The sequence below is a fragment of the Alexandromys fortis genome, unplaced genomic scaffold (assembly GCF_014885135.2).
Source record: "Alexandromys fortis isolate MF-2015 unplaced genomic scaffold, M_Fortis_MF-2015_v1.1 scaffold_157, whole genome shotgun sequence".
Taxonomy (NCBI): domain Eukaryota; kingdom Metazoa; phylum Chordata; class Mammalia; order Rodentia; family Cricetidae; genus Alexandromys; species Alexandromys fortis.
Window position 1 is genome coordinate 2,894,454 of NW_026068041.1, and position 62,540 is coordinate 2,956,993.

The window sequence follows — 62,540 nt, forward strand, 5'->3', positions numbered from 1 at the left end:
CCAGGCTCACAGCTGATCTGCAATAAATTAAATCCATACACACGCATGTGCATAAAATGCAGAGGAGGAAAGAGGAAAGCAGCTAACTGGGGGTGGGTCCTTTAGCAATCAAGAGGGCAGCTACTTACAGTGTAGGAGAAACATGGTTTGGAATCCAAAGATCTGGATTCAAATCCAGCCTGCCTGTTACCAGTTCTAAGGCAGGACCTTGGATACTTACAGAAGATCTGTTTGGTTAACCTCTCTTTTACCTCGGTCCTCTTAGCCACCTTAAGTCGCTTCTAGAGAGATCCCCACCCAACAAAGAGACGTTTTATGATAGAATTCTACTTAGGCTCCTCTGAAATTTTCAACTGGGTCTGGACTTCTGGGCTTCTGTATTTATCTCTGAATCGTCTGAATTTTGTTTTACTTTTTAGATTTTTTTCCAAAGAAATTATTATCATTATTTTTTGAGATAGCATCTCTCTATGTAGTCCTGACTATCCTGGAATTTGCTATTTAGAACAGACTGGCCTCAACCTCACAGAGCTCTGGTCTGCCTTTGCTTCCTCGGTGCTGGGATTGAAGGCCTCTACTACCCTGCCTGGCCCAGTTGTCCAAATTTTAGCAAGAATCCTGCTAAACTAGAACGGGGTTTTAACTAGAATCCATCTCTGAATACCATGAACACTCATCTTCATCCGCTACCTCATCAGTCCTCAAGGTGATGCTCCGGTACCTGACCTATCTCCAAGAAAAGACAGCTCAGCAGTTGTGAGCTCTGGCTGCTCTTCCAGAGGGCCCATCTTATATTCCTGGCACCTACACAGCGGCTCACAACCTCTCTAACTCCAGTCTCAGGAGATCCAACGCCCTCTTCTGGCCTCTGCCAAGCACCAGGGACACGCACGGTACATACACATACCTGCAGCCAAAACACGCATACACACAAAATTAAAATCCTTTTAAAACAAACAAAAAAATCCAAAACTTGAATTTAAAAATATTTAAAAGGAATCCTGTTAGGTAGAGCTAGTCAAAATCACATCTTACCCTTCTTAGTTTTCTGTCCGCTGGCCCTGCCTTGCTCTTAGGAATTTCTAATTGTTCATGCTGAATTCAGAGATGAGCCCTAGGTCTCTGCATCCACTGCAAAGGTCTCTAAACCCACCATGATGGCCCTTCCTTGAATAAAATCATTCTGGCTTTCTTAAACAAGTGCTCTTAATTTTTTTTTTTTTTCTCCTTTAACTTTCCATACATGAAACCTCAGCCAAATGAGACCGACTGAGTTCTGATTATCAACGAAAAGGGCACAAAGCCACCAGGGGCTTGGAGAAGCACCTGGAAAGTCGAGTGTGGCTTTTAGGTCGGATTGGGGGCGGCGAGGGGGGGGGTTATTGGAGAACAGAGACGCTGGGTTGGTCCAGCATCCTCCCAGAAATGCAGAACTGTCAGAAGAAAAGCCCGGACAAGGAAGGGCACTTTTAAAAGAAAATCAAGGTGAATTCCAGGCATGAACCGTCCACTGGGAAGGGGGGCTTCCCGACTCCCCACCCCTTTCCCCCAAGGTGCGCAGCCTGCGCCGCCCACCCCGGGCGCGACTAGGCGAGGAGGAGCTGCGCTCTCTAGGACCCGAGGAGGGAGAGCTGCAGGGAGACGGAGCCTCCAGCGGGTGCTGCCGCGAGCGGCCGGCCGAGGGGGCTGGAAATGAAAGTAAAGCGCTCCGGAGCCACATGGACCGAGCTGCCCGGGCGGCGGCGCCGGGAGCAGGATGCGGCCGCCCGTAATTAAATAGCATTTACTCTTATTATTACTAATAATAATAACGTAATCATACCTCTAGTCATAGCATATCATTTATCGGGCTCGGCGCAGGCCCGCGGGGAGCGCAGCCCGGCCGAGGTGAGTGCTTTGGCGCGGTGGAGCCCCGCGGGGCAGAGGCCGAGCCACCGCGTCGCCGGTGGCGCGCAAGGTTGGGGCGCGCGAGGTTGGGGCGTCCGGGCAGGGCCGGGCAGGGCCGCGCGTGGAGGAGGCGAGGGAAGTCGGGGCCCGGCCACCTGGAAAGGCGGCTTTGCAAGAATAAAGCAATAGCACCCCCATTACCATGAACTATTTTTGGGGATCCCTGTGCAGATCCCTGTACCCCTGCCCCAAAGTTTCAAAGTTATTGTGTGGCCGGGCACCTGCCGCCTGCCGCCTGGGTGATTGAGTCTCCACTGCAGCCCCCAGGGGATGTCTTGGGATTTTCTGCCGTGGTGGTGGTGGTGGGGAGCAGTCTCCCCTGGGTATGGAGCTTTAGGGGTGCACGGATGCTTTGCGGATGCCACCGAAAGGGGGTGGTCCGAGCTTGGTAGTGGGGTCCCCTGTTTCTTTTGTATTCGCTTTGGATTCGCAGTGCCTTGATGTGGAGGGGCCGCGGCGAGGGCCAAGGACAATGGCCGGCTGATGGGTCGCCCCAGTCGGTTACAGCGGCCACGCGAGTCCGGGGATCCGGGGCCTGTGGGCCTAGCCCTGGGGGAGGGGGCGGCAGGAAAGGGGGGCGCGGTCTGGGTCGGCTGAGCAGGAGGGCATTTCCGGTCGTGGCATCCATCACTGGGCTCAGAGGCCTCCCGGGTGGGCAGTCACCAGGCAGGGAATTTACGGGGACTGCTGGGTGCTGGGACTCTGTCGACAGAGGGGCGCCCTTGCAGGTCTGGGACCCTAAAGAAGCAGAGCCGATCCCCCCCCCCCCCCCCACACACACACTACCCTCAGCGGGCAGAAGGTTCCCTCTGCCACTCATAACTTTTTCTTTCCCGCTTAGAAACCCTTGGGTTCTGGTATTTGTAAAGTGTGTGTATGTGTGTGTGTGGGGGGGGGTCCTTCGCAGAGACAAAGCCCCACCCCCCACCCCATGTCCCAGGAGTGGGAATCGGGTAGAAAAGAGTTCACTCTTGACAGAACAGGATGGCTGAGATGCCAACATTAATATGGGGAAGGTTGGGGGCTGAAGAGCCGAAGCTTCAAGTCCGGGGATGCTGGGGGCCCACAGCAAAGTGATGGGGGGTTCGGTTTTCGGTTGTTAGCCAGGACATCGGTGCTAGGGCCCAAGAATCAGAACCCCCAACTTCTTGCCATTTTCCCGAGTGTCTGCAGTTCATCCAGTTTGATGAAAATAGCAGAATGCAGATCCTTGAATTTTTACACAAATGTGATAATTATAGTACATGTAGCAACTGTGTTGGACATGAAATTCCAGCAGATTCTTTCCTTCTACTACCAAGACTTACCCCTACCACAGCTACAACCGTGCCCTCCCTAATATCTTCAGACTTCTTTCTTCCATAGAAGTCTGCTGCGAGGTCCAAACTGGGTGAAACAGGTTCTAGATGGTGTGTGTCTTGTGCGTGTGTCCTGATCTGGGCACACGTGGGCTCATCCGCCCCTCATGGCACTTATGCCCGGTAGACATTTTTCCATCCTTCTTTTCCATTTGAGGAACCGAGGGCTTAGAGAATTGGGTATCTTGCTGGAAATTTCCAGCTAGGATTCCTAACTGGTTATCTGACCCCGAATCTTCATTTTCAGGAAGGCGAAGATCTGAGGGTGAGAGAGGGGCTTTGTGTTTCCTAGGTTGCCATAATGTCTGTTTAATCATTACTGTGAGCTTTAACCTGATTTAGGTACAGTAGATTGGAATGTAGCTTGTTGAATCTTTTTGGAGGTGGAGTTCAGTGGGATGAGCCCGATTCTTAATTCTTAGGTTTGACAGTGCAATTGTCAGTGGGTTCGAGACTCTCTAAATAATAGTCTGTTTATAGCATTTGGTACATGTATGTCTGTGTGTATGTGCATGCGTGTGTGCACACAAGCACCGGGGTTTCTGATACACACCTCCCAGCACTTAGGAGTTAGAGGCAAGAGAACTGTAACTTATGGGACAAGTTGGGCTACATACCGAGACCTTCTCTCTCATTTGATTCAGAGTTTCTCTTTGTAGCCCTGGACGTTCTGGAACTCGCTTTGTAGACCAGGCTGGCCTTGAATTTGGAAATCTGCCAGCCACGCCCAACTGGAGCCCTTGTCTTTAGAAAAAGAGGGGTGGTGGTGGTTGTTGAGGTGACTCAGTGGTTAAGTACTGTTGCAGAGGACCTCAGTTGAGTTCCCAGCGTCCATATCATGCAGCTGATAACAGTCTGTAACTCCAGCTGAAGGATCTGACATCCTCTTCTGCCTCCACCTACACTTCCATCCATGTGTACACACCCACATATACAAACACATAGTTAAAAAATAAAATCTTAGCCGGGCGGTGGTGGCGCACGCTTTTAATCCCAGCGCTCGGGAGGCAGAGGCAGGCGGATCTCTGTGAGTTTAAGGCCAGCTTGGTCTACAAGAGCTAGTTCCAGGACAGGCTCCAAAGTTACAGAGAAACCCTGTCTCGATAAAAAACAAAGGAAAAAAATAAAAAAATCTTACACGGCTTTAATCCCAGCATTTGAGAGGCAGAGGCAGCCAGATAGATCTCTGAGTTTAAGGCCAGCCTGGTCTGTAGAGCAAGTTCCAGGACAGCCAGGGCTACACAGAGGAACTGTCTAAAAAACAAAATAAGCTGGGCATGTTGGCACATGCCTTTAATCCCAGCACTCGGGAGGCAGAGGCAGGTGGATCTGTGCATTTGAGGTTAGCCTGGTCCACAAAAGGAGTTCCAGGATAGCCAGGGCTGTAATGCAGAGAAATCCTGTCTCAAAAAACCAAACAAACAAAAAAAAAAAACAAAACAAAACAAAAAGGAGAAAGAAGGAAAAGTATGTTCAGTGCTTTTTATTTAGTTCATAACAAAAGGCCTGTCACATATGTGGGCTCATCTGTCCTTCCTAGAAATTACAGCAGACTTTTCTTTACATTTTTTTTTTATATATACATCAGTCTGGGGAGATGGCTCAGCGATTAAGAACACTGTTGCTCTTCCAGAATACCCAAGTTCGATTCCCAGCACTCACATGGTGACTCACAACAGTCCTTACCTCCAGTTTCAGGGCATCTAAACCCTCTTCTGGCCTCTGAAGGTACCAGGCACACACATGGTACCCAAATATGCAAGCAAAAACACCCATACACATAAAATTTAAAATAAAAAATGTCGTTCCTGCTTATTTACTTACCGGGAGGGGGCGTGCGCGTATCATGGTGTGTGTGTGGCAACCAGAAGACCGCTTGTGGGACTCCTAGGTGTCAGACTCGGGCTGTCAGACTTGGTGGCAAGCACCTTTGCCCACCGAACTATCTTGCCTGTCACGGGGCAGGCATTTCAATACATCTTTTCCAGATGGGGAATTGGAGGCCTGGAGAATTGGATGTCTTGGTAGAAGTTTAGAGTAGAGTTCTGACTCCTCCGTAGTTCTCTGCCTCTAGATATTCGTCCTTTCCCAGAGTCCTGTGCAACCTAGCAAGGGAAAAGCCCCTCTGGTTAAGCTACTGTGAGGCAGGTCAGGGATTGAGCACCTTGTAGTCTGGTTGGAAATGGAAAAGTAAATTCATTAAGAAAATGGGCTGGAAAGTGGTTAAGAGCCTAGAATATATGAGTGCCAGATCCAGGGAGAGGCCCTGCCTCAAAGGCAGTGGTGGAGAGTGAGAGGGGGGGACGCTTGGCCCTCTCTTCTGGAGTCTGTGCTTGCTCACAGGTGTGGGCATCCCGTGTGCATCCATGCACACACACGATAAGTCTTTGTTTGTTTGTTTTTGTTTTTCGAGTCAGGGTCTCTTTGTGTAACAGTCCTGGATGTCATGGAACTCACTCTGTAGACCAGGCTGGCCTCAATCTCACAGAGATCTGCCTGTCTCTGCCTCCCGAGTGCTGGGATTAAAGGCGTGTTCCACCATGGCCTGGCACAAAATAAGTCTTTTAAGAATGAAACCGAACCGGGTGGTGGTGACACACACCTTTAATCCCAGCACTTGGGAGGCAGTGGGGGGGGGGCAGATTCTGGTGAGTTTAAGGATAGCCTGGTCTACAGTGCCAGTTCCAGAACAATTCTGGGACAGCCAGGGCTACACAGAGAAACCTTTTCATGATAAACAAAACAAAACAAAAAAGTAGAAACTTGAGAACTTAGAAAGAAAGGCAAGGACTCTGGCGTCAGCACACTGGGAGAAGACAAGGCTTCTTGGAGGAGGAGAGAGCTCAGGTGAAAGAGTAGGATGCTCGGCCAAAGTGGAGGACAGGAAGGAGATCTGGGGTTAACATCTATTATTTCTGTGCTGGGAGGCTGATATAGTGTATCTTTGTAAAATTTCTTCAACTTTTTGTTTGTTTGTTTGTTTGTTTTTGGAGACAGGGCTTCTCTGTGTAGCCCTTGTTGTTCTGGAACTCATAGACCAGGCTGGAACTCAGAGATCCTCCTCCCAAGTGCTGGGATTAAAGCCGTGTGCCACCACGGCCGGCTTTTTTTAAACATTAATTTTTTTAAAATTTAATTTTCTCTACTTGTAGTTCACGGAGGGTTGGTACTTGTGTTCGCATTTTACCGAAGAAGTTGGAGCGACTCAGGATTTGTGTGGTCACCCCAAAGCTACCGCACTGTATTTGAACCCAAGCCTTTCTGGCCTTGGGTGAGCTCCCGCCCACTGTAGTCGCCTTCCTCTCCATGGCTGTGGAGGTGAGAACAAAGGCCAGGGAAGCAGGAACTGGCAAATGCCACAGCCATAAGGGCTCACCAGGAAAGGTTAGCAGGCTCCTCAAGGCCAGAGTTTAATGAAGTATTTGAGTTCCCATACCCCGAAAGAAAAGGCAAAAGGGCTGTAGAGGAAGCAGAGTCCTGAGCGTGGAAATCTGAGTAATTCCGTTCCATGGGGGCTCACCACCCTGGAGCTCGGGCACAAGACAGATACGGACCATTAGCCTGCGCTCTCCATGGACAGGAACTGGCTCTGCTTCAGCTCCTGCCTCCAGCTCTGTGGCCGTGCCAGGAGGACACATTATGCTGTCAAATTGAATTATGCCCCAGAGTGGAGGAGGCAGGCTTATTGCGCCTGGGGTGGAAGGTCTTCCTAGAAGAATTTCTACGTGAATGCTTGAAGGATCGGAGAAGAGAGGCCGGAGAGAGGCCATTCCGAGCAGAGGCAGCGATGGGCAGAAACAGGGACAGATGAAGCCTGAGGAGTATGTCACAAGGTACGGCCACTAGGCAGGGGCAGCCGTAAATTCCAGCTGAAGTCCTGCCCTGTTGCTGTTGGCCCTTTGAGTCTCTGCACTCTGAGTTTCCGGTTCTGGAAATGAGCCCTGAGGTTGTTTGTTTTCTTTTCTTCTAAACTTTTAAATCGATTTTTATTGTGATTGCTCTTATTCTTTTGTGCATTTGGAGACAGGGTCTCACTGCGTTGCTCTGGAACTGGCTCTAGAGATCTAGTTGACGTCAGTCTTGCATTGACCTTCTGCCGCTGCCTCTCAAGTGCTGGGATTGCAGGCATGCACCAGCATGTTGTGATGAGTCCTGAGGTTTGATGGTGTTTGACGGTAATCCAAGAGAGGTCAACGAAAGATGCTAGGTCAGGGCTGACGAGATGGCTCACTTGTTAGAGTGTTTACTGCTCTTCTAGAGGACCAAAGTTTGAGTTCCACCCCGCCAATCGCATGTTCCAGGAGATCCATGGGCACCAGCACCCATGGGCACATACCCCCACACAGACAGACACATATATGCACAATTTAAAATAAAACTATAAAAAAATAGAGAAAAGGTACCAGCATGACCTTTAATCCCAGTATTTTGAAGGAAGAAGCAGGCAGATTTTACCCAGGTTTACAGAGAACCTGTTTAAAAAAGAAAAAAAAAAGTGGAACTGGAGAGATGGCTTAGGTGGTCAAGAGCTTGTGCTGCTCCCAGAGGTCCTGAGTTCAAATCCCAGCACCCTCAGGTGACTTACAATGCCCTGTAACTCCAGCTCCGGGATCCAGTGCCCTCTTCTGGCCTCTAGAGGGATCTGCTCTTATATTCACAATCTTCACACAGGTACACATAATTAAGAATAAAGTTAGTCTTTTAAAAACTTATTTATATTAATATGTACATTGGTGTTTTGCCCGCGTGCATGTCTGTGTGAGGGCACCGGGTCCCCAGGAACTGGAGTTACGAATGGTTGTGAGCTGCCATGTGGGTGCCGGGAATCAAACTCAGGTTCTGTGGAAGAGCTTTCTTCACCAGTGAGCTCTCTGCTCAACCCCCAAGTAAAACAAATATTAAAAAAACAAATGGAGTCAGGTGGTGGTGGTGCACGCCTTTAATCCCAGCACTTGGGAGGCAGAGGCAGGCAGATCTCTGTGAGTTCGAGGCCAGCCTGGTCTACAGGAGCTAGGTCCATGACAGGCTCCAAAGCTAGAGATAAACCCTGCCTCGAAAAACTTCTTTAAAAAAAATGGATCTAGAGGGACTTTAAAACTTTGTACTAACTTAGCAATCGCACCCAGTAATTCCCCTGTGGCCAACCCCCCATCATTGTATAGTTATGCACCATGATTATCCCCATCTTACTCAGAGAAGAGAGGTCAGTGATAGTTTAGATGACTCTTAGAAAAAAGGGGGGTAGAATGGGGTGGGGGCATGCTGCAAACGAAGCCCAGCCTGACTCCAGTAAGGGAACAGAAAGAGTGAGGGAGAAGCTGGTGGGGCCAGCAGTTCAGGCCTGAGACTACGTGTGTGTGTGTGTGTGTGTGTGTGTGTGTGTGTGTGTGTGTGTGTGTGTATGGGGTGGGGGGGGATCCGCTGAGGAAGGCTGGCTGCAGCCTGCAGCTGGAGGCTACTCTGTCAGCTCCGGGAGCCAGCACAGAAGCCAGCTCCCTTCACCACAGTATTTAATGGCCCGTAGCAAAGAGGCTCATCTTCCCTCCTCTGTCAGCACCAGCCACACAACTCCATCCCATCTTATGTATCTCCCTGGTGAGTCTTCCTGTGCAGGCATCGCGATGCTTCCTGTGATGGCTTCTGCAGGTGTTTGTTAGCTCTGCTGCCCTAGCAAGCTGCATGCGCCCTGGGGATCGAATACAGCATCGCAGTCTTCCGAACCCATCTGCTCTTCAGAACCACCTAAGTGACTTCTTCAGAAACAGTCCCCGAGCCTTGTCTCGGAAGCTGAGGTGGAAATAAGGGCAGCCGCTGCTGCAGATGTGCACAGCACTTGGCACTTCTGTGCCCTTTCCACTTGCCACTCCTCGAAGCCCAGCAGCTATTACTGCCAACACTGTTTTGCAGTGAGGGATCTGAGTCCCCCAGAGACAAGGAACACTTCCACAACCTATAGCTCTAGAGCGGGAGTCAGAGGCAAGCCTGTAGACTCCAGAACCCAATGTGTTTTCTAAAACAGGCTGGTCTCAAACTCACTGTGTAGCCAAGGTTAGACTGGAATTCCTAATTCTCCTGCCTCCGTCTCTCAGGTGCTGGAGAGATGGCTCAGTTAGTAAGGTACTTGCTATACAGGCATGAGGATCAGCACCCATATTTTAAAAAGCTGGGTGCAGGGGCTGGCGAGAGAGTGGGGGTGAAGAGCCCCTGTTGCCCAGTCATGAGGAGTTTGCATCCAGCACCCTGGTAACAAGCAAACTCTTCTAACCCCAGATCCGAGGAGGGTGAAGATAGGAGGATTTCTGGCACTTACTGGAATGCAGTTTAGCCAAGAAAATGCGAGCCCAGGTTTAGAGAGATCCTGCCTCAAAGAAGCAAAGAGTGATAGATAAGGACACCAGACAAACGTGCGCGTGTGCACCACACACACACACACACACACACCCCTAAAAAGCTGGCACAGTAGTGCACTCTTGCCTGGGGAACAGGAGACAACCTCACACATACATGCAAGGCAGGATTCTGCCACTGAGCTATGTCCCCAATACCTAGCCCAATTCTTTTTCTTTTTCTTTTTTTTTAAAGGCAGGATCACATACTATAGCCCAGGTTTAGTTCTCCTTCTTCAGGCTCCCCAGTGTAGCATGAGCTACCACACCTGCCCAGCTCATTTCATTTCTTTTTTTTTAAATTTATTTATTTATTATGTATACAATGTTCTGTATGTGTGTATGCCTGTAGGCCAGAAGAGGGCACCAGACCTCATTACAGATGGTTGTGAGCCACCATGTGGTTGCTGGGAATTGAACTCAGGACCTCTGGAAGAGCAGGCAATGCTCTGAACCACTGAGCCATCTCTCCAGCCCCTCATTTCATTTTTTTTATGTCTGGACAGGTAACATTTTTTTCTATCACCAACATTTATTTAGTCAGTTATTAACTTATTTACAACAGGGTCTGCTGCCTTGTCACTAACGGTGTCGTGTTTGTGCCATAGTCAATAATTTCATGGCTGCCCTTCAAAAGGATGCACATCAGGTCACTCTTCCTCCACCTTCCGAGGCTCTTGTGCCTAAACTGTGGCTCTGAAAGGGATCGGGGTACCTGGTTCTCTGAGGTCAACAGATGCATCCTCCTGCCAGCTTGAGTTTCTGAAGTACCAGTGTCAGTCAGGAACCATTTCCTGCCTGTGAGCTGCAGTGACAGTCCGGCCATGACCAACCCTCCTGGGGTTTTCAGAAGCTGCTCTGGAGCAGCTGTTCTCTGGTCCACCCCACAAAACCCCGCCCCGCCCCAGGTGGAGGGCACAGAGCAGGGTGGAACATTCAGGGTCTTACCTTTCATCCCTGTTCTCGCAATGGGCATGCTGGCAGCACACACAGTAGGTATGTCACCGCGCACACGGTATGTCACCGTGCACACGGTATGTCACCGCTCGCACGGTATGTCACCGCGCACACAGTATGTCACCATGCACACAGTATGTCACCGTGCACACAGTATGTCACCGTGCACACAGTATGTCACCATGCACACAGTATGTCACCGTGCACACAGTATGTCACCGCTCGCACAGTATGTCACCGCGCACACAGTATGTCACCGCTCGCACAGTATGTCACCGCGCACACAGTATGTCACCACAGAGTATGTCACCGTGCACACAGTATGTCACCACTCACAGAGTATGTCACCGTGCACACAGTATGTCACCACGCACACAGTATGTCACCGCGCACACAGTATGTCACCACTCGCACAGTATGTCACCGCTCGCACAGTATGTCACTGTGCACACAGTATGTCACCATTCTTGGCCTCTATCTCTCTGTCTCTCTCTCTCTCCCTTTTTTTTTTTTTTTAATTGGTGTTTTGCCATGGGTGTTGTGTCCCCTGAAACTGGAGTTACAGACAGTTGTGATCTGCTATGTGGTTGCTGGGAATTGAATCCAGGTCCTCTGGAAGAGCAGCTAGTGCTCTTAACCCCTGAGCCATCTCCCCAGCCCCGACTTTTATTTATGTTCTGACATTCGTCTCGTCTGTCTTTCATGCAACAGCCAGAGGGAGCTTCTTGAGATTTGAATGACCCTGTCATTTCTGCTGGAAACCTAAAATTTTCTGGACGTAGGCACAACCAAGGCCTGTTTCTCCAGTGGTGTTTGTAGCTCTCTGTTCAAGCCTCAGCCTGCCCCCTGTACCTCATTTTCCCCTTGACCTGTGTTTTATTTGAACCTGCTCAGCTTGTTCCTATCTTAGGTCTTCGCCGTCTGCTGGGTGCACACTCGTCCTCTCGCCCGTGGCTCAGATGCCACATCTTCTGAAGGGGCCTTCACTTAGCTCCTGCTCCACCACCACGAAACATCTCCTGTTTGTCCCTCACACCTATTGCTGCCATCCTTGTCTTGTATGTTTAACTCTGACCTGTCATGTGAGCGTGTGTGTTCATGTGTTTGCAGATATGCAGATGTGTGTACGTATGTGTGCTTGTGCATGTGTAACTCCTCAGGAGCCATTCTTCTGTTGAGACAGATCTATCGTTGGCCTGGAGCCCCCTTAGGAGGCCAGAGTGGCTGGCCAGCGAACCCCAGGAACCCAGTGTCTGCCTGCCCAGCATTCATTGCTGTGCTCAACTTTTTTTTAAATTTATTTATTTTATGTGTATGAATGTTTTGCTTACATGTATGTAAGTGCATCATCACATGCATGCATCAGACCCCTGGGACTGTAGTTACAGACTGCTGTGAGCCACCATGTATGTGGTGCTGGGAATTGAACTTGGTTCTCTACAAGATCAGCAGGGTTTTGTAACTGCTGGGCTCTTCAGAGCCTGTGACCAACTTTTTTTTTCTTTCTTTCTTTCTTTCTTTCTTTCTTTCTTTCTTTTCCATTTTTTCCATGAGAATGGGTGTTTCCATATATCCCTAGCTGTCCTGGAACTCCCTCTGTAGACCAGGCAGGCCTTGAACTCAAAGAGATCCTCCTGCCTCTGCCTCCCAAGTGTGGGGATTAAATGTGTGCACCACCTAAAGGCTATGACCTTTTAATGTAGGTTCTGGAAATCAAGCTCTGGTCCTTGTCTCTTTTATGTGCTGAGTCATCTTCCCAGTCCAACATGTGACCTTTTTGTGCCCGCTCACCCATGATCAAGATCTGTGAGGGCTGGGGTGCTGGAGAGATGTCTCAGTGGTTAAGAGGACCTGGGCTGGATTCCCATGACCCCCATGGTGGCTCATAGCCATCCGTAACTCCAGTTCCAGGTGACCCAACAGGCATGCATGTGGTGCACATACATGTATACATGTAAAGTTTCATACACATAAAGTAAAATAAAACTTTAAAAACAAGCTATGAGGGCAGGGGTTTGTTAACTGTGTCCCCAGTACTGGTGACTGCCGTGTTTATGTGTCGCATTAAAAACAGCCGAGTTGGCCACAGACAAAAACTTACCAGAAAGGCGTAGCCCGGACAAAAACTGCAAAATCGGTTTCGACTGAAGCACTCAGCGAAGTAGAAAATACGGTCTGACCTGCTCAGGGAAGGACACGCTAGTCTTGCCAGGTGGGTACGGCCAGCTCCGTCTTGCAGATAGCAAAACTGAAGCTCAGAGAGGTCCCAGAAAGCAGTATGGGACGGTGATGGGAGTTGCTCCCAGGGCTGATGGCCATCACCGGAGCCTGCCTTCCTCTTGTCACTGGGCACCAGAGTAGGCGGTGCACTCCAATGTGACAGGAATCCCCCACCCCCACCCCAGCAGGAGCAGTAAGGAGCTCACTGCTCAGGGCATGAGAAGACACCAGAGGGGGTGTTGGACTGTGTCCTCCGAGTGGTGACGTCTGTTTATTTTGCTTCTTATGCTTGCTTACAATTCCCAAGGGTGACCTTCTGCTCTTCTCCTCTTCCTTCACTTCCTTTTTAAGCTTAATGATGGCTTTATTGAAAATTGTCAGAGGCTGGAGAGCCGACTCCGTGGTCAAGAGCACTTGCTGATTTTTCTAGAGTACCCAAGTTTGGTTCTTAGCAGCCAGGTCAATCTGGTGGCTCCAAACGATCTGTAACAGCAGCTTCGGGAGATCTGCTGCCTCCAGCCACCCCAGGCAGCTGACCTCACTTGCACACACCCACGTGCGGACACACACAGCTATGGTAGCTAGAAATCACAAAAATAAATCAGCACGCTCCCTTAATCCCAGCACTTGGGAGGTAGATCCCCATGAGTTTGAGGCTAGCCTGATCTACATAGTGAACTACATAGAGAGACCCTGTCTCCAAAAAAAAAAAAAAAAAAAAGGCCAGTTTCAGAGAAAGCAAACTGTAGGCTGCTGCGGCCTGTGGCTACATTGTCGCATTCCTTTCTTAACCTACTTTCCTGGTGGAGCCTGGGGCGGTGCCAGCAGCTTGGCTTTCCTCAGCAATTGTGTGGCCTTGGGCCAGCCCCCATCCAGTCTGAGCCTTACTGTTCTGTGAACACGGGATGATAAATCCTACTTTTGAGATGATTATGGACACGCGTGATTCTTTAGGATCAAGTCTTTCATTTAAGGCCCTTCTCAGATCTCAATATTTAAATGCACCAAGTAAAATCTACAGGATTGCAAGGAAAGGTAGCTCTGTTCTGCTGATAGATCTGTGTGTGTATGTGTGTATGTGTGTGTGTGTGCACATGTGTTTGAGTGTGGGTGTGGATGTACATGCACAGTGATTTGGCTCTTGTTTGTGTGTATGTGTAGAGGCCAGGGGACAGCCTTGGGTGACATTCCTCAGGAGCCGTCTACTTTTCTTTCCTTCTTTCTTTCTTTCTTTCTTTCTTTCTTTCTTTCTTTCTCAAGATTTGTTTTATTTTACATGTATGCATGTTTGCCTGCATGTATGTGAGTGTATGTCCCATGTGTGTGCCTGGTGACTGCAGAGGCCAGAAAAGGATATCAGATTCCCCCAGAAATGGAGTTCCAGATTGTTGTGAGCTGCCATGTGGGTGCAGGGCCGAGCCTGGACCCTCTGCCGGAGTGGCAAGTGCTCTTCTCTGCTGAGCTCTAGCTCCACACTGGGTTTTAAGATAGGGTCTCTCTCATTACCCCGAGCTCAGTGAGCAGGCTAGGCTGGCTGGCCAGGGAATCCCAGGAACCTGCCTGTCTCCACTTCTCCATCATTGGGATTGTAAGCATCTGCCCCTACGTCCAACTTCTCTTTTTGCATAGTTCCGGGGATCGAGCTCGGGTCCTTGTGTGTGTAAGGCAAGCACTTTCCTGACCGAGCTGTCTTCCCAGCCCTAGAGCTACATTCAACAAGATTTACCAGTGTGTCTAATGCGGCTACTGTAATTTCGAAGGTGCGATAAGCAGAACGCTTCATTATCTGTGGCCACTGAAATACGCTAAGAACGCAGCTGTTCTGAGCAACTCAAGGACAAGACTACTGCTGTCTGAGGGAATGCTAGATCTTGGGAGGGGGTTTTCTCGTCTACCCTTACAGCCCTGCCACAGATCACAGGTAACATGTTCAGGTGATCTGTGGAAATTAAGTATGACCCTCCCTGGTGGCCAAGGGGCAGGAGTCCAGGAGTGGGCGGACATGCTTGTGAGGGCTGTGGGAAAGGAAGGCAGACCCAGGATGCTGGCCTGTAGGGCTGAGGATGGCGCCGTGAAACCTTCCTGCTCTGCTGAGGAAGAGAGACGGGAGCTGGGGTGGTGAGTACACGGTATGCAGCCGCCCTGCCTTCTGGGGTCTGCTGCTCTGTAGTGGAACCTGAGGCCACATGTGCATGAAGACAGGGCGAAGACTGTGTAGGGAGAGCCGTGCCCGTGGCGAAAGTGATAGATAGGATGGGGCCCCAGAGCCGACTGCCAGGGTGCAAGTCCCAAGGCTTATCATCTCTCACAGTGCGACTTGGGCAGGCTCCGCCCTGTGCCTCTCATTCCTCACGGGGATATAACTGTTCCTTTTTACAGAGTGCCGGAAAGGCTAAGGCGAGGTTTCAGGCTTTCTGTGGTAAGAGGAAGTATGTGTCCTCGGTGACTGCCAGCAGCCTCCTGTTGTCCTCAGGTTCCTGGGCTCCTCCTGAGGGGTTCCCTTGTGGTTTTTTTTTTTTGTTTGTTTGTTTGTTTGTTTTGTTTTGTTTTTCAAGCAGGGGTTTCTTTGTGTAGCCCTGACTGTCCCGGAACTACCTCTGTAGACCAAGCTGGCCTCGAACTCACAGAGCTCTGACTGCCACTGCCTCCCCAGTGCTAAGATGAAAGGCGTGTGCCACCACCGTTGGCTCCTGATGGGTTCCTGAGCACTCTTTCTATGGGCTGCTCAGAGATGAATCAGATGCCTACGGGAGCTCATAGCTGGGGACTCGGGGACTGCACCGTGGTTCTAGTGAGCTTGGGTGGGGTTTGGGAGAAAGGCTTCCTAGTGGAGGACACACCACGGTATGGAGGACGCCCCCTGCTGGGGAGACAGCCCGAAGCTCTACTGTTCCAGACCTTGCCATGGGCCAAGGAGAGGCCAGGCGTGCCTTGCTGTGCTGCTGACACCAGCTAAAGAATGTGGACTTTGTCCTTTTGGTGATGGTGTCACAGGAGTCTTGTTTGTTTGAGCTTTTTGTTGTTGTTGTTGTTTTTCAAGACAGAGTTTCTCCGTGTAGTCCTGACTGTCCTGGAACTCACTCTGTAGACCAGGCTGGCCTCAAACTCACAGAGATCCGCCTGCCTGCCTCCCGAGTGCTAGGATTAAAGGCATGCGCCACCACTGCCCAGCTTCATTCACAAGAAGTTGCAAAACCTGTACAAAAAATCCCCTTCACTCAGCTTCCCCTAACAGTGGCATCTTGTGTAGGTGATGTATAGTATTAAAACCAGAGACCTGGCGTTGGAACATTACTAGACAGTTTATTCAGGTTTTACTGTTTTTTTTTTTAAATATTTATTTATTTATTATGCATACAATATTCTGTCTGTGTGTATGCCTGCAGGCCAGAAGAGGGCACCAGACCTCATTACAGATGGTTGTGAGCCACCATGTGGTTGCTGGAAATTGAACTCAGGACCTTTGGAAGAGCAGACAGTGCTCTTAACCGCTGAGCCATCTCTCCAGCCCCCTTGTTTTGTTTTTTTAGTATGTGTGTGTTAGTGTGTACACCACATGTTTTGAGAAGGAGAATGACATTGGCATATGTATTAATCAGATGCCGCTAGCCCCCCGGAATGGGAGCACATTGGAGGGGTCTCACTGGAGGTTGTTGGTGAAAGGTGATGTCGGCCTGTGGTCGTAGAGAGAGAAGCTGCAGGGTCAGGTTAAAGGTGGCAGGAACTGGGAGCTGAGACCAGATGACGGTCAGAGCTCTGGCAGAGGGCGAGAATGGAGAACACAGAGGTGAGGGGAGGAGAGGCTAAGTTCAGTTTGGAATGTGGTCAGTGGGAGGAGGCCCAGTGCAGCTGGGAAGGGCATCCGAGACGGCGTGGTAGACATAGAAGTAAGTCTTTGCATTTTAATCTAATTTTATGTGTATGAGAGTTTTTCCTGTGTGTAATTCTGTGCACTCCTGTGTCCTGGGGTTGGATCACCTGCAACTGGAGTTACAGGTAATTTTTTTTTTTTTTTTTGGTTTTTCGAAACAGGGTTTCTCTGTGGCTTTGGTGCCTGTACCGGAACTAGCCCTTGTAGACCAGGATGGCCTCGAACTCATAGAGATCTGCCTGCCTCTGCCTCCCGAGTGGGAGTTACAGGTAATTATGAGCCGCCGTGTATGTGCTGGGAATCGAACCCTAGTCCGCTGGAAGAGCTGCCTGTGCTCTTATCTGCTAAGCTATCTCTGCAGCCCACAGGCATGGGTCTTTTTTAACTACTTATTTCTTGTGCATTCGTGTTTGCTTGCATGTATGTCGGGTCCCCTGGAACTGGAGTTACAGATAGTTGTGAGCTGCCTTGTGGGTGCTGGGAATTGAACCTGGCTCCTGGAAGAACAGCCAGTGCTCTTAACCACTGAGCCACCTCTCCAGCCCCGGGCATGGGTCTTAAAAGATGCATAGGAATTGTCTGGGTGGGGGGAGTATGGGGTTCTAGTTAGAGGGCCCAAGATTAGGAAAAGGGTGGAAGTCATAGACAGCCTGGGCAGTGGGCATCCAGGTACCACTCTCCATTAAGTGAGAGCTGAAAATCTGGCATGCTGAGGAGGGGGCACGCTTGGCAGAAGGGTGGATTCATGAGTCATCGGCGTGACTCATGAGATCATGAAATGCAGGAGCTCATCTGGGGACAGCACAGGAGCAGGAGCATTGTCCGTGGAATCTCAGGAACGTAGCTTTTGAGACCTGGGCAAAGAAGAGTCACCACCAGAGACAGCAGAAAGGATCCTGGAGGTGGGAGGCGGCGGCAGATGCAGCCCGAGGTCCAGGAAGAGGCGAGTCAAAAGCTGCTACTTAGGTAGCAAGGAGGTTCCTGGGGCTGAGGGCCACTTGGCTAACGGAGCATTGGAATGGTCTCTGTGTTAGGGAGTTGAGTGGGGGTGGAGAGGTGTGTAATCAACTCTGGCTGTAACTGCAGTCAAGGTTGGGGGCGGGGCATAGTGTATTGTGCCGAAGGGCATCAGAAGCAGGAGTTACTGTGAGCCAGGGAAGACTTTGAGCATGATGGGAGATGGCGGAGGCCTGGAGCTGGGTCTGCTTGATTGACAGCAAGGCGATGGCGATGTAGGTAGGCTCTGGGGCCAGACTTCCGGGGTGGGAATTCCATGCGTCTGTCAACTCTGTCACTGTGGATGAGGCAGTTCACTATTGTGTGCCCACAGTGTCCTCTTGTCCTCTGCAAAATGGGGAATGTTCCCAGTGTCTACCCACTAAGCCGTGTGGAGCTTTGGGGAAGTGATGACTTCCCCTGCCACGTGGTAACCACTCAGCAGGTGCGAATGCTCTGTGAGTCTTCATTTCTTTCAGCCTAAGTTTTCTTTTATTTATTCAGTATCCACTCATTCTTATCTGTGAAATAACTGGGTTGGATGAGCTGATGTCTGTCCATTCCTTCTACCATCATTAATTTACTCTGTGGCCAGCACAGGACCATTGAGATGTTCAGGAGGCCAGCACAGTTCCTCCGGGACCAACGTAGACGTGTCGTGTCCATCTCTCCTTCATTCTCAGCTCTTCCCCTCTCTCCCTCATCTTGGTGCTAGAATGGGAACCTAGGACTTTGAACTCCGGAGTTCTCAGGCTGCTGGTCCCACCTGGTACCTGCCCTACTGAGTTGGTCCCAAGTCAGTTCTGTTTTGTGACTCAGATTTTGCCTGTGGAAAAGGATCCAAACTTTGCTGCGGCAGAAACTGTCCTGGCCCCCTGCTGTCGAGCGGATTCCAGCCCGTAGAGAAAATGAGAGTGCTGGAGCATCTTTCCAACTCCTCCCCTGCTTGTAAACACACGGCACACAAAGCATGCTGGGATCTTCTGTGCTGTAGTTACACGTGGAGGCACCGCCGTCATTGTAGGTGTAGATTTAGTAGATGTGTTGTATTTAATTACTTAGGTGGATCCTTTATGGGCAAGCAGGCTGCTTCAAGTTTTTCTTTTCCTTTCTTTTTTATTATTTATTTATTTATTTTTGTTTGTTTGTTTTTCGAGACAGGGTTTCTCTGTGTAACAGCCCTAGCTGTCCTGGAACTTGCTCTTGTAGACTAGGCTGGCCTTGAACTCACAGAGATCCGGCTGCCTCCGGAGCTCGTTTTTGTTTTTTAAGACAGGGTATCTCTGTGTAGCCCTGGCTGTCCTGGAACTCACTGTGTAGACCAGGCTGGCCCTGAACAGAGAGATCCACCTGCCTCTGCCTCCCAAGTGCTGGGATTAAAGGCGTGCGCCACCACCTCCTGGCATCTGCCATCCATTTTTTAAAGACTAATAGATTCGGTTAGAATTGGCCCATGCTAGCTGTATATAAGTTCTAAGTTGTATTGGACTTTGGATCTATTTATTTGGTGTGTGATAGTTGTTTTTTGTTATCATAACGCTTATTTAAAAAATAATACATTCATTGACAAGATGGCTCAGTGGGTAGCGCACTTGCTAAGCTTGAGTATCTGAGTTTGATCCCTGAATCCCATGGTGGGAAGGGAGAACTGGCTCCTGAAAGTTGTCCTCTGCCCTCCACATAACGGCTGTGGCACGTGTGTGCACTTATACACGTCCATGCACACATCATACACATACAAAAGTAACAAATAAAAATTTAAAAACAATATGTTCCATGCCAGGTGTACAGCACATGACTATAATCCCAGCACTTGGGAAGTCGAGGAGGAAAATCAGGAGTTTAAGGCCAGGCTTAACTATATAGTGAGTTTGAGTCTAGACTGGGCTTTGATTGGTAAACTTGTCTAAAACAAAACAAACAAAACCACCAGTAGCAATAACAACAAAAAGCAAGCATGGGGCTGAGGGCTGGAGAGATGGCTTGGCAGTGGAGGGACCCAGGTTCGATTCCCAGCATCCATTTTGCAGTTCACAACTGTCTACAACTCCATTTCCAGTGGAATCCGACGCCCTCTTCTGGCCTTTGAGGGCACTGCACACACATGGTGCATAGACACAAATGCAGGCAAGACAGAAGAGGTGTCATATTCCCTGGAGCTGGCGGTAGAGACAGTTGTGAGCCACAACGGGAATACTGGAAACTGAAACCAGACCTCTGGAAGAGTGGCCAGTGCTCTTACCTGCTGAGCCATCTCTCCAGCCCGGAACAATTGTGAATGAACCATTGGACATGTTCTGAGCCTTCTGTCTGTGATGGTGGCCATGTGCTGGGGGACAGCAGAGCCCTTCCCCCTGTCTCACCTCTGCCTTTTTCAGTCCTCGCTCGAATCACCGTTAATATTTGTACTTCTGCCTCTAGTTCCTGTGCCAGCAGTCTGGGTTTTTAGGTTTGTTTATTTACTTATTTACTGTGTGTGTGTGTGTGTGTGTGTGCTACAGCACACTTGTGAGAGTTGATTTTCTCCTTCCACCATGTGGGTCCTGGGGGGTTGGCAGCAAGTGCCTTTACCCACTGAGCCATGTCACCAGCCTCTGCCCCTAGGCTTTTTCTAGCATGCAGTTCAAACACCTCCAGTCTCTACTCTACCCCTGGCTCTACGTGTCCAGGTATCTTTTAAAGCAGTACCTGCTTTCTGATACCAAAATCTGAGCTAGACCACCCAGGCTGCCATGACAAGATGCCCGTTAGGGCCCCACCTTCGTGACCTTTCACTCCCGCTCCCCCATAGGCCTGGTCCTCAGATGTAAATAGGAGCCAATAGCTCTGCATAGAAACTTGGAGGAGACTCAAACATTTGGTGCATAATAACTGCGTATGAGAATTTTCTTCCCTGAGGAGGGGGAAGGGTAAGTGTGGGCTCAAAAGCCACCAGGGTCGGGAGGTGCTCTCCTGACACGCCACTGGAGCTCCCTGCTGCCCGTCTTTCTGGTCTTTTTTAACCACATGGCCTTGCCAACCTTCCTAGCCTCAGGGAGTATTGTCTTCCTGTCTGCTTAGCTAGTAATGAGATGAAATAAGTCTCAGGTATTTAATGCCAACTTTTTCTCATGGAGCAAAGCCTGACACGGAGCTGCCCTTTTTATTCAAAATGCACTTTAGAGTGAAAGCCACAGATAGCCCTTGCTGTACCTACAAACCCTCAAGGTAGGGTCTTTGTATTTGTTTGTTTGTTTGGCATCAGAGGCACACACGAACACCCGTACGCGTGCACACCCATGTGCACGCTCACACCTGCGTGTGCACCCATGCATGTGCACGTAGGCACGCACACACCTACACACCCCCGCACGCACACACGCGCTATTCACAGCGCTCATTTCTTCTCGTCACTGAGATTTCTGCTCAGGTGTTACAGTTGCTTTCTCTGACTCCAAAATGCACCTTCCTGTCATTCTCATTTTTTGTCACATGTCCTTCTTGTGTTGTGTTACCTCTAAAAAAGACACTAATAACTTTGCCCCTGGCTAGATCCTGCTTGCCCAAGAACACTAAAGATATTTCTGCTGGGGAAGTGTGTGTGTGTGTTTGTCTGTGATATATGCAGGTATGTGCGTGTAAGTGCCAGCATACCACGGTTCACGTCTGGTGGTCAGAGGACAAGTCTGGGCATCTGTTTTGTCTTTAGGTTCCAGAGACTGAATTCAAGTCATTAAGCTTGGGGTCAAGTGCCCTTGACCACTTGAGCCGTCTCACCTCCCCCAAAAGATTGTATGACTGTCTTGCCTGCATGTGTGTATGTCTGTCATGGGCATCCCTGGTGCCTGCAGAGGTCAGAAGAGGGTATCAGATCCCAGGAATTGATGTTACTGATGGTTGCAAGCCATCATGTGGGTGCTGGGAATCAAACCCAGGTCTTCCACTAGCGCCATCAAGTGTTCTAAACCGCTGAGCCATCTCTTCAGGTCCCCACGGGAAGATACTCCTGAAGTGCTCACTGCATTCCCGGATGGCTGTTCAGATGGATGCGTGGATGACGAGCACCTGTTTGTCATCTTCTGTCTCTGTTGTTAGGCTTCTCACTGGGCAGTGAACCCTTTGAGGGCATGTTTCGCTGTTGTTATTTTGGTTTGGTGTGTGTGTGTGTGTGTGTGTGTGTGTGTGTGTGTGTGTCGGGGGAGGATATGAGAAAGAGAGATACGTCACTTATAGTCCAACCGGCCTCAAAGTCCTTATGAAGCCAGAGCTGGCCTTGAAACTCCTGATCGTCCTGCCTCTCCCTCCCAAATTCTGGGATTGCAGGTGTGCACCCCTACACCACGCTTGGTTTCCCCTTCTTTGTCTGGCTTGCAGAGCGTTATTGTCTGGGAGCTGTCCCTCTATGCAGTCTGCTGCTCCCTGTGATTAGTGGTGTGTTGTCTGTGTCTGTGGGACATGAATAGATTATTTTCGTGGTCTTGTTCTCAGCAGGAATCATGGGACAATGCCAGCAGGAGGCCTCTCAGTTGGAAGTGTGGAGTCCATGATATAGGGTAGATGCCTAAATTTCCCCTAGAGTTTTCTCCTGGTCATGGGACGGGGGTGCCCCACCCACACTGCAGCTCTAGAGAAGAAGGGGACCCAGGCTTTTCTGGTAGCATGGTTATACAAGTTCTGGGGTGACACAGATACTGGGGTGTCAGGCCAATTTGCATCCTTCTTAGCAGACTTCCTATTGGGACTCCCAGCCCAGTCACTACTTCCTGCATCACCCCCATCCTCCCTCGAGGATCCATCCTCCCTCGAGGATCCGTCCCCCTCTGACACCTGGCAGTTTCAAGGCCTGCACCACAGCTCTTCCGCTGGCCCAGGAGTTCTCCAAGGGCAGCAAGTGGCCTGAGAGGGCCCCATCCTGTCCCCAGCAGCACCAAGTATGGAATTGTAGCAGGCATTGCTGGAATTGAATGCAGTTCTGTCTGGGTCTATGCTGGTTTTTTGTTGTTTTGTTTTGCTTTTAGACTTGGGATGGGAGTGTCTCTCAGTGAAGTCTTAGATATCTTAGAACTCACACTGTAGAGCAGGCTGGCCTCAAACTCACAGAGACGTGCCTGCCTCAGCCTCCTAAATGCTAGGATTAAGGGTGTGAGCCACCGCCCCTCGCTTTGTCTGGGCTCAGGTTGAGGGCAGAAAGGGCAGCTTTGTTACAGCCCGGCTTCTCCCCACGGTTTCCCTAGACCACCACAGACCTGGGTCTCTGACTGCACACCCTTTGCGTTCATGTGGCTCTCAGCAGTAGTGGCACTGATGGGGAGGAGTGGTTGCGGGCCTGGTGAGTGTTTCTTGCTAGACGTTTCTTGTGGTGATAGTCATCATGTATGGCACGTTCTTTCTTGAAAGCACTTTGAGAACCCAGAGGTCCGCCTTAGCCAGCACCCCTAGGTGTCCCCAGCAGCCTCTACCTGCCTTGTTGCTCTCTGAGCTGAAATCTATAGACTGGTCTTGCTCTGAGGCCTTTATACACAGCAGGAGGACCTCAGTGATCCACGTAGACCCCCGAGACCTGAACTGTGGAGAAACATGATGTTTACCTACATGGAATGATGCCAAACATCCGCTTGGGGGGCTAGTGGCAGGCCCCAAATACACTCCCAAAGCTGAAAGGGTCTGTCTCTGATTTCGTAATTTGTTTTTATTTGGTTGTTTTTGGGTTTCTCTGTATAGTCCTGGCTGTCCTGGAACCTGCTTTATAGACCAGGCTGGCCTTGAATTTAAAGATCTGCCTGCCTCTGCCTCCGACATGCCTGAGGAGGGGTCTGCTAACCTGAGCTCTGGTGCTCCAGAAGGGCCTCCACTCGCTGGCTGCATATCTTACGAATCATTTGAGCCTCAGTGTCTAGCTCTCAAATACGGATCTGTCACTTATGACTCTACACCCGCCGAGGTTGAATGAAAGGCAGCCAGGAGCCCTAGCTCGTGATGAGAGGAAAACCCAAGAGCAGGTGGTCACCCAGAAGGCTTCTGCGCAACACTGACAAGCCTGCTCCTGTTTGTCCTTCAAATTCAGCTATTTGTAGTGGTGGATACCTATAATCTCAGTACTCGGAAACAGAGGCAGGAGGATCACCCAAAGCTGGAGCCCAGGCTGGTCTATGGAAGCCAGAGCTACATAGTAAGACTCATCCTAAAAACAAACAAACAAACAACAAAACCCAGACAAATAAACCCAAAGCAAGCCAGGCGGTGGTGGCGCATGCCTTTAATCCCAGCACTCTGTCTTGAAACCTGAGAGTTTCTCTGTCCGAGAAACCCTGTCTCGAAAATCCAAAAACAAACAAACAAAACAAAAAAACAAAAAACCCAAAGCAACCAAAGTAAAAGGCCAGTGCAACCCCCCTTTCCAGGGCGAGAGCTGTCCCTTTGTGTCACCTAGTCTGTTCACGACAGAAGTCTGTTCAGGTGACGCTTGGGGGCTGTCTGGCCATGCCTCTAACTAGGCTGTGAAGCAGCAGGTTTGGGGTACAGAAACGCCAACTTTCTCATTCCCAGCAGAGGAACTCAGACCTGCCAGGGGTCTGCTGATAAAGTGCTTGCTGCAAACCAACCCTACAATTTAGGATTGCCTCAGTGCTGCTTCTGCCAGTATCTGGTGTTTGTTTGTTTGTTTGCTTTTTCGAGACAGGGTTTCTCTGTAGCTTTCAAGCCTGTCCTGAAACTAGCTCTTGTAGACCAGGCTGACCTCGGAACTCACAGAGATCCTCCCGGCTTCTGCCAGTATCAGGTTTTTGTTTCCCAAGGATAGAGGAAAGAATAAGAGGCATCAAAGTCGCCGGGCGATGGTGGTGCACGCCTTTAATCCCAGCACTCGGGAGGCGGAGGCAGGTGGATCTCTGTGAGTTCAAGACCAGCCTGGTCTACAGGGCTAGTTCCAGGACAGGCTCCAAAGCCACAGAGAAACCCTGTCTCGAAAAACAAAAAAAAAAAATATTAAAGAGGCATCAAAGTCAGTCAACAGAGAAGACTGCTCTTAGTGCTCAAGTGGGGATTCTTTACCTGTTGGCACTGTGTAATTGTGTCTGCTGGGATGTCAAGGCTAAGCCTGATGTGGAAGTGTTTCTGCCTGCTGGGGGTTTCCCAGAAGCCATGGACTCAGGAAGGTTGGTCAGGCTGGCCTCCAACTCATCATCCTCCTGTCTCAACCTCCGAGTACTGGGATTACAGGCATGCAGCACTACACCTGGCTTAGTGTAGGACATCTTGATTGGCCGAAGAAAGGGGAAACTGTGGGACAGCCCTGGAAACAGGCGGGGGTCAGACGGGCTTGAATGTGTGGATTTGAAAAACCCTCTCCAGGGCATACTTGAGAAGATTGAGGGACAGTGAGATTTGCTCAGTATCTGGGGACAGTACAGGTTGGGGGTGAAGAGGGGCAGAGGTCAGATGGTGAACGAGGCCCAAACACTGGGGGCTCAGCAGACATGGGTCGAGACCACGCCATTGCCATGTGGTGCCTGTGGTCAGACCCACAGAGGCTTCCCCTGCGTGGGCCTGGGCCCCGTTGCATGGTAACCGGCATGGCCTTGCCTTCCCTGCTCAATTGTACGTCCAGAACAAGCCTTGACCCTCCTAAGCTACCCAGGTTCCTGGCCAACACTAGATGAGTGAGGGGTGGTGGGGCTGTTTCAGGGACCCCAGAGAGACTGGTGCAGGAGAAAAGCCTTTGCACGGAGGCCGGGAGGGTTGAGGGAACCATGAAAGCAGGATGCAGGGTTGTGTGACAAGGGGCAGAGAGGGGTGCAGGGGCTCATTTTGCAGACAGAGAAATGGAGGACAAAGATTGCTTGAGAAGCCAGAGCTATCATGGCTGGCCTCCTGCCATGGCATTGGATTGCAGCCAGGTATCTGACCCAAGAACCACGATGTAGTGTCCTGCCAGAGAGAGGGGCCGTGTGTGGTGACACATTTTCCCATGGTGTTCTACTATTATCTGTATCAGGGACTCGGCACCTGTCACCTTCCAGACCCTCATGCTAGTCAATGTGGCAGAATCTGCCATCAGCCCTGTTACCCCCTTGGGGCACTGAAGGCCAGAGTCATAGTAAGTGTGAATGTTGAGCTCACACCCAGGTCTGAGTCCAACCAGTTGGGTAGTGGGCGCGTGTCAGTGCTCCATAAACACACACACTGGGACTCCCAGGGATGACAGTTATGTCCCCATCAGCTGAGACATCCCTAAACTCCCTCGTTTCCTGGTGGAGAGCGATAGCTACAGATGTGCCATGGAGAGGGTGGAAGGAATCGACGCCCGCGTCCCAGTGCCCTCCTGGGCTGAGCTCCACGCCCCGGCCCAGGCTCAGGCCGGAGGTGCTCACACCATCGTTCCTCCTAGGCAGCCATCACTAGGACTCACTAGTGGCCTGAAGGGACTGCCGGTGGACGTGAAGGAAAGCACACGCTGTGTTCAAGTGTGGCCTTGGCTGCCTGCCACCTCAGGACCACAGCTGAGTTTCCCTTCGTGTGTCAGGGTGAATGGGCTCTGGTCTCTCGCTGCTGCATGACCGGGACCCTGACTGCCAGGTGCCCTTACATACACAGCCGCTGGCTGTCCTTCGTACTTCTGTCTTCCTTCTCCTTGGCGGTCCTGTGCCCCTCGTCCCTGGGAGCACAGATGACTGCGTTCAATGGGGAAACAAGGGTTTTCCTTTGAACTTGAGGTGGTCCCAGTCACTGCTTTTGCCCAAGCCATCGTGTGGTGAAGGACAGGTGGCCCTCACCTGTGCCCTTCAAGTTCATCACACAAATGAGGCCAGTGGGTCCTGGGTCTGCAGTATAGCAGCATGGTCTGCGGTCTGTGTAGTCCCAAGATGGACTCTCACTCTAAAGACCCCTTCAGCCAGGTGGTGGCGGTGCACACCTTTAATCCCAGCACTCAGAAGGCAGAGGCAGGTGGATCTCTAAGTTCGAAGCCAGCCTGGTCTACAGAGCAAGTTCCAGGACAGCCAAGGCTACACAGGGAAACCCTTTCTCGAAAAAACGAAAACCAACCAAACAAAAAACCCTTCAGACCTCTCCAGTGAGATGAGCGGGAGGGAAAGAGCCTCCACCAGCCGCAGGTGGGGTAGGGATATCAGCTGCCCCTGGTCCACTCCGCCCCTGCTGTCTGATTGATGGACTGTGCTCTCCCTGCAGACACTGATGGAGAGGCAGAAACGGAAGGCGGACATCGAGAAGGGGCTACAGTTCATCCAGTAAGTGGGCAGTGGGGCCGGCTTTCCTTCTCCTCCTGGCTGAGCCCTGCTCAGTGTGTACTGGGATGTGGAGAGGTGGGGTGAGCTGGGACAGAGCCAGCAAGGCAGAGGTCAGGGATTCCACAAGTCTATGTGTCTGGCCTGCCTGGCCTGCCTGTCCCTGGGTCTCATCCAGTATACCATCCTCCCCTCACCCTCCATCTTCTATTCCACGGAGCATCAGTTTTCCCCTCTGTGAGGAACCAGGAGACAAGCCCCGCCCTTCCTCCAGCCTGGCAGGCGCAAGCTGTCCAGAGCCCTTCCACGCAGAGCTGTAGCTTTGGAGTTTCAGCCACAGGCGAGGACGTGTAGCTATTAGCCCCGAGTGACTTGTTGGTGTCTGACCTGACGGGTTGATGGCTGTCAGTCGGTCAGGCGCCAACAATCTGAGTTAGCTCAGGAGAAGGGCGGGCAAAGCCTCCCAGACCAAGAGCTCTGTGACTCTCCCTTAGGCTGAGGTACAGATTTGGTTCAGTGAGGTCGTAGTTGCAGACTAGGGGTTAATTTCCTAGCAGCATTTCTTTCCCCGTACCAGCCACCCTTGCCTCTGCCGTGACCAGTATCCAATTATTCTCCTCTGTCCTTTCCCAGGCCTGGGGGCTTCCTAGACCTGGCCAGGGCTACTCTGCCTTTGTGAGTTAGAGACCCCTGGAGTCTTGCTTTCCTGAGGAGAGGGCTGAGCTCGCTGGCAGAGCCCAGCTGCTGGCTGGGCAAGCCTGGGGAAAATGCAAGTCCTTCCATCAGAACTGAGGGATCTCGTGCAGCCCTCTCACCTTGTACCTCAGTCACAGCTGACCTCAGTTTAAGTGAGAGAAGCCTATTCCTGGCACAACCTCAGTGCCAGTCGCATTGGACCCATGGGTTCACACCGTCCTATGTCTCTCTTTCCTACCAGGTCAACACTACCCCTAAAGCAAGAAGAGTATGAGGTAAGTGTCACCTTGGTGGGTGGGTGAAGGGGACGGTTGGCTGTTGTTTGTGTCAGGGCAGAAGGTTGTAACTGAGCTAGTCTGGATGGAGACCTGCTGAGGCCCCGTGTACCTGCCTTGCTTAGGCCTTCCTGCTCAAGCTTGTTCAGAACCTGTTTGCCGAGGGCAACGACCTGTTCCGGGAGGAAGACTACAAGCAGGCGCTGGTGCAGTATATGGAAGGGCTGAACGTGGCTGAGTACGCTGCCTCTGACCAGGTGACTCTGCCCCGGGAACTGCTGTGCAAGCTGCATGTCAACAGAGCGGCCTGCTACTTCACCATGGTGAGCCTGCCCCCTTTCCTCTCCCCGCCCCTTTAAGATTAAAGGTGTGTGCCACCACCACCTGGTTAAAAAAGATTTTATATTTTAGTTCTACGTGTATGGGTGTTTTGCCTGCATGTGTATCTGTGCACCATGTAGGTGCCTGCTGCCTGCTGAGGGAGCTCTGTCAGTTGGTGAAGCACTTGCCTTGTTGCTTTGGAAGCACAAGGGACCTGAGTTTGATGTTTGATTCTCAGAACACGTACATACGTACATATGCACACATATACATAGAAATATACTCAAATATATACACACACAGACACAGATACCTACATATAGACACACATGTACTTACATATTTACACACACATACACACACACACACACATTCACCCCCTCACCCCCTTCTCCTTATAACATCAGTTGGAGCTCGCTGTCTAGCCCAGTGGTTCTCAACCTTCCTAATGCTGTGACCCTTTAATACAGTTCCTCATGCTGTAGTGGCCCTCAAAACATAAAATTATTTCTTAATTAACTAATTAATTTACTTGTTTATAGGTATGAGTGCACTGTCTACGTGTATGCCTGCAGGCCAGAGGAGGGCATCAGATCTCATTACAGATGGCTGTGAGCCACCATGTGGTTGCTGGGAATTGAACCCAGGTCCTCTGGAAGGGCAGCCAGTACTCTTAACCTCTGAGCCCTCTCTTCAGCCCCTATAAAGTTTTGTTGCTACTTCATAACTGTCATTTTGCTACTGTTATGAATCATAATGTAAATGTCTGTGTTTTGTGATGGTCTTAAGCAACCCCTGTGAAAAGATTATTCAACCCAGGGGTCGTGATCCGCATTCTGAGAATCACTGGTCCTGCCAATTTCTTCAGTCAGTGAAACCAGGTCCAATGAGACGTCCTGTCTGAAGAAATAAGATGGAGGCCTCCGGCTCCTCCCTGCACACCGCTGGGCACACACCCACAAACACAGTCATAGCCACAACAAAACAACATCAGCAAGCATCCTCAGTCACAGCCCCACCCCAGATGAACTGAATTAGAATTTCAGGGGTGACCTTTCTCTCTGATTGCAGCACTGTGAGGAGGGGCTACTGTCATTCTTAGTCCTTGACGTTCCAAGCCAAGGACAGACGGGTCAACAGCCGTGTCACCCAGCAGGCTCACTGCTGCGGCCGTACCCACAGGGTCCTGCTCGTACCTACATCAGCCTATCCTCTTCATGCCGTCAGAGTCAACACTGCCCTCTCTCCGACCTCTGCCCTGAAACTCTTCAGCCCGGTCCCCGAGGCCATGCCCTTTGCAGTTCCTCCGCAGGGAAGTGAGGTTGCTTTCCATGCCTAGGGTCAGAGATGCTGACCAGCGGGCTCCCTGGTTGTCTCCCATAGGGCCTGTATGAGAAGGCGCTGGAGGACAGTGAGAAGGCGCTGGGCTTGGACAGCGAGAGTATCCGGGCACTGTTCCGCAAGGCGCGTGCCCTCAATGAGCTGGGGCGCCACAAAGAAGCCTATGAATGCAGCAGCCGGTGCTCCCTCGCCCTTCCCCACGTGAGTCCTGTCTCCCGAGCATGCGTGCTGGCCCTTCAGTGCTCCTTGCCACCACATACTTCTGCGTCGTAGGAGGTTGATGAGCTGGGACTGTGTGTCGCCATTGGTAAAACTGCAGTGTAGTATATATACCATCCCTCAGCCTCCAACAGCCCTGTGCTGCCAAACTGATGCTCTCCTCCTCGTTTTCAAGATGAAGAGATGTCGGTGTTGGGCTGTCACTTGGTGGGGAAGTGACAAAGAGAGAGCTTTGCTGGATACTCACATGTATGTCGCCCCTTGTCATTTATTCACTGAAGCTGGTATATGCCTCACTCTGCCTTTTGGTCACTTTATAAGGATTTACTATACGGTGTCCACACAGGCACACATTAAGGCCCACTGCCCAGCTCGGTGGTGGTGGTGGCATACGCCTTTAATCCCAGCACTCAGGAGGTAGAGGCAGGTGGATCTCTGTGAGTTTGAGGCCAGCCTGGTCTACAGAGCGAGTTTCAGGACAGGCACAGAGAAACACGATCCAAAAAACTAACTAACTAACTAGCTAACTAACTAACTAAATAAATAAATAAATAAATAAATAAAAGGCCCACTGCCCTTTGGTGACTAACTGAAACAATCCTGGCATCCAGGTCTGTTACCTTCCCAAACTCCCAAGCACTTCTTTTTTTCCCCCCACCCCTGAGATGGGTTTCTCTGTGCAGTCCTGGCTGTGCTGGAACTCACTCTGTAGACCAGGCTGACCGACCGCGACCTCACAGAGATCCTCCTGCCTCTGCCTCCCACGCGCTGGGGTTAAAAGCGTGTGCTGTCACCGTCCGGCTAGCACTTACGTTTGTCAGGTGTAACTACAGTATAGAATCCACAAAATGTCCTTCCTGGAAACTTTGTCTCTGGCCTAGTGGCTGTCCAGGGACTCCTGTCCTCTTCTTTATCGGTCTTTCTAGAAAAGATATGGAGGGAAAAGTCAGGGCAGCAGCATGGCTCCACTGGGGAGAGAATGAGGCTGGAGTGAGTGAGCGCAGCCCAGGGGCTCTCGCGCTCACTGTCACTCTCGGAATTCTAGAAATAAAATAGGTAAGAGCTGGGGGGTGTGACCCATAGGAGAGCACTTGCCTAGGATGTGCAAGACTCTGGGCTTCTCCCCCAACTCTACAAAGAAAAAGAGATTAATAATGAAACTTTAATCCCAGCATTTAGGAGGCAGAGGCAGGCAGATTTCTGTGAGCTGGAGGCCAACATGGTCTACAAAGAGAACTCAGACAGCCAGGTCCACACAGAGACCGATTCCTAGCACCACTAGAAAATGAAAATTACAGTCCGTGCGTGGTACGCATAATCCCAGGAGTTCAAGGCCAGCCCAGCAAAGGTAGCAAGTCCCAGTCTTAGAGATAAGATGGAAAAAGATAGCCGGGTGGTGGTGGCGCACGCCTTTAATCCCAGCACTTGGGAGGCAGAGGCAGCGGATCTTTGTGAGTTTGAGGCCAGCCTGGTCTACAAGAGCTAGTGCCAGGACAGGCTCCAAAGCTACAGAGAAACCTTGTCTCGAAAAACTAAAAAAAAAAGGATGGAAAAAGATAAAAGCAAATGTGTTCCTTTGCCTCTCCCACTGTTCCCAGCAATGACTTGGAAAGCCAGTGTCACCTCCCAGGGCCACATGAGGTGTGCAGGAGCACAGCCGTGTGCACCGGGGCTACCTAACCCACCTAACCCTATGTCCTGCCTTCCGCAGGATGAAAATGTCACTCAGCTGGGTCAGGAGCTGGCTCAGAAGCTCGGGCTGCGGGTGCGGAAGGCGTATAAGAGACCCCAGGTAGGTGGGAGCTGGGGTGGGCATAAAGAAGTGGTGTGCGAGGAGGGACTAGGCACTGTAGGGATCCCGAGTGAGGTAGCCAGAGCCTGGTAAGGACAGAGGGGATGACAGCAGGTGACCTTCCTCCCTGTTGGCTGAAAGCCTGGAATGAGTAGCAGGACCTTGGGGAAGCGGAAAGAACAGCCAAAGCTCCCAGCTTCCCTTAGACACCAGCTGTTAAAACAGCTTTCTCCACTGCCCTGGACGACTTTAACCACCCTGGAGATGGCCCAAGTTGACACTGGCGCCCTTCAGTTTTGTGTTCTCAAATGGTGCCTGTCTGAATGTTAGTGTCTGCTGGACTCCTTCCTGTCCACATATGTCACCTGCCGTGTGTCTAGAACCTGTGTGTCCCAGAACATATGGCTTAAGTTTTTCTGGCCTGACCTTGGACACGTTACTGCCTGTTTCCACATCTGGAAGACAGATAATTACGCCCACCTCAGGAGGCTCTGAGGACTAAAATGGGAAAATACGAGATGGCACCTGGCACGTCATAGTAATGTGTATGTTTAGACCCTCAGTCCAGGTCACACTTGGAATTTAAAAAATAAAAAAATAAAAAAGCCCAATGTGACCCTGGGAGCCAGAGCAGGTGGCAGCGGCAGTGTGCAGGTAGGGAGTCTTGGGTGGCACTGAAGACCCCACAGCTGGTGTCAGGGTCTCTGTTGTCCTGACTGTGTGGGATGTTTTGCCTGTTTCCACATTCTTGATCTCTGTCCACCTCTCCCCAATCTCTGGCAGGAATTGGAAACATTTTCTCTGCTTAGTAATGGCACCCCGACTGGCGTGACAGATCAGGTAGGCATGATCCAGGACCTCAAATGCTTCCCCAACTTCATACCAGTCTGTCTGTCTCCATCCATTCCAAGAGCTCAGGCAGTGGACTACAAAGGCCCCAGACAGCACCCTCTGTCTTTCACCAACCCATTTCCTTATCAATACATTGAACCTCATCCATAAAGGTCAGGACTGGTCACAGTTATGGAGGTCTGTGAGAAGGCCAAGCAGAGCGAAGAAGCCAGCAGTAGGTGGTGTCTAGGCTGAGCCTCTGGCGTCCTGTAGAATCTACAGGACAGTCACATGAGAGATTTGGTGCTGCGTGCCCTGTGGGCTTCTCCAGAACGGGAGTCACTTCTCTGGCCAGTTGGTCACCCCACCTGTGTGCCTACAAGTGGGTGGCCTGGGCTGTGCTCACAGCAGATCTGAGTCTACAAGGCACTAGGAGCTGAGAAAGAAGCTGAAGGAAGGCTGTTTTGGCTCCTTGTTGGGAAGCGGCTCAGCCTGGGAGAGAGAGAATGGGATTCACAGGCCAGAGAGAGCAGCCTGAGCAGAGTCCCTATAGTTAGGAGAGGAAGGGGCTCCCTCCACTGGTATAGTTCCTCAGGCACGTGTTGGGGGTCAGATTCTGAGGCCATCCTGAGAAATGACTCCTGTGCTGGAGAAGCCCACAGAGAACACAGCAGCCAGATCTCACATATGACTATCCTGTAGATTGTACTGGGCACCAGGGGCTCATCTCTGAGGTGGCCACTCCGCCCCTTCCCTCAGGCCTTTGGGTATCTTAGGCCATTATTGCAAAGTGACTATTAGTAGCAGGGGTCCTGTGCAAAAGGGCAGGGAGAGAAAAGCCAGGACAGGAGGGCTGGGCGGCCACTCTTGTCCTGCAGGGCCTAGGCAGCACTGATGGGGAGAATGACAGCTGTTCGTAAGGTGTTCATCCCTGGCCTCCTTTGTTTTCCCCTCAACTCCTGTCTGTACACACTGTGGGAAAAGCAGCTCCCCGATCAGCACGGCAGCCTTGATCTGAGCAACTTATCTGTGGTGTACAAACACCCCAGGGAACAGATGTGCACGTATTCACTGTGTGATCTGAGGACAGGCTCAGGGGTGGGGCTGGGAGAATGCCTGGTCCCAAAAAACCGACAGACTGGACAGGCTCAAGGCAGGCCTTAGTCAGACAGCCCTACACTGACCCAAGAGTGGCAGCTGCCGAGCGTCTCACAGAGTGTTGGCTAAAACAGTAGGTGAGGCAGGGTGCTGGATGACTTCTGCTGCTGCCCTTAGGGAGGGGCTAATGCTGAGAGTCTGGGCCTTCTCCACAGAACAGAAAGGATGACAGGGTCATCCTGGACACACAAGGTTCTGCTGGATGGTGAAGGGATCAGGGAAAAGAGGGGTGTGTTCAGGGTTGAGGAGTGACTAACGTCTCTTGTGGCTGAAACAAGGCAGAGGAGTTCCCTGGGGCCCAGAAAGGGAGGCTGGAGAGCTAACTGCTCAAGCCGACCTCCTGACAGCACACGCTACACTCGTGATGAGTACAGAGAGCTGCTTGTGCAGCCGGCCTCCGCTGCGCTCTGTCTCCGTAACAGTTCCAGACAGTGTGGCTCTGTGTCCTTTACAAACGAGGAAACTAGTCCAGATAGGGTGCATGACTTGGAACCAGAGAACAAGCTCCAGCCTTTCCCCAGCCCAGAGGATACTCTCAGACTGTGACCCCAACACACACCGCCACAGAGTTCAGATTCTCCTGAACTAGGCCTGGGGCCTAGGGAGTGGCTCTTGTGATTACTGGCCAGGTTGCTCCTTGTCCTCTGAATTCTGTTTCGTCTACGCAATGGGGATTGGCTTCCACCTCAGACAACATTCTCCTTGGAGGGAGGGAAGCTTCCTGTGAGGCTGGGGGCTGAGCCTAGGCAGGGGGACGCCTTTGTCTTCTGATGAGAAACCATCTGTGAGGTGAGGGGCTCCGTAAAACCCTTGTCACAGCCTTTAATCCCAGCGGGTGGATCTCTGAGTTCAAGGATAGCCTTGTCTACATAGTGAATTTTAGGATAGCCAGGGCTACACAGTGAGACCCTGTCTCAAAAACAAAAACAAAATAACCCAAAACCCTTGTCTGAGGATATGGCTAGGACTTCAGGTAAGGAAACTGAGCCCCAGAGGTATAGCCCTTCCCTGGGACCGCTGCACCCTGCAGTACACCTGCTAGGCTAGTTCCACTACACCTCTCCTAACCCAAGCCTGCCCAGGCCCTGACTGAAAAGCCGGCCTACAAGTGTGGTAGGTGTTTGTTCCTCAGTGGGTGGCCGTGGGCTTAGTCATGGGGGCCCTGTGGCATCCCATCCTCCATCTGTCACCTGACCTTCCTCTCCACAGGGAACGTCTAACGGATTGGGATCCATAGATGACATCGAGACAGGTACTGTCTCAGCTCTGTCGAGTGGGACACTAATGCAGGACAGGAAGGGACACTTCCTCCGCTTGTCCTTTCCTTCACCCACGCCTGCCCCTGTTGAGTACCACAGTTCAGAGTCCTTGCTTCTTTGCTCTGTTCATGGGATTCCAGGTTATAGCTAATAGCGCTCAAAGAGGACGCTGCTGGCCCGAGAGAAGGGGGACACTGGTGGGTACTGGAGTGGAGTCAGGGCCATGAGGACTCCCCCTCACCTCCCTCCAGCTCCAGGCTATCTTCCTTCCTTGACTAGCTCTGGACCTGGGGCAGGGAATAGGGAAAGCAGGTCCCCGTGGAACTGGGGAGGAAGGGAAGGTGTTGGCTTAGTGACTAGGCAACACCCCCACCACACAGGGCCCTTTCAGCTACTGAGCCCACCCCCTCCACAGATTGCCACGTGGACCTACGGGACTCCCCGGCCCTGCTCCCCTCCACTCCCACAATGCCCCTGTTCCCTCACGTTCTGGACTTACTGGCCCCCTTGGACGGCAGCAGCAGGACACTCCCCAGCACTGAGGGCCTCGACGACTTCTCAGATGCAGATGTGTTTGGTCCGGAGCTGGACACCCTCCTGGACTCTTTGGTGAGCCATGTTGCTGACTTCTTGTTCTGTGCCTCTAAGCCCGTTGCTCACGAAGAGGCAAGGGAAGGCCCCAGCTTCACATCACAGTTGGGAGGATAGAGGGTCTTGCCAGAGTCTTCAGAGCAGACCCCAGAAGGACTGAGCAGAGAGCCAGGGCCTCTTCTTGAGCATGTAAGGCAGGCTATGGAGGAGTAGCTGGTTCCTAGCTACTGGTTCCCGCAGGTTGGATGGTCATGTTCTCTTCTGACCCCTGACTCTGTCCCCACTTTGCAGTCTCTGGTCCAGGGTGGCCTGCCTGGCAGTGGTGTGCCTAGTGAGTTGCCTCAGCTGATCCCTGTGTTTCCTGGTGGGACCCCACTGTTGCCACCTGTAGTGGGTGGCTCCATCCCCGTGTCCAGCCCACTGCCTCCTGCCTCCTTTGGCCTTGTCATGGACCCCTCCAGGAAGCTGGCTGCTTCTGTGCTGGATGCCCTTGACTCTCCAGGGCCCACGCTGGACCCCCTGGATCTGTTACCATACTCTGAGGCTCAGCTAGATGCCCTTGACAGCTTTGGCTCAGCCCGAGGCTCCCTGGACAAGCCTGACTCCTTCATAGGTGAGGCCTTGGTGGGTACACTCTCTCGCTCTACTCCCTTGACAGTGCTTCCGTGTCTCTGATCTCTGCAGCTCTGTGCCTCCAAAGCACATGCCCTCATCCCCATCACAGTCCAGAGCAGTCCACACTGTCTTATCTCTCCTGTGCTCAGTGCTGTTGGAGCCTGAGTCTCAGACTGGGTGTCTTCGTTCTAGATCATACAGTAGGACTGTGTTAGTGACTCCATCTGCTGCTCTCCCCAGGCCTCCTGAGCCCTGAACCTCCAGACTCAGGTCCCATGGACATGATTCTGATGCAAGGTTCTGAGCTCCCTTGGCTCTTCTCTGGGCTGGGACCCAGAGACATAGGAAACTGAGCAGGCCTTTATAGGGTTGGCTTTTGGAGGTCAGAGATCGTCAAGGGCGCTCAGGACTGAGGGACCCATGGGATGGTAGGGGTAGAGAGGAGCCAGGGATTCCTTCTGGAGGGACCTAATGGCTTGGAGGCATAGGGTCTGTATGGTGGAGGATCAGGGATAGCTGAGGGCCAGAGCAGGGGTCCTGGGGGAAATGTGGGTGAGCCATGGTCTCACTGTGAGCCAAGCTACAAGTCTGGACTTTCTCCCATGGGCAGCAGGAAGCCTCAGAAGGCATAAGCAAGGGTGGACATGTTGGAGCCTCTTTCCTCCAGGGCTGTGACCATGAAAATAGGAGGGTGGGCCCATGAAGCTTCTCTGAGGTAGAAATAAATGTACGGGGCATCCCAGAAAGGCCCCTCATGTCCTCAGTGCTAGGGCACATGACTCCCGTGTCTTTTTTCCTAGAAGAGACCAGCTCACAGGACCACCGTCCTCCAAGCAGTACTCAGAAGCCAGCCCCCTCAGTGAGTAACTTGAGTGGGGAATCCCAGACCAGGCTTCTTACTCATCCTGGGGTTATGAGTCCCAGATTTGGGGTAAAGTGAGCCCTCTACATTGGTGAGATGCTGCATTCTCCAAGAGGGACACCCTCAGAATAGACCAGCCCCAAGTGATCTCCTGGCCCTTCCTCCATGCCTTAAGCAGAGAGCACACATTGGGCACTCCTTACCCTCTTGTGTGAGGGGGAGGCTGAGCAGCCTTAAGTGATGGCCCTAGTATTATCATGTCTCTCATCTCTGGGCTCAGCCTGCTCTGGATTCAAATAAACCACGAATGAGCAGCGTGTATGTCAACTTCGGCTTAGATGCTAGCTGAGTGGCCCTAGAACAATCACTGGCTTTCCTTGGGTCTACTTTTCCTGTCTTGATTTCTAGGACCCTGCAGGGACAGCATGGGTAGAGCCCTTAAACAAGTCTACTGGCATTTCTCTACCTTCAAGATAACCTTTAATTCAAGGAAACATTCTGGGGCCAAGCTGGCTTCTACTTATTGTCCTGCCTTAGCCCAGAGGCCTCAGAGGCAGGCCCTGATGTTAGTGGTACAAGAGTCCCCTTGTACCACAAATACAAGGCCTGGGAAGATGTGGAAGAGGGTCCTAGGCCGCAGTTCTGATACTGGGTAGGACAGATTGGAGGAGGGGGTCAAAAACATACCTATTTCCATTGCATTGGCTGGCCCTGGTGGTCCAGGTACCACTCAGGGCCCAAGATGGCCAACATCCTCCCATTATAGCCGGAGCCCTCCATGCCCAACACCGCCTTGCTCATCAAGAACCCTCTGGCTGCCACCCATGAGTTCAAGCAGGCCTGTCAGCTATGCTACCCCAAAACAGGTAATCTCGCATATGCAGCACACCCCTCTGCCCTGGAGATGCTGGGAATCTCAGGAATGTGGAAGCCAGGACCAAAAGTACCTGTCTGTCAGTGGGAGATTCACTTAGGAAAACAAGGCCTTCCCCTGAAGGACCCGCCCTCCGCCAAGCACCACCTTCACAAATCCAGAGCAGACTTATTAGGCCCAGACCTGTTGGGGCAGTCATGTGGTGGGTTCCTTGGAGGGCTTCCCAAGTCCTCTCTCTTCCCAGCAAGAACATGCCAGGGGAGACACAGTGGGAGCTACAGCGACCCAGATGAGGGTGTTTGGTTGTCCTGGAGTTGCATCCCTGTGTACCCTGTCCACAGGCCCCAGGGCTGGTGACTACACCTACCGCGAGGGCCTTGAGCACAAGTGCAAAAGGGACATCCTTCTCGGCCGACTTAGGAGCTCGGAGGACCAGATCTGGAAGCGCATCCGGCCCCGGCCCACCAAAACCAGTTTTGTAGGCTCCTACTACCTGTGCAAAGGTGAGTGGACCATAGCGGGGCTGGTGCCAGCCAGGTCTAGCTCCTCCCAGGCCTATAGCAGAATGGCCACAGGAGAAGATGATGGAGCTCAGATAAAACCCGGGGCCCACCTGAGAGTCAGCCTCTCCTCTCTTGGCCTTGTCCAAAGACAGAGATCACTCAGGATGTCCTGTGGACCTGGAGCCATGTGACAGCCTGTACCATCCCATGTGAGATTCCCACAGCCCAGAGACGGCCAGGTTCTTACTCCACAGTATTCCCAAAGGGATGGGAAGAGTCCATAGAAAACACAGGAAAGGCTTGCAACTATCAGTTTTTTAATGATCACACTATTTTCCTTGTCCTCACTTCCAGCTCCTAGAAATTGGGTCAGCAATGAATAGACCTTATTTGTTTTTTATCAGTTTCCCTGAACAGCCATGAGATTAAGCACATCAGTACTGCAGCACTTTTGACCTCAACACCAGACTTCTGCATAAAACCCTTCTGCTCTCTGCCGGTGTGTGGTGGTGCATGCCTTTAATCCCAGTACTTGGGAGGCAGGTGGATCTCCATGAGTTCAAGGCCAGCCTAGTCTACACAGCAAATTCCAGAACAGGCTCCTAAGCTGCAGAGAAACCCTGTCTCAAACAAACAAAACCTTCTGCTCTCAACACCAGATATCAGGATAACTGTAGGAAAGAAACGGAAGTTTTGAGAGTCCACCACGGCTCTGGCCTTGTGCCCTCACCCTGCTCAGCGCAGCTGCACACACAGGCCTCCTAGACCATTCCATCCCTGAAGCCCTGCCCATGGCTGGGACGAAGGCCAGTGCATGCCCACATCCACATTCCCCACCCCGTGGCACATGCTCTGCCCTTCGAGGCTGATGGCCCAGGTCTTGGAAGCCATTCCCTGTACCACTTCCCTCTCCCTCTGCAGCTGAGGATGCAACCCATTCCTTCAAGACCTGTGGCCCGTGTTCCTGACCCTAGTCATGCAGTTAGTCACTTCCCTGGCGAATAATCCTAAAACCCCTCCTCTTTATGGAGATGTGCGTATTCTACAAATCCCTTGGCACACTTTGTCTTGCTTGACCTGTACAGACACAGTGGGGGGGTGTGGAGGTGCTAAACACAGAGGTACTGGGACCTGGTTTTGGGGAAAGCATTCTCCTGGGAGGTCAGCACCCACCAGTGCTCTGACTTGGTGGTTCCGAGTCCTGCTGCCCACAGTGAATCCCAGGTGCCTCCTGGCAGAACATGTGTCCTCTTGTCTCTTTGCAGACATGATTAACAAGCAAGACTGTAAGTATGGGGATAACTGCACCTTCGCCTACCATCAGGAGGAGATTGACGTGTGGACAGAGGAGCGGAAGGGCACCCTCAACCGTGACCTGCTCTTCGACCCTCTAGGGGGTGTCAAGCGAGGCAGCCTCACCATTGCCAAGCTCCTCAAGGAGCACCAGGGCATCTTCACCTTCCTCTGTGAGGTACCCGCCTGCCCAACCATTTCACCAGTCCCCAGTAGTCCCAGGCATGCTGAAGGCTGGGCTGTGCCTCTGGTCAATTGGTCGTTGTAGGAGCTGTTGGCCCTGGAGCCTGTGGGTGTGGTAAAGCGTGGCTCTAAAGTCACTAGAGCCAGAGACTGTCAGAAAGTTAGGCCTGGGGATCCTATTAGAACCCAGATCCTGTCTGGCTTCTCATTCTACAAAGGTGAAAACTGAGGCCAGGAAGAAAACAGTAATGACCCCATCTGTTCTTCCTGGGATCCCGTAATGTGCCAGATCTTTATCCGTACTTCCTGGGTAGCTCCAGCACACAGATACTGTTCTCATTTACCGGCGATGCTGGGGTTTGAGGTGAGGTGGAGCCTGAGGGCCATATGGCCGAGTCAGCTTGCGGTGCAAGCCCCAGCATCTAGGCCCAGATCCCAGAACAAGCCCCCACGCTTTCTCGGGCCAGGTAGACCTAGAAGCTTGTCCAGTGTTGTCCCCAAATGGGTATAGCAAATTTAGCCTACTTTAGCTGTCTGTCTAGAGCAAGGTGTCCTCCGCCTGCCTTTCCGCTTCTCCCTCTGCCCTCCACCTGTGTTCCAGGCTGGCCGTGCCTGCTCTGCTCCCTGTCAGTGACCCAGCTGTGCCATCCTTCCCAAACTTCTTCATTTTCTGCTGGGCCAGCTGTGATCCTAGTAGCTCCACTGAGCTTTCCAAATGTTAGGGTTGTTGGTTTGTTTTGAGGAGATACTGAAACAAAGACTCCCTATTTGGCCCTGGCTGGCCTGAAATTTGCTATGTAGACCAGGTTAGTATCGAACTCACAGAGACCCACCTGTCTGTATTTCTGAGCACTGGGATTAAAGGTGTGCACCACCATGACCACCAACTTTTCCTAGTTTTGGCTCATTAAAAGTGGAGACTGTCGTTTTCATCTCTGAGGAGTAAGGGCCTGGGCGGAGGGCAGATAAACTTGTGCTGTCTTTCTTTAGGGAAGAGTTGGCTTGGGAACCATAGCCCACAGCCATAAGACAGGAGCTACTGAACTCTTTTCTACCATTCTGTGGCCTGCACAGTGAGCCAATGGGACAAAGCAGGTTAATCATTCACAGCTTACAGTTGAGAAAACTGAGGCCCAAGGGAACGGAGTAACTCCTGCCCCAAGCACTGGAGTTGTGTGATGAGACCCGAGGTTCGGTTCGCAGAGCCTGGGTTCTCTTCCACACTCCTCCCCCCCCACCTAGGGCAGGGCTTACAGAAACCAGTTGTCCTTGCCTAGATGGCCACTGTGGAGTTCTAACCCATCCCCTCCCCAAGTGGCCTTGTGAAGGTCCCAGCCCATGCCCTCCCCGGACAGATCTGCTTCGACAGTAAGCCCCGGATCATCAGCAAAGGCACCAAGGACTGTCCATCTGTGTGCTCCAACCTGGCTGCCAAGCACAGCTTTTACAACAACAAGTGAGTCCTGCAGCTGGGCCAGGGGCCAGACAAGGGTGGGGCGGTTCCTTGACAGATAAGGAAAGGCCTCCGCCAAAAAGGACAAAATGGTGACATGTCCACCCGTAAAGGATAGGAACCACATTTGTTGAACACTTACTGTCCAATCATTGCTTGTTGTCTTGGGTATTGAATGGTCTCCACAGCCCTTTGGGGAGGGGTTCCTGCTCCCCTTGTACAGAAAAGAAAGCTGAGGCTTGGGAAGAGCTTGGTCAGCAGACAAATGTGGCCAACCAGCACCTTCCGTTGTCATGGTTTCAGTGTCAAACGGGATGGGAAGAGCTGGGTCAGGAGGACTCCACTGCCTTTGCTCTTTCTGGTTCTCTGTTCTGCTCCACCATTAGGGATGGAGTCAGGCCCTGGAGTTACGCAGTCCTGGGTTTATAGCCCAGCCTGGCCAGGGTTGCTTGTAGGTTGGAGCAGCAGCTCCTGCAGCCTTGTGTTTCCTCTTCCCTGAGAGTAATGCTGTTTCTATCTTGTTGGGTTCATTGAAGGCCACTGAGTTTCCCCACCCAGAGGAAGTGCCTCACTATCATCCTCCTGGGTATAAGACCAGCTCTGGGACAGTGCCTCCTATTCATGGGCTCTGCCTTCTCCCAACCTGTCAATAGGCAGGGTCTGACACCTCTGTCAGTAGACAGTTGCAAGCTGAGCTGGCCCCAGAGGTCTGTGGTGGGGCGCAAGTAAAACAGAGCTGGCATTAAAGTCTTGAGTGTAGGATCCCTTTACCTCCTGTGCCATCCACATTCTGAGATGGGTTACGAGGACAGGAGGTGCCCAGGAGCAGGCTCTGAGAAGGCTCTCTCCTCAGATTTGCTTGGCACTGGAAAGGTAGATGGAGGGCAGAGGGTGGTGGGGACCATAGTCAGCATCATGCACGTCCCATATGCCCGCCAGGTGCCTGGTGCACATCGTCCGTTCCACCTCTCTCAAGTACTCCAAGATCCGTCAGTTCCAAGAGCACTTCCAGTTTGACGTGTGCCGCCATGAGGTGCGCTATGGTTGCCTGCGCGAGGACAGCTGCCACTTCGCCCATAGTTTCATTGAGCTCAAGGTCTGGCTGCTGCAGCAGTACTCAGGTGAGGGACAGGCAGAGCAGGTGAGGTAGGCTTGGAATTAGCTGGGAGTAAACAGGCCAGGGCCTGATGGCCAACGTAGAGAACCTAAGGTGAGTTCAGAAGCAAGAGGCTCCTGAGAGCTTCCTGGAGGAGCTAGGAACCCTGGACATCACAGAAGAGAGAATTCTGCTCACAGGGAGCTGTGGGGTCTCTCCCTGTCTAGACCTTGCCAAGATATGGATATAAGAATGAGTGAGGCTCAGTGCCTGGTAGACTCCCACTTTAAAGCCTAACCTGCTCTAGCAACTCCACCTGCTGCCTGGGTAATAACCAATAACATTTCTCCCCGTGCCTCCTTCTCTTGGTCCAGCAAGTGGATTCTCAGATATTCGTACATCCCGTCCATCTAAGTGCTCTTCCGAGCACCCTCTCTGTCAGGGTATCCAACCATGAACTAACGAAGACCCTCACTTTTGAGGACTTACATGGAGCAAGTAAACTAAATCCTAGGTTCAGGGACTGGAGTGATGACTCAGTGGTTAAGAGCACTGGCTGTTCTTCCAGAGAAACTGGGTTTAATTCCCAGCACCCATGTGGCAGCTCATAGCTGTCTGTAACTCCAGTTCCAAGGGATCTGATACTTTCACACAGACATACATGCAGGCAAAACACCAATGCAAATAAAAATTAATAATTTAAATCCTAGGTTCCATCTGACCTAGGATCATAGTCTTCTCTACCGCCTGTTATTATTTTATAAACATTTTTTGTGCCAGGAACATATATTTATTTGTATATATGGCAATCAATGTAGATGCTATTGTCTTAGAGTCAAGTGTGTGGTTTTTTTGTTTTTTTTTTGAGTTTGGTTTTTTGTTGTTTTGTTTTTTGTTTTATCGGGAAAAGGTTTCTCTGTGTAATCCTGGCTGTGCTGGAACTCAAGGCTGGCCTTGAACACAGAGATCACACCTGCCTCTATCTCTCAAGTGCTGAGATTATAGTGCCTGGCTGAGTCAATGGTGTTTTGACTTCAGTTGTGTGTCGCTGGTTGTGGAGGCAGCAATGGGAGAGGGAGGGAGGAAAGCATTCCTAAGGCGATGAGAACTGGCCTGTCTAGGGAAGGACAAGGACTGCTCCAAGCAGCAAGGGCTTGAGGAGAGTGGAGGCTCAAGGTCATCAGGGGTCCCAGTATCTGAGAGTCTCTTGGCCATAAATAGAAATATAGTCACATACTGCATTGATGTTTTAGTCAATGGCGGGCCAAAGGACAGTGGTCTCACAATATGATGATGGGGCTGAACGGCAATGAATTGTGGTGAATGAACAGCACTGTTGCTCATTCTTGGATTTGCTATACTATATCTTTATTGTTGGAGTGTATTAAGAAACAAATTAAAATGCTGACTATGTATCCAAGAGATGACTCACAAGATAAAGGTGCATGCCACTCAGTATGACCTGAGTGAAATCCCCAGACCCACATTAAAAGAAAACCAGCTCCTGCAAGTTGTCCTCTGATGCCCACACACCCTCCTGCACATGAACACAAACTAAATAAAGGTAGTAAGACGGTTGCTTTTAAAAGCCTGCCCTGTGATGCTGGTGCAGCCTCATCCTGTTTACAGCATCTCAGAATACTGAGCATCTCAGAACAAAAGCCCATCGTTGATATAACACACGACTGCAGGTGGCATTACTCTAAATCTGCTATGCAATGCCAGGAGGGGTTTTAGGTGAAATGGAGTTCCAGAATCTGATCGGCAGTTTCCAGGCCATGCTAGCTGCTTGGTGGAGAATGGAGGAACTAGGACATGAGTGGAGACCCCAGGGAGGATGTAGCTCATACCAGGTGGTGGTAGCAGAGGTGAGAGAAGTGGTCAGATTCTGGGTAGACTTTGAGATGGAGCCAGCAAGATTTGTTGACGGACTAGATGTGAAGTATCAAACGGAAAGTTCTATCAAGGTCAGTGCTGAAGTCATGGTGCCTTCCATATTCTGAGAAGAGGGGTGTACAGGAGCATGCTTGGGGGGCTAATATCAGGGATCTGTGTGGGATGTGGGTCCCAAACTGTCTCTTGGACCTCAAGGAGTGATGTTGAGTGGGCACCCAGAGGTGGCAGGCTGTAAGTTCAAAGGGAGATGTGGGCTGTCGATTTGCATTTGAGGGTTACCAGCAAAAATCTGACATCAAGTGTGGCATGTGACCCGGTAAGCCGTGAACAGAGTGGCTGCAGCAGAGCCACAGCCACAAAATGATTAGACAGCCGATTGTAGGAAGGCACTGGGAGCCAAGGAGCTGCAGGGAGGGCAAGATTCAGGACACAGTAGGAGCGGATTGGTACTTTGGGGCCATCATGCTGGGACATTGCCCTTTGGAACTGGCAGTGAAGAGCCATGTCCCTTGGTGAGCCCCAAAGACAGTGGCCTTGAGGCTGCCAAGCAGGATTCTGCCTGAGCCCCCCAGTGAGAAAGGGCTTTGGGAAGAGCCGAGCAGCCGGATCTACGAACGGGAGGCTGGCTTGGGAGTCAGGAAGCTTTCTTCCTATGATACAGAACAAACAGGTCCAGAGAAGATGAGTGTTTTCCTGCGATCCTGAGTTTTCTGTGGCTGGGACTGGCTGGGTGGGACTCCTGCTTGGACCTCATCCCAGCATCCCAAGTGTGCTGTGTCTCATCCTTTGCCAAGGCCCATGTTTTCTTCCACCCTCCACAGGCATGACCCACGAAGACATCGTTCAGGAATCCAAGAAATACTGGCAACAGATGGAAGCCCATGCAGGGAAGGCCAGCAGCAGCTTGGTAAGGCCCTGGGAGTGGCGGGGGTGGAAGGGTGGGCATCACAGGAGCTGTGCATTTCCTTCTACTGTGACCTGATCCACAGTTGCACTCTTGCTGTATCCCTAGAGTTCACATTTCACTATTTGCTTTGTTATCTGAGTGTGTGTGTGTGTGTGTGTGTGTGTGTGTGTGTGTGTGAGAGAGAGAGAGAGAGAGAGAGAGAGAGAGAGAGAGAGGCTTCCTTGTGCAAGTATGTATTTTCACATACATATATACATTTTTAGACATAAATGAATGTGCACACTATTTTTGGGGGGGTTTCCGTTTTGAACCATCTGGCAGTAAGTGCAGATAGTTATCCTCTTACCTCTGACCACTTTTAAAAGGGTATTCTGGGGCTAGAGTGATGGCTCAGCAGTTAAGAGAACTTGCTGCTCTTTCAGGAAACCCACATTTGATTCCCAGAACCCACGTTGGCTCACATCTCTTAACTCTAGTCCCAGGGAATCTGATGCCCTCTCCTGGCCTCTGTAGGCACTACACACAAATGGTGCAGACACACATACAAGCAAAATACCCATACACATAAAATAATAACTTAAGAAAATTCTGTAATGAGGCTACTTTTATATAACCATAGTACCCATGTAACACCAGAACATTAATAGATGGAACACTACTATTCAGATTCTGTCCCCTCAATTCTAAGTGACACACTGTTCCGTTGGCATGTCTTTTTCACCCACTTTAATTTCAAACGTTCCTTCATGGGTCTTTGTCTTCCTGGCTGACATTTTCGAAGCCTCTGGTTTTACTCCTTCCCTGTGTGGTGGAGTGCCTGTTTCCTCCTGCTGCACAGGCAAAGCCATGGCCTCAGCTTAACATCAGGAGGCATGTCTTCTCTAGCTGTCCCATTGGTGGTGGTAACGGTGATGGCTTGATTGCGGTTCCCTAATGTAAAGTTATTTTTCTCTACTGCAATTAGTAAGAATGTTCTGGATCAGTAAGGCGTGCTTGTCATCCCAGCACTTGGAAGGTGAGGCAGAATTAGGTACTGAAGTTCAGCCTCAGCTACTTAGTGAGTTTGAGGCTAGCTTGGGCTATATGAGACTATCTAACCTGCCATCCTGCCCCTCAGAAAAGCCTCGGGGAGATGCCTTGAGTCCAAGTGGTGCCCACAGATTGTGTTGTCGCTTCTCTCCTGGTCTCCACTGTGGGCTGACTGTGTGAGCCCCTGACATAGGACTGAATGTGCGCCCGGGTTCTTCCCGTCTCCATCACTCCCACCATCCAGTTCCCCTTAGAGTCTTCATCGGAAAGTCCACCAGCTCCCGCAGGGGTGAGCCTCACAGGAACTGTCCCCTGCTTCAGCCTGTTGAGGGATGGCCCTGTGGCTCAGTCATGAGGGCTGATCTTGTCTCCTAGGCCAGACCTTTCGAGATTTCTCATTTTCTCTCTGTCTCTCTCTTTCTCTCTCTCTCTCTCTCTCTCTCTCTCTCTCTCTCTCTCTCTCTCTCTCTCTCTGTGTGTGTGTGTGTGTGTGTGTGTGTTTTTTCGAGACAGGGTTTCTCTAGTTTTGGAACCTGTCCTGGAACTAGCTCTTGTAGACCAGGCTGGCCTCAAACTCACAGAGATCCACCTGCCTCTGCCTCCCAAGTGCTGGGATTAAGGGCGTGTACCACCACTGCCCCTCTCTAGCCCCCCACCAAGAGCCAGCATTCGGCTGGGCAGTGGTGGTGCACGCTTTTAATCACAGTACTAGGGAGGCAAAGGCAGGTGGATCTCTGAGTTCAAGGCCAGCCTGGTCAATATACAGCAATAGAGCAAGTTCCAGGACAACCAGGGCTACACAAAGAAACCCTATCTGGGGGGAAAAAAATAAAATAAAAAAAAAAAAAAAAAAAAAAACAGAACAACAGCAACAAAACAAACAAACAAAAAGCCAGCAGTCTTCAGGAACTTATGAAACTGGTTCCCCACTCTACCTCTGACCAAAGGGACATATGGCTACCTGTGGCACCTATCAGCATGTCAAAGCAGTGCTGACCTCCAGGCTCCTCCAGTATCACACATTTCAAAGTCCCTGCTAGCTACTCACCCTTCTCCCCTCCTCCCCTCCCCTCCCCTCCCTCCAGCTCCCAGGCTTCCCTCCCCAGCTGCTCATTCTCCTTGTGATCCTGCCATTCTGCTCCCTCTCCTCCCGTCTCTCTTTGCCTTATTTCTTTGAGATGAATCTTGCTACAGTCTGAGCTGACCCTGAACTCAGTACCCAACTGCCTCAGCCTCTCAAATGTGGAGATTACAGACATGCAGTGCTATACTCGGCTGCCCAGTTTTCTTTCTCTCCCCTGCTTCCCCCTCACTTTTGCTCCTGGCCAAGAATCCAGCAGGGACACTGTGGTGGGCTCAGGCGGGTCCTTTTGGGTAGTCTTCTAAAGAGAGCACAGAGTCCTGCCCCCCTCCATCCTTCCACGTCCTCTCCTCTCTTCCTAACCAGTGGTCAGTCCTTCCAGAACCACCCAGGGTGGTTCCTGGCTGGTGGTGCTTTACCCCTCCCCCACTGCCAAGACTCCTCCCTGCCCATCAGGACACCACCCAGGCCTAGCTCTGGAACTGGCCCAGACATGAAGCTCTTGCCTGCTTACATCTTAGAGAGTAAAGTTAGTAGGCCTGTGAAACCAGGGGCCACCAGGGCAGATACTGCTTGGGCCCAGTGCCTCTGACTTACCATGTTGTCCCTTGAAGAAGCACAAAAGCTCTTAGCAGAGAGGGGTAAGGAACTGCTCTGAGCTGCCTCTGCTCAGTCAGGTGTGAGTGATCCCAGTGCTGGGCAGTGCGGGTCACTATTCTGAGGGAACTGCTCGGGGACAAATGTACCTGCTAGCCTGAAGAAACCAAGGGCTGCCCCAGTGGCAGTCCTACACCCGAGCCCCTGGGCAGGTAGGATGGGAGAGGGAGTCTCTAGGAACAGAAAGGGCAGAAGACAGCTAGAACAAGTTAGCCAAGGCCGCCTCTTACTCCCCACTGTGTCCTGGGCACAGAAAAGCAGTTCTTGCCTACAGAGTAAAGGCAGGGACAAAAGGTCTGGAAGAATGGTGGGAAAGGAGCCTCAGACTAGCTGGACATCGCCCTGGGGAAGAAGGGTCCTAAATCCAAGGCTGTCTGTCCTCCTGCCCAAGGCCAACTTCCCATCTCTGAACTCCTCCTCCCTACATACCGGGCACTTAAAACTGGTTGGTCAGACAGGTAGTTTAGCCCCTGAGAATGGCAGCCTTGCCATAGGAGAGCTCTAGGAGCGCCCCCTGCAGCCTGAGCTGAGACCAGTGTGTGCAGGCCAGAGGCGGTACCAGGTATCCTCTATGTTCTGCCTTTTCCTTTAGGTGACGTCTCTTGCTGACCCTAGGGCTTGCACTGCTTGGCTCTGTCCTGTCTCCACACCACCCAGTGCTGGGGTTCCAGGCATGTACAGAACCTCACCTGGATTTTACTGAGGTGCTGGGAACCAGACTGTGGTCTTCACGCTTATGTAGAAAGCACTATTATGTACTGAGACATCTCTCCAGCACCTGAGCTGAATTTTGAAAGACATTTTTTAGAAGAAGTTGCATGAAAAATTAAGGCAGGGCATTCCAGGTGGAGACTAGCACGTGACAGCATGCTGTGTCCAAGGACAGGGCCTGCTACATTTTCTCCTTCGTCTGTTTTCATCTGAGTAGTTTTTATGCAACACAGATATGCGTGTATAAAAATGGGCATATAAATCAAAAGTTGTTTTAAGATTCTCGTTATGTAGTCCAGTATTTCCTGGGACTCTGTTGATTGTTTGTTTTCTGGGACTGGCTTTGTAACCTATGCAAAGTCTGTTAATTTTTAGAAATCTTAATTTGTAGTAGTCCCCCCTGCCTTAGCTTCCTAAGTGATGGGATTACCAGCATAAGATGCCATACCTGGCTATAAATTAAACATTTACTAATGATAAGTCATAAAGAAATTTCTTTTAAAATTATTTTTTGGTATACATATAATTTTATTGTTAAGTTGAAAGAAAACATTAATGAATGTGCTTGTTTAATTTTACATAAAGAACTACGCAGAGGCTGAAGAGTTGAAACTACAGAATGTATAGAGACAGCACATCCTGGAATTGGTCAGTGTTTTGTTTTATAGTTGTTAATGCTGAGAACATCACGGTGCATAAGTATGTAGTACAGAACGGCAGGAGTGCATTCAGAACCATGTCAGAATTGATGGAGATTCGGTGCTAACTCACACCAAGAGTTATTCAATCATTTAAAAAAAGAATCTCGGGGGCTGGAGAGATGGCTCAGAGGTTAAGAGCACTGACTGCTCTTCCAGAGGTCCTGAGTTCAATTCCCAGCAACCACATGGTGGCTCACAACCATCTGTAATGACATCTGGTGCCCTCTTCTGGCCAGCAAGCATACAGACAGACAGAACACTGTATACATAATAAATAAATCTTTTAAAAAAAAATAATAATCTCAATTGAAAGTTGGAGACTCAGATGACTAGCCGTTTAGAGTGCTCGCTGCACCAGGCATAGTAGCACGTGCCTTTAATCCCAGCAGAGGCAGGTGGGTCTCTGCTCAAGGCCAGCGTGGTTTACAGAGTTACAGAGTGAGTTACAGGACAGACAACGCACAGGGAAACCCTGCATTAATAAACAAGAACAACTTTTGCAGAAGACCCAGGTTTGGTTCCCAGTGCCTACATTAGAAGCTCACAGTTGCCCGTAACAGCAGTTCACCTGCATTGCATACACATGAAGTACATAAACTCCCAAATGTGCACGTGCATGTCCACACACACACAACTTTGAAAAACAAAACTCGAGTGAGCAACTCAACAGCATTAATTTTAAAACTGACTCTCTAGAGAGAGTACCTCCCTCTCTCTTATTGCTATGATGAAACACCACAACCAAAGGCAACTTGGAGAGGAAAGGGTTTATTTGACTTAGGTATCCTGAGTCACGGTCCACTGGGAAAAGCCAAGGCAGAAAGCCAAGAAGGACAGGAACCTGGAGGCAAGAGCTGATGCAGAGGCCACAGAGGTCTGCCACTCCTCATGGCTTGCTCAGTCTGCTTTCTAATAGAGCCCAGGACCACCAACAATGGGCTAGGCCCTCCCTCATCAATCACTAATTAAGAAAATGCCCTACAGGCTTGCCTACAGCCCAATCTTATGGAGACATTTTCTCAGTTGATGGTCCTTCTTCTGAGATGATTATAGCTTTGTGACCACATGTTAAAGAGCTATAATGACTAAGAGCACATACTGCTCTTGCAAAGGACTTACGTTTGGTTCCTAGCATCCATGTCAACAGCTTACATTGCCTGTAATTTTAGCTCCAGGGGTATCCAACCAATGCCTCTGACCTCCAAGGGCACCCACACACAGGTACACAAACCCACATGTATGTACTTAATTTAAAAATAGGCTGGGATCCAGGCAAGGTGGCACATACTTTTAATCCCAGCACTCAGGAGGCAGAGGCAGGCTGACTTCTGTGAGTTTGAGGCCAGCCTGGGCTACAGAATAAGTTTCAGGAAAAAAAGGCTAGGATGATATCACGTGCCTTGAATCCCAACACTAGGAAACAGACTGATCGGTCTCTGTGAGTTCAATCCCAGCTTGGTCTCTACAAGTTCCAGAATAGCCAGTGATATAGTGAGACCCTGTCTAAAAATAAATAAATAAATTGAAAATAAATCGCTCAAAGGAAGAGTTATGCTATTCAGTGGCTGCATAAGCCAGGCCTCCATGAAAGTAAAGCTAAGTGAGGCCCAGTTGGAGATGGCAGAAAGACTCCCCGGCTCGGGGTCCCTACCACATCAGAGGGCACTGTCTGCCAGCAGAACCGGACAGTATGCTAGCCCAGGACTTCCAGAGGCCTAAGGCCTGGTGGCTATAGCTTCACCAACCTACTCCCCCATCTTCCAATAGGGTGCCCCAAGGACACATGGGCCCAGCACCTTTGACTTGCAGATGAAGTTTGTGTGTGGTCAGTGCTGGAGGAACGGGCAGGTGGTGGAGCCAGACAAGGACCTCAAGTACTGCAGTGCCAAGGCCCGGCATTGGTAAGATATTGGGCAAGGCTGGGCACTGCCAGAGTACCATGAGGAAGGAGGCCAAGACTTGGGAGACCAGGGCTCTGAGAGAGGAAAGATGGTCTCATAACTTTGAGGGTTTCTCTCTGATTCTCCCCAATGAGTCCCATCTTTGATCTACAGCTGGACCAAGGAGAGGAGGGTCCTTCTGGTGATGTCCAAAGCCAAGAGGAAATGGGTGTCGGTGAGGCCATTGCCATCCATTCGAAACTTTCCACAGCAATACGATGTGAGCACTTTTGGGGTGGGCAAGAGGTTGTAGGCCTTGGAAGGCTTCTAACTGGCCAACACAATGACACAGCCTTGTGGGACTCAGCAGGCTTTCCTTTGTCTACCCACAGCTCTGCATCCATGCTCAGAATGGCCGCAAGTGCCAGTATGTGGGGAACTGCTCCTTCGCACACAGCCCTGAGGAGAGGGACATGTGGACCTTCATGAAGGAGAACAAGAGTAAGTGGTAGACTTGTCCTGCATCACTGCATTGCTAATACCTCCTGAATCCTGCTGGGGCCTTCCCCAGATCCAGCAGGTCCTGTCGACTAGGGGCTTCCTGTGAGTGATTAGCATAGCAGCGGGGCCTAAGATGTTTGTGCCAATTCCAGCAGAGATCATGGGCAGAGTGTATGGGGAAGCCCCCTCACTAGACACACTGTCCCCTGCCTAGTCCTAGATATGCAACAGACCTATGACATGTGGCTGAAGAAACACAACCCAGGGAAGCCAGGAGAAGGGACACCCATCAGCTCTCGGGAAGGGGAGAAGCAGATCCAGATGCCCACAGACTATGCTGACATCATGGTAAGCCCTGCCCACATGTTGGGCCAGGGCCAGTTGGGAGGGCAGCCTGGAGGGGCTGTGTGGGGTGGAGGTGTGGAAGTTGGCACCCATAAAACTCTGCTCCCAGATGGGCTACCACTGCTGGCTCTGTGGCAAGAACAGCAACAGCAAGAAGCAGTGGCAACAGCATATCCAGTCCGAGAAGCACAAGGAGAAGGTCTTCACCTCCGACAGTGATGCCAGTGGCTGGGCCTACCGCTTCCCTATGGGCGAGTTCCGACTCTGTGACAGGTGCCGATGGCAGCATGATGGGGCAGCACAGAGGGGCAGGTAGAAGGTGGGCCTGAGGACAGGGATGTTGTGACAAGCCCCATCCCCTTGACTTAGTTTATCTTGGCTGTGAATGCAGTGCAGTACTGGGAGTGGTCAGGATGGAGGGGTGGGTTCAATCCTATCTACCTCTCCTTTACAGCATGGATCAGGTCCTAGAGAGTGCTACTGTGTCAGGGGCTCCCTGAGCTAGGACCTGAGCTGTCTGGGGACAGGTTGAGTTAGCCCCAGGTAGGAAGGCATAGAGCTCAGGCAGTGAGCCTTCTACCACCCACAGGCTCCAGAAGGGCAAGGCCTGCCCAGATGGGGACAAGTGTCGCTGTGCTCATGGACAAGAGGAACTCAGTGAGTGGCTGGACCGGCGCGAGGTGCTGAAGCAAAAGCTGGCCAAGGCCCGCAAGGACATGCTTCTGTGTCCACGGGATGATGACTTCGGCAAATATAACTTCCTGCTGCAAGAGGATGGGGACACCACTGCTGCCACCCCAGAAGCCCCCATTGCTGCAACTGCTACTGCTGCCACCACCACCACTGGGGAGTAGGCCCAGATCCCAGCTGTGGGCAAAGTCCTGGGGTCGGGGGTGGGTTGGGGACAGAAAGCTTTACAGAATGGCCAGGGAGGGCAGGTTAGTTGGGGGCAGGGGACTACCCCATCTGGCAGTCTCTAGTCCCCTGGGTCCCTGTCCATCCTTTCCACCCCCAACACCCCAGGTGTGTATACCCAGGTCATGTACTGCAGCCCCAAGTGGGCCAGGGTCCTTGTCCTGTCAAAATGGGGGCAGCCCCTCCCCAAGTCTAGCTCTCCTGGTTGGAGAGGGAGGGGCCTGGCTGACCTCTCCAGCTTCAGCCTACAGCTTTAATTCTGTCTGCTCCTGAAGGGCTGGGAAGCCTGGGGTCCCCACTTGAATCTGCAGCAGGAAGATCCTTTTACCTTTCTACCTTCTCCCTTTCCTTGGGGGAAGATCAGGACACAGCAGAGGGCAGGAGGCCCTGATTAGCTTAAAATGTAGTTGTGAGTGGAGCTGGAGACACTGTACTGGTCACCTGGGGCCTCAGTTTCCTGCTCTGTGAAAGGGGCAAGGGCGAAGGCAGATGATCTCTGGAGCTAGACCAAGGCGTCTAGATGCTCCTAACAACCATCCCATACCCAGCCATCTTGTGAGCCACTATTGAAGACGCAGCCCAAACTCTATTTTGCAGAAAGGAAAACTGAGGTCTAGCAGGAGGAGTGATTTGCCCAGGGTCTCTAGCCCTCAATTTGGTACAGATCTGGGATGTAAACATTGGTCAAAAGACCCCATCCATTAGCAACTGGAGCTGCTGGGCTCCTCAACCCTATACGGCATTCCTGGGAACCAGGGAAGGGCTACTGAGACAAGAATTGGTTTTGTTAGAGCCCTGTGGGGAGATACTGTTGGGGTAAGCACCAGAGGTTCTATTTCCAAGAGCTTTCACAGAGAGATGGTAGAATACAGGCACCATGCGCTCATGTTCTGCACAAGGTACAAGGCATGGGGAGAGTCCAGGTAATAATGAGAGCAGGGAGGTGACCTGGGATCTATGGGCCACTATGCGACCTCTTTCCTGGGAACCTACTATAAAGACCCAAATGTTTCTCCAAAAGACCCAAATATACTATTACACCTATCTATCCAAGTCCCACTCTATGCCTAACCCTGAGCTGCCTAGGACCCTAACTGAACCCCGGCCCATGCCTCCACCTGCCAAGGTCTCTTCCATCATCTGAAGTGTGTACACCCCTTCATCCCATGACCCATGAGTAGACACAGCATCCCCTGGCTCCCTAAGACATTCCAGAATGTTCCACATCATTGGCATAAGAAGTGGGGCACCCCAGAAGGAACCAGAAACTAAGGCTAGCTAGGAGTGAGATGGAACAGACACTCTATTTTTCCTGCAGCCAGGGTTGCTAGTCCTCGATGGCATAATGATATGCCCCTGGGCATAAGGGACCCGTTCCTCATGCTGCCACTGCCCAACCTTATCCCAATAACCATGGCATGTACCTTTTCCTCTCCCCTGCCCCCTTTTCCTACCCTCAGCTGGCCAGCATGGCAGAGTTTGGGTGCTGTGTGGCTGGAGATGAGGTGAGACCACATCCAAGGTGGGGGCTGCGGCCATGAATGTTGATGACACTTGTTCTCCTGACCTGTGGTGTTGCAGTCTGTCGTCACCAGCCTTGTTTTTAGTGTGTATATATGTCGCCCCTGTGATGCATATATACACAGGTATTAAATATATCGCTCTATATAATATTATATATGTGTGTGGTATCCAAGGGATCTCTTCTAATGAGGGCTAAAGATAAAGAATTTGGAAAAAATGCAGGCATCTTTGTGAGTTTTGAGGTACTGATGAGGTCATCTAGCTGTTTAGAGGACTGGGACTGGACCCATGGCTCAGAGATGATTTGGGCAGAAAGGGCAGGATGGCCCACACCTGGGCCCTGCTCTGGCTGCTAGTTTTGTTTCCCACACATCCATGTCTAGAGGGGAGTACTAGTGTGCCAGGAAAAGGACATGGGTAGCGTTTGTTTCCCACCAGAGAAGGGTGAGTTCAGACTTTTCCTGTTGTTCATCTGTCCAGGGGTCCGTCTAAGATCTGGACTCCCTTACATTCTAGACCCGACCCCTTGCAAGGAAGAGGAAGGAGACATGGATGACCTGGGGTGGGAGACAGCAAAACATTTTAAATGATGAATACAGTTAATCGCTTCTAGCTGGAAAGCTAGGGTTGAATGGGGCCTAGGAGGCAAGAATGAGACGGACAGTAGACATGGAGCGGGGCAGTGGAAGGGGATGCTGCATTTATCAGCTGGGCAGTAATCAAGCTAATGGTCCTTTTAAAATGTCTGTATTAAAATTTAAGAATACCACACTTTAATATTAAATATCATAAGGTATAGTATCTTGATAATAATGTAGATGTTTTAATAACAATTTTTGTCCTTAAAATAAAATGAGAGAGAAACTTGCTTCTTTTTAGCCTTTGTTCTAAAAAACATACGTGTGCACTTTGACTCTTGTCCCCCAGGTGTCGCTCCTGTTCCTCCCTACTGCATCGACTCAGGGGGCCAGGGCTGCCCAGGACTGCTGGGACAGAGCTGGCCCCAGCTGGCTGTGCCTGGGGCAAACATTCCAAGGGGTGAGGGGCGGTGTCTCTGTGTACACATGGAGACCCAGCTGACCCAGCTCAGCAGCACCTTGTTAGCAGGGACAAGCTGTGCCCTGTACAAATGGTCCTAGGAGCCACCCTTTGCCAGCTTTCGTGCAGCCTGCCTGCTCACAGCCCTTCCTGTGGGACTGCCTGTGCCTCTTGCTTTTACCATCATGTGCCACTCGAGATTCTGTGCCCATTTTGGGAGCGTCCAGGAAGGTGAGGGGTCATGCCATGCTTTACAATGTGATCCAGGCTGCAACCTTGATCCTCTGGCTCAAGGAAGACCCAAGGTTATATGAGAAAGTTTCGTCACCTATTTCTGTAGGAGTGGATGCACCAGCCTTGATCATTTGTCCCTGCCTCTGCTTTACCCAATGCTGAAATTATAGGCCTGTGTTACTACGCCCAACAGCTTCCTCAACTTTTAAAGACTGGGCATCTCTCTGATCTCGCGGAAGTGTTTTTCAAATCTCCTAAGGTATGTTCAGTCTAAAGTGAATGTTCACCAGGCAGTCTCACTATAGAGCCCTGGCTGGCCTGGAATCGTTTTCCCCCTCGAGACAGGGGTTTTCTTTGTAGCCCTGGATGTCCTAGAACTCACTCTAGTTCAGGCTGGCCTCAAACTCAGAGATCCACCTGCCTCTGCCTCCCCAAGTGCCAGGATTAAAGGTATGTACCACCATGCCTGGCTGGAATTCTTATTGTAAACCAGGCTAGACTCAAACCTGCATGGTTGATCCTGCTTCTGCATCCCGAGCGCTAAGATCATAAGTGTACTTCACCGTGCCTGGCTTGCCAGTTAACTTTAATCTACTGGATACAGTGGCCTGGGAGCAAAGGTCCTGGACCTGTGAATTCCCTGAAGACAGAAGTTCTTTTGGCCAGGTATGCAGGAGGTACTCAAATTAATAAATGATGGAATGAGAAAAGTAAGACTTAATCTCAGTACTTGAGAGGCAGAGGCAGGCAGAGGCCAGCCTGGTCTACAGAGTGAGTTCCAGGACAGTCAGGGCTACACAGAAAAACCCTATCTCAAACAAAACTAAAAACACAAGCCTGTCTTTGGACTGGAGGGCAGATATATAAGCTTGCAATGGGACATTCCTTAAACCCAGGAAATTGAAGAGAGAGCAGTAAACCTAAGGGGTTGAATGAACCCAATTTGAAATTCCCTTTAGTTCTCTTCTGATGTTCACTAGGCTCAAGGAAGCACTACCCAAGTGAGCACTCACCCTATGTAGATCCATGGGATACAAGACCAACTACCGAAGAGACTATTTTTCTTTGAGTCTGCAGTCTTGATTTTTTTGCTTTTTGTTTTTGTTTTTCAAGACAGGGTTTCTCTGTGTAGCTTTGGAGCCTGTCCTGGAACTTACTCTGTAGACCAGGCTGGCCTCTAACTCCAAGATTCACCTGTCTCTGCCTCCTGAGTGCTAGGATTAAAGGTGTGCACCGCCACCACCTGGCTTGCAGTCTGATTTTTCCATCATAATCAGTGGGCACTTACTATTCTGCCTTCTTCCTTTTCATTTCTTTCACATCTGTAGTTCCCAGTACCAATGAAACTGGATGTTCAGAGCGTCTGGTGGTGGAACACGGGGCTGTTTCTGGCTCTGGGCTGTGACACCGCACTGACCTAGCACCAGCTCCTGTACTCTCTCCCAGCTTGCTCCTGGGGCAGATGCAGGGCCCACCAAGCACCTGAAGACCTTTGTGGGTTCTGTGAAAACTTCGGATAGTCCTTAACTAGGGGCCTGTGTAGTTGGCTGGGAAACACCCATGCCTCAGGAAAGGGTGGGCCTAAGACACTGACCTGACTAATGAGCAGTAAATTCTAGCAGCCCCTCTGGCATGGGTTTTGAACCTGGAAGTTAAGTAGGCCCTGCTAGCCAAAAAGAGAGCAGAAGACCATCCAAGTCCTTAACCAAGTTCTTGGAAGGGAACTCCATGTGGAGGTCACTGCTTGCCTCCAAACAGACATAGCTGTTGCCACATATAAACATTTGTTAGCCTGGCAGTGGTGGTAGCACACACCTTTAATCCCAGGACTCGGGAAGCAGAGGCAGTTGAATCTCTGAGTTTGAAGCCAGCCTAGTCTAGAGTGAGTTCCAGGACAGCCAAGGCTACATGGAAAAACCCTGTCTTGGAAAAAAAAATCTTGCTAGTGAACTGGGACAAATATGGTCAGTGAAAAATGAAGGATGGAGTCAGGACATTGATTAAAAACAGATGTAGACCATCAACCTCCCAGTCCAGAAACCCTGGACATGCGGACAATCAAACTCTGTCCACAGCCCTCCAGATGTCTCTAGGTACATATTCAGCCATCCTTTCTCCCCAATGCTGCCATCTTAGCTGCCCTGGCCCAGCAGTCTGCTGATCACTGGTGACGCTGCCAGGCAAGTCCCCTGATTACAAAGTAAGGGTGTCAGTGTGGACCTTGAGCAACAGGACAATTTTCCAGAGTTAAGGCCTTACTAGGTCTGTCGCTTAGCTCTGAACTGTTTGCAGGCTCTAGTCTGGTGCATTAATTTATCTTCTGTTGGGTAACAGGATGCTTGGGACCAGATCATCTGTGAAGAATGGACAACGTTACTTGACCTGCAGCCCTGAGACCCAAGAAGCATGATGGGTCTGCAGCAGCATCTGGTGAGGACCCCTTGCTGAATCTACATGGCAAAGGAGGCAATACAAGCTTCCCAGGATAGGGTCTCTCTATTTAACCCTGGCTGTCTTGGAACTCACTGCATAGACAGGTTGTCAGGCTTGGTAGCAAATGCTTTTATCCCAAGCCAGATTACCAGCCAAAATCTTGAACATTTGATCCTCCTTCTGTGGTCTCCTGATTAAGGGTGCATACTACTCACCATGTTGGTTTCTATCTCTGTGGTAAGCCAGTTTTGTATTAGAAATAAAAAAATTCTGGGACTGGAGAGATGGCTCAGAGGCTAAGAGCACTGGCTGCTCTTCCAGTGGTCCTGAGTTCAATTCCCAGCACCCACATGGTGGCTCAAAACCATCTGTAATAACATCTGTTGCCTTGTTTCTCACATGCAGGCAGAACACTGTATACATAATAAATAAATAAATCTTTTTTATGATTTATTAAGTATATTTATTAAGTATATGTCCTACCTGCATATGTCCCTACAGGCCAGAAGAGGGCAGCATATTTCATGGTTGTGAGCCACCATGTGGTTGCTGGGAATTGAACTCAGGACCTTTGGAAGTGAAGCCAGTTCTCTTAACCTCTGAGCCATCTCTCCAGCCCTAAATAAATAAATCTTTAAAAAAAAAAAAAAGTTCTGAGGCCAAGTACCAGTTAATGCATCAACCCAGCCCGAGTCAGCCCTGGCTGCAATTACAGTACAACTCAAATCTAAAGACCAGCTCCCACCTCATTCTCACCTCAGGTGTACAGAGCAAAGGGAGACTGGCAGGAGGGAGGGTTCCTTTTATGCTTACTAGACAGCCTCTGATGGCCGAATCATACAGCTGTTCAAAACAAAAAGTAACTCCATTTTATTTATAAGTGTACATGTGCAGAAAGAAACACTGGAAAGTTAAATAAGAAATTAAATTTATTATGAAAAGGAACAAGGTGGGGGAGAAGGGCCAGGGATAGAAATGACAGTGCTGAAGTATGATTTATGGGGTCTGGAGGGGTGCCTAATCTTGGCTGTCTTCTTGACTACATCTGGAATCAATTAAAATGCAAGCAGCTAGGCACACCTGGGAGCGGTTTACTGACTGAATCCTCTGAAGTAGGAAGACCCACCCTAAATCTGGGCCACATCTTCTGGTGGCTTTTTGTCTCCTTGTCCTCACTTGTGCTGACAAGTTCACCTACCCTGTTGCTGTGAGTATTAGAACCTACTTCTTCCGGCCGGATTCCAGCAGCTCTGTAGGAATCCTTCCAGCATCAGATTGAACTGCTGAGACATCCAGTCTCTCAGAACTGAGCAACTGTCAGATCTTTGGTCTTTCTGTCGTGAGACAGCCAATCCTGAGCTACCCAGATCACAGCCTGCATCCTAATAAATAGCATATATATTTTGTTCTATCAGCTGTGTTCCTCCAGATAACTCTAATACACTGCTCTTGAAGAGCAGCCAAGTTCAGTTCCTAGCATCTACATTGGGCAGCTCACAGCTGCCTGTAACTACAGTCCCAGTGGATCCAACTCTGGCCTCTGCTCCCACAAGCACCCAGATACACACATCTACACAGAAATGAAAATAAATAAATAAATTTTCAAAGGTTTTGGGCTTTGATTCATGTTTCTATACAAAAATTAAAAGTAAGGTGAACAAGGTGGCCCAGCAGGTTAAGGCACTTACATCTTAACTGCACAACCTCAGTCCAGTCTCCTTCCAAACATAGTAGAAGGAGAGAACCAACTCTCACGAGTTGTCTTCTAACCTTACATGTGCACCATGGCATGTGAGTGACCAGACAAACACACACACATACATATACAAATAAATGTTTAAAATGTGATACACACCTGCAATCTTAGCACTCAGGAGGCCACAAAAGGATCAAAAGTTAAGATTACAGCTGGTGATCTGACTTGGGGTAAAGGTACCTTGCTGCCAAGCCTGACAACTGGAGTTCCATTTCTGGGATTCGCATGGTAGAAGGAGAGAACCAACTTGCAAACTGTCCTCTGACCTACACACACATGCCATTGTGTCACTGTGTGCACCTACACACAATATAAATAAATAAATGTAATAATTTTAAAAAATCAGGGCAATGATGGTATACACCTTAAATCCCAGCACTTGGGAGGCAGAGGCAAGAGGATCTCTGTGAGCTCAAGGCCAGCCTGGTCTACAAAGTGAGTTCCAGGACAGCCAGAGATGTTACACAGAGAAACCTTGTCTTGAAAAACAAAACAACCACCCCTCCAAAAAAAGATTTCTTTTTTTCATGTGTACGAGTAGTTTGCCTGCATGTATGTATGTAGGTGCTGGGAACCAAACCTGGGTCTTCTGCAAGAGCAAGAAATGCTCCTAACTGTTGACCTAATTCTCTAGCCCTAATTAAAAAAGAAAAAAAAAAAAAAACCCAGGTAGTAGTGGTACATGCCTTTAATCCCAGCACTTAGGAGGCATAGGCAGGTGGACATACAACCTGGTCTACAGCATGAGTTCCAGAACAGCTAGGGCTACACAGAGACACCCTGTCTCAAGAAACAAAGACAGAGGAAGACCATTCTTCTCCAGTCCTCTCCTGACACGGCAGAAGCAAGATGAGACCTGCCCTGCCGAAAAAGATAGGTATTTTGAAAATACCTTTACTTCAAAATTGAAGTCAAAACGTATGTTACATTGGAGAAGGGATTTTGCTTTTGTTTCTACAGGAAATGAGAGAATTTTCTTAATTCTGAATTAAGAAAAATCAGGTTTGATCAAGGAAGACCACCTGAGAAATCTCCGGTAGGAACAGATGGCCCAGATGTCTTAGTTCTACATCCAGAACAGATTCAAGACTGCTGCCTGAGATGATCAAGACTCATAGGATACTCCAGTCAGGACTTGATCATAATTATAAATTTTCTTTAGGTCCCCATAAGATTATCAGCACCTCCAACCAGCAGGAAGTATCCTGGAGTATTACGCCCACATTCCCAAAAAAATGGACTATGGATATTTTCCTTTGTTTTTTTAAAAAAAGAGGGGGAAATGGTGGGGGACACAGACATACATGCAGGCATAACACCAATGTACATAAAATAAAAATAAGTAACTAAAAAAAAACAGAAACAAACAAACAGAGGCTGGAGAGATGGCTTAGTGGTTGAGAGCACTTGCTGCTCTTCCAGAGGACCTGGGTTCAGTTCTCAGTGGGTACATTGGGCAGTTCACAACCATCTGTAACCCCAGCTCCAGGGGATCTGATGCCTCTGCCTTGCTTGGACAGCTGCACTCACATAACTGTACCCACAAACAGACACATACACCTACAAACTATTAAAAATAATAAAAATGAATCTTTTTAAAAAGGGGGCAATGGTAAGGGGTGAGGATGAGAGGGGATCTATGAAACTGTAAAGGAATTTAAGTGAGGGCTTAGAGTGCTTGCCCAGCACACACAAAGCCCTCAGTTCCATCCCCACACCTGGAAGAAAACAAAAAAGGAAGCTGGCCAAAACTGGTGGTAGAAGTCTAATCCTAGCTCTTTGAAAGGTTGAGACAGAACACAAATTCAGGGCCTGCCTGGGTTACAGAGTGAGTTCTAGATTTGTAGGTTATAGATAATCTATAATATGTAATAATTTTTCAGTAAGTTGGGGAGAATCACTCGGGAGGAAGAAAGGTAGTTAAAGAATTCACTAAAGACTTGGGGCAGAAGCCAGCAGAGGCACTGGGAGCATTTCCGACTGTATAAAATGTGATTCTGGAGAGCAGCCAAGGATCTTGGTGGAGATCAGCCACAGGACAGAAACCAAGAGCCTCGGAAGCAGGCCTGAAGAGGAGTTACTGGTTGACTTTTGGAGTTGAGCCCCAGAATCACTTTCTGCCTTGTTCAAGACTACACAATCTGCCATCTCTGCCTAAATCTGACCCTGTGGTATCACTCTTGGGAGGATGAAGATATATATACAAGTCCTTGACTTCACCCACACACATTCAATGTCCTGAGGATCACAGTGGACCTGTGGGAAAAGAAAGGGTCTGTGGTAGGTGGCCAACTGCCACTTAAAGGACAAAGAAGCAAGGTAGTCAGTCACTCAGGACAAGCCTGAGCCAAGTTGGCAGAGATGTCCCCTTTCAGCAGTGCCCATGCTGCCAACCATCCTGGGGACCTACCTTCCCCTTCTCTCCTTTTTGAGAGATCAAAGAGATTTGGAGAACAGGCTTCAAGTTCTACAGATAGTCTAAAGCCCCAAATAAACGTACATGTCTATACAGGGCTTGTGTGCATGGCACATATACATTCAAACATGCCCAACTCCTTGAGGCTTACAAGCTCCCATGTGAAGGCATGGTGTCACTACAGTATCTTTTGTGCTG

General features: G+C 50.5%; 1 protein-coding gene across 2 annotated transcripts; it reads left to right on the plus strand.

The window, feature by feature from the left end:
- Positions 1-1,624: 1,624 nt before the first annotated feature.
- Zc3h7b (zinc finger CCCH-type containing 7B) lies at positions 1,625-55,333 on the plus strand. Of its 2 annotated transcripts, none has more exons than XM_050165652.1 (23): positions 1,625-1,887; positions 26,901-26,959; positions 27,894-27,927; positions 28,053-28,250; positions 29,632-29,790; positions 31,520-31,600; positions 32,384-32,440; positions 34,799-34,841; positions 35,264-35,457; positions 35,731-36,052; positions 36,855-36,913; positions 37,683-37,782; positions 38,132-38,293; positions 39,559-39,764; positions 41,125-41,225; positions 42,162-42,343; positions 45,036-45,121; positions 51,068-51,201; positions 51,355-51,460; positions 51,573-51,681; positions 51,896-52,029; positions 52,136-52,299; positions 52,616-55,333. In XM_050165652.1, the coding sequence occupies exons 2-23, from the start codon at positions 26,907-26,909 to the stop codon at positions 52,878-52,880; spliced, it is 2,949 nt and encodes a 982-aa protein (XP_050021609.1). In that variant the 5' UTR covers positions 1,625-1,887; positions 26,901-26,906; the 3' UTR covers positions 52,881-55,333. The 2 variants fall into 2 exon arrangements, with proteins under 2 accessions (XP_050021609.1, XP_050021611.1); XM_050165654.1 differs by having other exon boundaries at positions 36,858-36,913.
- The last annotated feature ends 7,207 nt before the right edge of the window (positions 55,334-62,540 follow it).

Coding starts and splice junctions, on each gene's coding strand:
- Zc3h7b (XM_050165652.1), top strand. CDS start 26,907: ATGGAGAGGCAGAAACGGAAGGCGGACATCGAGAAGGGGCTACAGTTC. Junction 41,226..42,161: donor CACAGCTTTTACAACAACAA/GTGAGTCCTGCA, acceptor TATGCCCGCCAG/GTGCCTGGTGCACATCGTCC. Junction 51,202..51,354: donor AGTGCCAAGGCCCGGCATTG/GTAAGATATTGG, acceptor TTTGATCTACAG/CTGGACCAAGGAGAGGAGGG.